Here is a 68,400-nt window from a genome sequence, read left to right on the forward strand (position 1 = left end):
ATTTGGATACTTTATGATACTACATCTGACACACCAACCTGACATGTATGTGAGAACTGGGCCAGCTCAAAGCGCCCCCACAGGTGCATTTGTGCGGCGATCACGTGTGGACCCGCCCACCGCCTCAACACCGGCCGCCTCCAATAAAGCAAAGCAAAAGTCACCGCGCCGTTTCCTACACGCGAACCGAACCAACAGCGAGAAGGGACGGCGCAGAGGAGCGGCGTGAGAGGAAACCAACGAAGCCCTTGCCCATGTGAAGCCTCACAAAGATGATTAATTAGTCAAATAAAGCCGCCGGTAACCGGACGCTGCAGCTGATCTGTCCCTCGTCGTAGGGGATATGAAGCAGAGGACGCCGGAGCATACGGAGGTTGTGTGTTATCATCAAGAGGAGGCCAGGCAGGTAAGCCGGGTACTACTTAGCGGGCATCGGCAAGCACGCGTATTCTATGCGGTCAGTGCGTCAGCGTTTTTTGAATCTTGTAGCCTAGCTCATTTATGTCTGTATGCGTGCGTTCGTGCATCCCATGGTTGTGACTCCGTGACAGACGAGCTCGCAAACTCAGTTGGCTCAGGTCGGCATCCATAATTCACAAGCTGCAGTCGGTTAAAGGCTGTGTGTTGGATACCCGCGTCACGCAGGTTACCGCTTTCAGCCTCACAGACCCCTCACAGACCCTCAATGTGACCGAGGAGGAGCGACCATTAGTAGGCTACATCCATGAACGCTGCCCGAGTGAGTGGATCAGTTTTAAAGAGCGTCTCTCTCTGTCTGTGTGCAAAGTACGAGCCATTATAATGACAGGCGATATCTCTGCTGCGTGCACTGTTATCTCTGGAGAGCAGATAACCTCAAACAGCCTTGTTTACCACTCTCTGATGGATATAATCTTAAAGACATTATTGTTTTAAACACGCGCTCCACATTATGATCACGTTAGTTTTTACGGTAGGCCCTAATGCAGATACAACGCTATTTGAGCGGTGCGATGATCCAAGCCTAATCAAGCTTCTACGCGTTGTGCGTCACTATCAGATAGCCTACTTTTTGATGTGATCAATGATAATTAGCCTCGTTGATTAGATTATGATATCGGCGATTAATCTTGTCAGTCAGCAGGTTGATCAGTGAGTTTGAATGGCTGATGATCGCTCACTCACACACATTATGATTCAGTGAATTAACGCCCCCTCTCTTCCCTTTTCAGTGTTAACGGGCTGCGACGTCACTCAAGCCGCTACGTGAGCGCTGGAAACCCGGGATCCGATTGGTGGAATCAGGAGGGGCGCCCCGGCCTGAGGAAACAGAGCGAGAGAGGGAGAGAGAGAGACGCTGCCAATACAGCAGCACCAGGCTGCGCAGTTTGGAAATCAGCCCAGCCTCCTCCACTGCACGACATGAGGGACTTCATCCCCCAAACTGCGCACTGACTCTGCAGCAGGATGCCTCGCTGCAGTAGCTGCGTAGTTTGGTGAGACAAGACGCGAACCTGTGCCGGGGACCAGTGCAAGAATCTGTCAAGAGGAATTAGGCGTAAAGTGGGTTTTGGTTTTCCTACGGAGAGTGTTAATCAACCAACTCCCTCCCTACCGCCTGACTTGTAGCGGACATGGGAAAGGTAAACAGTAGTCGGGCTGGATTTTAAAGTAAGCACACGTCCTCCTCCTCCTCCAGAGATGGAGACGGTGGAGATGGAGCGAGAGGCGGAGCAGCCTCTGCACAGCGTCCACGGAACCAACCGGATCAGACCGTCATCATACCGGGCTCTGCGCAGCGCCGTGTCCAGCCTGGCCCGCCTGGACGACTTCAGCTGCGAGAAGATCGGCGCCGGCTTCTTCTCCGAGGTGTTCAAGGTGAGAGAAAGTGTGTCTTTGTGTGTGTGGTCACTTTCAGGGACACACTTGACTTAACCAGTTGATGAAGGACCCCCTGGGCAATTGGGCACACAAACGGTGTCCCTGATTACAAAGAGGCTGAGTTTGTTGTGGTTAGGTTTAGGGTTATGTTATGGGTTGGGTTAGGCAAGTACGTTATAGATAGGGGTAAGCCTCCAGGAAATGAACGTAAGTCAATGTAAATACCCCCAAAGTCATATAGGTAAACATGTGTGTGCAAGTTATCTGCAAAGCAGGCTTGGTGTCATCTTGTTGAGGACAGGCTCATTGTTTAATGTTCACATCCTCCAGGTATCCATGGTTACACCAACTTTTGTGTCATGTCATTTCATTTCATTTGTTGACTTCCTGTTAAGTCATATGACTCTTCACCATCCATTAAAGATGGTGCCTTTTGCTATGGCAACCAGAGCATCCTCAACCAAACAAGAATAGATGCTGAATAATTGCAGGAGGATGTTAGTTAAATTGGGAAGGATGGATGGTTGAAATATACACCTCACGGTCTCATCTTATGATCATCTCTCTCCTCTTTGCACGTGTCTACAGTGACCCACATGTTGTCTAAGTTTGGACACTGTGTGTTTTGGTGTGTAAGGGGACACGCTGAGGACAGGTAGAAACTGGCACACGTTTAGGTAACCCCACACCGCCTCTGTGGCGCTGCTGTTCACTTGCATATAGGGACTAATTCAGACACAGACACAAACCCCAGTATAATGGAAGATACAAAAGCTAGGAGCAAAATGCATCACCTTTTTCTTTTAACTCATTAACAAAGACTAATTGGTTTGTTTTAATGAGAAACAGCCATGGGAATGATTTGGTTTCTAGGTCCTGTTTTGGGATGCATTCTAGGACCACACATTTACAAGGGCTCCATACTTTATTTTGAGCTTTTTAGAGCCTTAGAGCTGCTGTGATGATAATTTCCGAGTGTATCTGTTGATTATTGGCTCGATTAATCATTTTCATCTATAGTGAAACATGACTTTTTATAAACTTTATAATTTCCTTTTGGACCCTTTGTCTTCACATTTGAGAAGTGTGGAAACAGAAAATGTTTGCATTAAAAAAAAAAAAAACAGGCGAGCCGTTTGATTTTCTGTCGATTGGATCAATTGATCATTGCAGCTCTATAGGGTTTCATTGACTGTTGTATAAATCAATGCAGCAGCATTCAGCATAACATGGAAACAATGAAATGTTGTCGGTTTTTAAGGTGTGTCCTTGTGAGAACAATATGTAGACAGGCTGATATTGATTCACTTGTCAGCTGGTTTTGGGACATACTAAATCAATTTCTTTCTGAACATTAAATCTTTTAGGATAAAGTGTGTGTAAGCGTTATTGATGGATTTAAAAAACTTTTTCTAGTGTGTGTGTGCGTGTGTTCTTCTGGGTTTGTTATGTCTTTTTTCAAATGCCATATGGAATTATGACTAATTGATTTAAGCATAATAAATAATCAACATGGGAATTTGGACTGAAAAGAGTTGTTTGTTGCAGCCCTTTTGGTGTCATTTCCTAAGGTGTGGTATAAATACTCACAGTAATTGCTCTCTGCTTGTAATTGCTAGGAGAGGATGCTGTTTTGCAGACAGTGAGACAAGTAGCCGCATGTGTGCACCACCACTGGATGTTGTTAACGCACAGTGTAATTGGATATATCTCCTCATATCATGCTGCTTCACACAAAGGTGTCTGTGTGTTTTACAGAGTTCATGTTTCGGTGTGTTTAGTTCAAGGTCTCTTTTTTGGGGTGTTGGGAATATTGAAACCCTACAAAAATTCTCAAACAAGATCCTTTTTTTCTCTCTCTCTTTTAAAGCAGTCCCAAAGCAGAGATTTGTCATTTAGTCACCTTTTATTATTAGACACTTTGACCAAAGTCCACTTCTCTTTTGTTCACTTGTTTCAATTGCCAGCGTTTGTACTGTTAGTAATCGGTCATGGAAGTTCTCTTACTGTTTTCTTTCAACAATATCTCGGTAAGTTAAACAACGTTAAGAGGTGTAACTTCCTTTGATTATGCCCAGTTTGTAAATAAAGGGATTGTTAGGAGCTCTCTCATACCGATGTGGGAAACGTTGCCATGAGTCACTGGAGTTGTAGGGACTCTATCCTGCTACCCTTTGATTGTTGTACTGTGGTCTGATCTGTAGGTCTGAATGCACAATGTGTGTACATGTATAAGAGAAAAGCTAGGCTTCAGATGTGTTTGACTGAGTGGGCTCTTGCTGTCTTTTACTTGGCAGGATTGTTGAGTAAAAGTTCTCCCAGGAAAACATTGATTCAAATACTTCTATATTTGTAAGCCTTGTAGTACAGAGAAAATAACAGTTCATCAATTTGAAGTCTTATTGATGCATGGCCAAGTCGACCATCACCTCATCACATTTCTTTTATTGTTATGACATCACTATCTGTGCTTTGTGTTCCTCTCCTTGTCAGAAACATAAATAAGCCTCTCTTTCAGGCCGTCGGTCCGCTGTAGACACTCCCTCAGCTCTTGCCCTTTTGAATGGCCAATGAGCATGCAAATGTCACCGTGTTTATTGCTCGCTTGTCAACTTAGCTCTTTAGTTTGGATCGGCTTGCCCTTTTTGATAGCGCCATATAAATGCAAAATTGTTACCGCGGCTATCAGTCACATTTTAAAAAGCCTGTTGACTGAACAGTTGTTTCCTGTTCGCTGGTTTAGCCTGAGAAGAAAAGGCCTGACTGTTCTGCTGTAGGGGGGAAACGATGAGATGTTTAGAATGCATTTAGCAGCCACATTATTACATGTATGTGATGCATGCACAGACACTCAAGCCTATAGTCCCCAAACTCTACATTGTGCAATGGCGCAATATAGGAAAAAAATAAGAGCAAGAGAAAAATGGGCAGAACCTAGGGGAGAAAGCATGTCAACACAAATCCTTCAGATGCATTTTTTTTCCCTTTTAATATTCTTCAAAGGGAAGTTCTGCTCTCTCTGTGTGTGTGTGTGTGTGTGTGTGTGTGTGTGTGTGTGTGTGTGTGTGTGTGTGTGTGTGTGTGTGTGTGTGTGTGTGTGTGTGTGTGTGTGTGTGTGTGTGTGTGTGTGTGTGTGTGTGTGTGTGTGTGTGTGTGTGTGTGTGTGTGTGTGTGTGTGTGTGTGTGTGTGTGTGTGTGTGTGTGTGTGTGTGTGTGTGTGTGTGTGTGTGTGTGTGTGTGTGTGTGTTAAAGATTCCTTACATTTGTTGATATGTCTGCCTCAAATTTGACTTGACAAATCTGACTGCTACAAAGCCTCCATACATACATCAATTGTGCAGTCACACAACGGTTCAGTTAACTAGGAAGTAATTATTTATTTATCCTGGGTGTTTCTCTAGGCTCCGGGGTTTTACATTTGGATTGATATTTAACTGAATCAATATCCAACTGTTTGTGTGTGTGTGTGTGCTAATAAAGATAACCCTTTCACCCTTGCCTGTCTAAGAACAAGGGAGCACAGAACAGACTTATCAGATTTGGCCCGTCTCCATAATTTACATGAGACATGGAAATCTCACGACTTAGCTTGTCGTCTGTGTTGCTAACTGCTAATGTTTAACCACAACATGATTTTTGTGGGTTAGAGAGAATTTCTCCATGACAAAATTTGTCGTCATGGTAATTATCATATTAGCTGTGAGTAGCCCTATTAAGTAAAGTGTGTGTGATTGTCTGTGTGAAAAAGGGAGTAAGTGATAAGCTGAAGGAGAGTGATTACATAAAGAGGGGATTTAAAGCAGACTGGAGTCTCCGTAGGACAAATACTGTCAACTTAAATGAGGTGTGTGTGGTAATGTGTGGGGAAAAGCGTTGCCTAACACTGCTGTTGGTGTGTGTGTGTGTGTGTGGTAATGTGTGTGTGTGTGTGTGTATCCAGTTTATCGCTGCAAGCAATTGTGGCTGGGCAAAAGTTCAGTATTATATTGTATATTCACTTTCAGTAAAGTTATATCTTGGTTTTATATTACATCCATATGAGCATTATCCATATATACTGTATAAATTGTGTAATATAAAATTAAATGCTCACCGTTATAAAGGCTGCAGCTGATGATTCATTTCTCTTTCAAATACATTTTCTTGATTTATTAGTTTGGGTATATAAAAACAATAATCCACAATAAAGTGAAAAATATAGTATTGGAGGAATTGGACAAACTGATTAACCATATCCTTTCACTTATTGCCATATTTATTATAATGAGAGGTTTGGGCTAAGGCTTGTGGATTGATCCGTTGATCAAAATAAATGACAATATGATAAGCATTACATGTAGTTTCAGTGTGTTTTCCTTTTTGTTTAAGAGCGTTATCACATACATGATCTTTCTGAAGAACTTGATCTTTTGTTGCATCTTATCTTAAGTTCATTTTCTACCATAACCCTCCTTGAAGTTTATGCATGAAAGACACAAAGACATACTGATGGTGGGACTATCCCATCGGGGCGTGCTGAGATGTGACCAGTTCTTTGGAAACCCAGGCCCAGTCCAGACTAACAAAGGACGGTGGGGGAAACAACATCCAGATTCTTAGGCCCTCTTCATATGCACACAAAGCACAATCCATCATCAGCTGTCATGCGTGTGCCTGGGATCAGTGTCATTTTTGGGATTAGGCGAGCTCCGTCTGTGGGTGTCCCATGTTGCTATTGGATGGCAGTGTTGGTTTGGGGCGAGCCAGTGCAGGCTTGAACATCAGTGGCTTATTGTAGCACTTTACCATTCCCCCTTTTGCTCCAGTCAGGGCCTGCTCCGCCACCACTCGCTGCTGCACAAGTATTTAGCCTTTTGTTTACGTTTCGCACAGACGCATAAACACCAAATGCGCTGAATGCATGTGATGGGCCTGTCTTTACTTGAACCGATATGACTATTGCTTAATGTTTTTCAACCGGACTGGTGATTATGAATAAAATGGAGAAGTGTTAGGCAAGGGTTGCGCAATTATCCGTTTTCATATCCCCCCCATATCATCTCCATTATACCAATGTTTTTATAAATGTATCTCAAAGGACTTCTTGTATGTGTGGTTACATCAGTGCACAATGAGTGTATTCTCCCATCTACATGTTGGCAGTAGTCTTTAGCTAAACCTCAAGGAAGACCGCTCCCCTCCAAGAAAGTAAACAAATGTTTTGTGTGCCTCCTATTTTGTATCACTGAAACGTGTGTGGTGCAGGAGAGCTCACTTGTTATTGTCTCCTCTGTCCCATGATGCTTTTAAAAGGGTCAGTTCACTAAACCACAAGAACCAGTACTCTGTTATCTGTGGTTGTATCGCGCCACACATGGTGTACTTCTGTTGTTGTGGTTTTTTAGATATCTTTAACTGAGATCTCTGCCTCCTCCCTGATTCACTAGAAAGGAATTCAATTAGTATGAAATGAAAGATTCTACAGCCGGACATGTCTCTGTGTCTTTGGATATTCCACAGAAAATATTTGTTTATTAACAGTTTTTATTGGGACTTCTTTTTACCAAAGATGTATTCACTAAGACTGTGTATACAACCTGTATTCTGACATCAAGACTCATGCTGTTAGTGCTGCACTTGCAAAAAGGTTGGAGGAATGATAAGAATCACAACTACAGAGGCTGAGATTTTCTTGACTCTTGGCTCCATTTCCCACGATTCAAAATTATATCTGTCCGTAATCATACCTTCCCTGCAGTCTTATTCAAAACTCCACCTTTTTGACTTGACATTTTTCGAACTCCCATGCTTTCTGTTCCAACCCCAAGCTTTGTTGACATGGATGACATCACTGTGACATCATCAGGGTTATTCTCTGAGTCCTAATCCGATGCTGGTACTTTATTTTTAAATCTCTATACACCCCCCCCCCCCCTGCATTTAACTAATCTGAGTCAGAAACATTATTAAAAATGCATGAACAAGGAGAAACCTTACGTAATGTGGATCAGTCAAGTTTAATAAGGTCGATATCATCTCTGATTAAGCCCTAGCAGATATTAATCCATAGAGTAGTGCTCCCATGGAAAGGCATGATATTTATTGGCAGAATGCCCTTTTTAAGACAACTGCCTGTGTGAATAGAAGGCCACTAGAAGTAAGACAGGATATGTTTCTCCAAGCTTTCACTTACTTATTATTTACAAGAACAAAAAAGTATATTAGCCAGCCTAACAACAGTTAAGATAAGTGTGTATTTCTGTATGAACTTGAGTGACCCGTCATGTTTAGGCCCGTGTCTGTTGAAGAGGAGGGGGCGTGGTGGACCGTGTGTGTGTGTGTGTGTGTGTGTGTGTGTGTGTGAAGTATTGGGACTCCTGGATCGGGTCGCGTTTCTGCGCCCACACAGAAATAGAGAGAAGGGTGGGGTGGTGGACCTCCCTGCACGCTCACTGATGGCTGGGTGCCTCTTTTCAGCCGCCTGCACACGTGCGTTCAAACCTACAGTCTATGATTCAAAGCCGTCTCTTTCTTATATTGTTCGCGCTATGATTGAGAACAAGGCCTCAAGTGGCAGCTTTAGCCTTGGGTTGTTTTGAAAGAGGAGCACATTTTCTCAGACACACAGATTGAGTGGAGTTCACTCTCTCACACTCACAATAGGGTTGGTCCCTTCACACTTCAGCTCAGAGCTCGCTTGTCACATTGCTTGAACCGTTCCTCTTTTTGTCTGATGTCTTGCTTTAGTGTAGTTAAATCCGCTGCTAGAGTTGCACAATTGAATGATGAAGATGTCATTTAAGGTGTCTAGATTGTGTCTAGACAGTAAGGATGCAAATGCGGCATAACCTGACTGTTGACTTAACATTTGGATTTTACTTTTTTTATTTAAGCTCAAAGACCAGTGGTTATTTAAATTATACGTTCAGCTGTTGAAATGATAACATTGGCCCCCTGCTGGCGGGAAGTTGTGGAATATTCTTGGAATGCACAAAGGGGGGAAAAGGCCTTTTTTTAGAGACCCAGTGACCAGAGGCGAAGTTGTGTGTGTGACTGTGTGTCTGTGTCTGTGGGTAGTTCATCATGCGGTCACACTCGGCTACACTCCATTAACATGTGATTTGTCCTGCAGACTGCAGTGTTATCTCTATTCTCTTACAGTCACAATTGCCTCAACATGGAGGTCACCTGAAAAGCAATTTTATCCATGACGCAGAATAATCCTAAATGGAACCAACACGGGAAATAATCTATCATAGTACGGCAAGGTCGTGTCCTCGATATTCTTTCAGAGAATTCTGGTCGTATAACATTCTGAGAAGGAGTGTGTTCTAGCACTGTACATGAGTGAGTCCCTAAAATAGTTTTGTTGTAAAAATATGCATTAGAATAGCAGGATTTGGTATTTCTCAAGTACTGCAGTCTTCGTATTGCCCGTATTTTCTGACTGAGCTCTTAAATATCTAAAGCATCTCTCTCTCTCACCCCCATGTGCCCTGTGTGCATAGTGTGTGTGTGGGTGCATGCTCCATCTGCAGTTTCTGACTCTCTCATCCCGTCGGGCCGTGGGCTAATGACAGACATGGCTGCACATGTTGGCTGCACCGAGCGAGAGCAAAGGATGACCGTGACCTTTCCTCCGCTGACGGCAGCACTTTACTATGCCCAGTGTGTTTGGAGGAGATCTTTATGGTGTGTCTGCACTTTGTGTGTGTGCCTAATTGCTCCATATCTGGCGGTAATGTTTACATAGGTGTGGGCATCGGCATTCCAGTGGCAAGTCCCTGGACATGACCAGTGAAGTTGTTGGCATAACGCATTTGTTGGGTTTAAAAAAAATTGCCACACATGCCTTGTTGTGGCTTTGCAGGGTGGACAATTCTCAGATCACACACACACACACACACACACACACACACACACACACACACACACACACACACACACACACACACACACACCTCTGACTACTACAGCCTGTAGTGATGATGAATGAGAGGTTGTTTATTTGCAGGCTTAAAAAATGCCGGGACAAGCAGTGTTGCAGTTCTCACCTCTGCTGCATCAGCGGTTGGCTCCCGTTGAGTCAGTGTGTGTGTGTGTGTGTGTGTGGGGGGAGGGGAGGCTAGCTGTGAGAGTCACAGGATGCCAGACGAGCATGTCAGTGTCTTTTAAATAAGCGAGGAGGCAGATGTGTGCAGAGGAAAAAGCGAACAAGTGTGATGTAAATCCACAGTCATGCAGAGCCCCGGATAAATATGTGCTAATGGGAGCAGGAGGGGTGTGTGTGTGTGTGTGTGTGTGTGTGTGTAAAGAGATTAGCACTCCGTCCACAGTCCTGCTGTAAATTTCTGCAACAACTTCCGGTCTCAAAGAGGAAGCAGTGTGTGTGTGTGTGTGTGTGTGTGTGTGTGTGTGTGTGTGTCTATGTGCGATTTGCACTTGTGCGTCCATGCATGTGTACAGCACTTTGTCACAGGCCTAAGTCTTCTTGTTGCTCTGTGGAGAAAGGATTTAGCTCGGCAGAGATCAACTCTCATTGACTGGCAAGTAAGATGAAGAGGGCAGCCGTGTGTGTGTGTTTACAGCATTACTCACTGCTCTGTAGTCTGCTCTCTAATAGGCTTTGTGGTTTTTCCGTCCCACTCTGATCCAGCCCGGTGTCCCACTGACTGCAGCTCAGACTGTGACCGCTCACTCACACACTCCACTCCTCCATCCTCCATGACCCACTTCCACAAATAAAGACATGACTTGAAGCCCTACTATTAATCTACAGGCACATTTAAACTGTTCAATACCCAGCCACACTTGTTTCTATTGTGGTCAAATACACCTGTTAATTATCAGGTCAAAACAATTACAGATTCCATTTTAACATGTTTTACGAAGGAATTGCAACATTAAAAAATATAGCTGAATGAGCATTTATAAAATATGTAGAAATGTAATGGGGAAAATAAGAAGCAACAGCCCTTGTTTCATAATGCCAACAATCTCGCCTCCCCTCACTTTTACAGTATCTAACGTTGTTGATTACACACATACAGTATTGGGCACACACACACACTACAGACTAACATACCCAGACAGTGCCCATCTGTTGCTCCTAGGAATTTATTTCGGAAGTCAAACTACTTTCCAAGCATATATGCTCCAACATGCAGGCGGAGGTGTCGGGGGTGTGTGTGTGTGTGTGTGTGTGTGTGTGGTGGGGGTGGGGGAGGGGGGGGAGGGGGTGCGTGGCACGTCACCATGGTTACCATACCAGACTGAGCCATTGCCATAGCAGCAGGTCGGGGCAGAGAAGAGGCAGCCAAAAGCAAACGTAGAAAACTCCACCGACCTGCTAATGTTTCACGGCCCCTTTCCAAAATCACCTTAGTGTTCATATAAGACAGCCATGTGTCGGAGAGGTGTCATTTTATTGCTTCATATTTTGTTATCTGATGCGAGTTATGTATTGCTTATAAAATATCCTCATAAATATGGTGTTGAAGGCCTGCTCTGTGTAGCTACTCGTCTACTGAGAGTTGTTTTAGGAAATACTTTCATCAACTGTTTCTTCACATTGTGGAACAAGAAATAATTGGTCCAGAGAGAGAGAGAGAGAGAGAGAGAGAGAGAGAGAGTGTTGTGCCAGGTTTAGTTTTTTAAAGTTTATTTTCAGTTGCTTAATTGCATAATTTCCTTGTTTTTTTTTTATTTCTACACAATGTCAAAAATCCAGTTTTTAGATAAATGTAAGTGTCAATCATGGACTGCATTCTCAAATGTTTTGTTGTTGTTTTGATGCAGGTGCAGCACCGTGTGTCAGGCCAGGTGATGGCTCTAAAGATGAACATCCTGGCCAGTAACAGAGCCAACATGCTGAAAGAGGTCCAGCTCATGAACCGACTGGCACACCCCAATATACTCAGGTACCTCAAACACCTTTCCAACATCCTAGTCTCTATTACGGATCTTGAGTTCAACTTGTCATAAATATATTTGTGTCTTGAAATGGTTGTTCTCTTTCTGTTGTTAAAGTGTGTGTCTGCTCTGCCTCCAGGTTTATAGGAGTGTGTGTCCATGAGGGTCAGCTGCACGCTCTCACAGAGGTAAGACGCTGATTAACCTGGGGCTGAGATGATGGGACCATTCTTAAATTCACATTTTTATACCTTTTTGGAATGTGATTACATTATTTTGATTGATAAACAAGTGGATCATTATAATTTATTTTTGTTTTCACAATACAAACACATATCTCGTCATGATATCTAATACACATTAACAACATATAGGACCCTGCACCCAGTGAAGCTCCTGTTGACATTATCACCCAGAAAGAGGTCGGCCAGTGACATTTCACCTGTATCTTACGTATGACGGGTTTACCTCATGTCGCCATGGTTACTGAGCTGCTCAACAGTCAAAATAGGAAGAAAAAACAGTTGAGGGATGAAGGGGGATTTGGTGTCTGCTTCCGGTAATGTTTTATACTGGTGGGAAAGGTCACCAGGTTCCAGACAGAGGGATTAAAGAATTACATGTTTATTTTTAATAATGAATGGCTGATAAACGGGCCATGTTTAAGCGGATGGATAGTACATTCTAATGGACATCTTCAACTTGTTTGCCTGTTTTGTCCTATAAGCAGTACAAAACCCTTATGAATTCTATTTACAATAATCATAAAACGGACAAAAGCAGTAGAGCGTCAAATGTTAGAAGTTGCGACTAACAAATATCTGGCATTTTTTACATGACACCTGGGATTAATCCATTGCAAAAACTGTTTCATTTGCTTAAATGTACAATGATTCAATCAATGATTGCTCAAGTACGCACTATTGTGTTTAATAATTGTCATGTGAGACGTATGCATTTTAAATGCTGTTTTCTCATGATCTCAAGAAAACAAAGCTTTTTATTGACAATACAACAAACATGTGTAACTGACGCGTGTGTCTGATTCTTTATGAGTGGCCAACTTTAACAGCACAGTTTTTACATTGTGTCAATGCACGCATTAAGTGAGACATTCAGGTCCCAGTTTACTGAAACAATAAATGAAGCGGCTATCTACCGCCATACAATTTTATAAATAAATCATTTTGCATCGATCAGTGTGAAATTAACTCATTTTCCTTTTGCCGTTCCAGTTCATAAACGGTGGTAACTTGGAGCAGCTCTTGGGCAGCGACATGTACCTGTCGTGGAGCGTGCGCCTCAGCCTGGCTGTGGACGTCGCCCGCGGGCTGCAGTATCTGCACAGCAAGGGAGTCTTCCACAGGGACCTCACCTCCAAGGTAACCACACACACACACACACACACACACACACACACACACACACACACACACGTACACACACACACGGACATGCACACACACACGGAAACACACACACATGCTTCACTGAGCATCAACACAGACTGAATCCTCACAGGGATTAACATGCAAGAACAGGATTACCATGAGGTGCACATAGATATTTGGTAGTTTAAACATTTGTATCATATGAAACGATAGTTACGTATGTAACTACGGTTCTATGAGTTCCGGATGACCGCCAGAGGCGGTGCTTTCAGCACTGGATGTTCCATCGCGCACATGCGCAGGTCGAGATTTTATACCAAAATAGTCACCTGTGACACCTGGGTGAAAAGTCAACACTTCTCAGCTACTGTTGCTCCACAGCTCAAGACTGCTGTGTGGCCATCCTAGAAACCCTTTCATAGCAAATTAAACTCTTACATCAATGTTGAAATACACACAGAGGGGGCACTTGCAGCAATATAGAAAGGAATGCTCTCGCACGCACACACACAGAAACACAGACACACAGGCACACACACACACACACACACACACACACACACACACACACACACACACACACACACACACACAGAAGCAGTAATGTTGATGTATGTATGTGCCCTTTGTCCTTCATTGCAGAACTGCCTGGTGCGCTGGGAGGGCTGTGTGTGCTCTGCCGTGGTGGGAGACTTTGGCCTGGCTGAGAAAATCCCAGATTACAGGTCAGTCCATAAAGAGTCCGTTAATCCAGACCACTATTGCCTCTCTGTGATTGGACGAGATTGAGATACGCTCCATTGACTATTACATTCCTACACTTCTCCTCTCCTCTTTGTCTTATTTATCTCTCATGCCATTTGGAGCAAAGCGTTCACAAATGTCTCCCATAACTTCTAGTCTACTTCTGATGAGACAGTGTCACACGCACAGAGGCACCCATTACTCACACCAAAAGGTTTTTCCAAAGTATGCATGTGTGCTGCCTCCCCTCTGAATGCTGTGGTTACAACACACACACACACACACACACACACACACACACACACACACACACACACACACACACACACACACACACACACACACACACACACACACACACACACACTAGCACACACCCACCCACTCACTCACTCTTTGGGGAACTTTTTTATTAATACTATGAGGCGTCATTTCAAAGGGATGGCGGGCCGAGAGATACTTAACTCTCATCCTTGCCGGTCATATTTAATCTTGAAGGCTGCGGTCACAGACTCTGTGCTCCTCTCCTCCTCCTCTGTGTTTACAGCTGTGTGTATTTTAACATGACATGTGGCATATTGATTCACCGCCGGCCTGTGCTGACCATAATACCACCAACAACCCTACAGCTATCCAGTTTCATTGTCTTCAGCTGGTTCTCCAGTGACATCACTTTCAAATGATTTACTTAAAACGTAAAGTTATGATGCCACCATGGGGAAAACATTCCACACCAAAGAAGGGAAAAAGACCTGAATTGAGGATTTTCCTCAAGTTAAAGATTAAGATGTAAAATATACCCATTTGTAAAAGTAACTCGTTTTTGAATAATAGTCCATCCAAAATAGTTATCAACAAAAATTTGAAAAAGGACAATCTCCAAAACTGGAAAATATTTACTGAAAGTCACGGTGTGTCAAATATACATTCACTGTTAAATCTCCAGTATTGGTCGCCACCATCGACTGAGGTAAATATTTGGCTCTGTAGCTGTTTAAATTCTCCACTGCTACTGGTCAATGACGTTATATGAGAGCAGTGACACTCAATCAAAACCATAAAGTTATGACACGTAAAATCAAAACAAATGTGGCTGGTAGATCGGTATCTTTCTGCTTATCCGTTTCTCCGCAAGAAACAGAATAAGTGCTTTTCCTTAAACGCTGAAACTATTCTGACGTCTTCCAAAACTGAATATTCCAGTGAAGTACAAGTAGGTCACACTGTAATTAAGATGACTTGAGTAAACGTTCTTTGTTTTTCTTTCTCTCGTGCCAAGTGCTACGTTGCTACTTACCACTTCTCCTAAACTTCCATATAAGTCCGTGACTCAACCTAACCATTTGTCTTTCATAATGGATATCACTTCTCATCGGATCAACAGTAAGGGAGTGAGTTGAATACAAGACGTAGCATCAACTGGATTGATAGGAGCAGGAAGTCCAGGCTTGCTACAGCCTCTTTGTGTTGTTCTGAAGGTCAGAGTGTTGGAGGCTGCTGCCCACACTTGTATAAACGCACACACACGCACACACTCCACACTCAGTCGGGTCCCATTAGCTCCTCGTCCTCCCCTCCTCGACTCTGTCTGCAGTCATTTAGTAAACACAGGACTCTGGCTGAGACGACACAGCTGCCACTGAAACGTGACCTGGCGCGCACTATAGCTTTAACAAAACATATTCCCTTCTAATGTTTTTCTTTCCTGTCGAGATCAATAGAAATGAGCTGAATGGTTCAAAGCTAAAACAAGCCTGAGAAGTTGAGATATTACTCCGTCAAGGCGTCTACCTGAATATCTGAGCGTCTGTGTCATTGTGTATTTTCTGCATACCTGCAGCTATCAGAAAATTATGCGTATTGTTTGCTCTGGCCGCCGCCTTAATAGCAGGTGGTGAATTGTGTTTCTGCCGTTTTTCAAGGGTAGGTTTACTTTTTATTTTTAATCAAACACTGTTGTATCCTGTAGTGGAGGGCTAATAGAGAATGGACGATGTTGACAGCACTTGTAGTGTGTGTGTGTGTGTGTCGGAGGGCTACCACTGCGCTTGTGGCATGAAGGGAAGGAGGGAGAGAAGGAGATAAAGAGTGGTTTAGGACAAGCGCTCCAAATAAGGTCAAACTATTCCAGTCCTCCTCCGTCTACTCTTTCTTCCTTATTGGATATCTGCTCCCCTTCCATATAGCAAGTCACTCTATTCCTTTACTCTTCCTTCCTTCATCCCTCTCTCTTTCTGTTCATTTAGGAGTTTTCTGTTGAGCTGTTTTCCATTCTGCGCACTCTGTTTTCTCACTTCTGTCGCTCCACTTACACTTACAATGCTGTTTACATTGGGAGCCACGGCCTTCTCGGCTCCTTCTTTTCTTCTGCAGTATCATGGCCCACAGTAAACAGACGGAAATAGCACAGAGAGGAAGTATCTGCCAGCAAGGGAGTTTGTGTGTGTGTGTCTCTGGTAAAGGCATCTTTGTGAGGACCAATTTAAGATTTCAACCATCGGAATGAGGACATTTTCACTTCTTTAAAGCCCTGTTTGAGGGCTAAGGGTCGGTTTTAAGGTTCAGATTATAATTATGTTTGGGTAAGGGTTAGTGTGAGGGTTGGGGTTAGGCCTTTAGTTTTGATCGTCAGGGTAAGGGGCTAGGGAATGCATTATTGTGTGTCAACAAGCACATCGCCCTTGCACATTCTTGTTCCTTTTTTTATTATTATCATTAGCGAAAATTGCTCAACGATATCTCCATATAACTGAAAAACACTGCTGTTTCTTAGATACAGAGGAAGTGCGCATAGGCAGACGCACAGGCCGCGTCTCACCCCATAAAACCTTTCTCTGTTGGGCTCTGCGTTAATGAAATGGAGCGTGACGCCAGCTTGCTTGACTGTTCTTGTCTGACCGTTCGCTCATCTGTCATCACTGTCTCTTTACAAATGGCAAATACGTTTTCATAATTTCTCATGCATCTCTGTCGGGACGTTATGCATCGTTTCCTTCTGACACCTCTGCATAATTTATTGTTGTTGTTGAGCTTCTTCTTTTTTATTACATTTTTTAAACTAATGCAGCAACTATTGAAAATGTTCATTGTTGTTGACTCTGCCGATTACTCTCAATCAACCCTTTGGCTGAACTAAAGCCTAATGTGACACTTGCTTAGTGTGTTTAGAACTGTCTGGTAAAAGGCAAGATATTTTGATATTCAACCAACAATGTTATAAGCCATTTAAAAAATCTTTAAAATGTTCTGAAAGCACAAGGAGACATCTTCAATTTAACATCACACATATACAACACCAATAAGATGCAGCAAATGTATACATGTAAGCAGATTGAACCAATATGTTATGTCTGATTGAATAACGAACGCGTACTGTTGATGAATTAATCGCTTGATCTACTGGTTGTTTCAGCTCTTTATTTTTTATCATGACATGTCATTTTTTTTTAAAGAAATGTCACTGAAATAATCAAAACATCTGTTAAACTTTGCTGTTGTGTTAGCCTCTCTCTCAAATTGATTTCTCAAGATCCTTGAATAAGTGCTTGTTTAACATCAATCTCCCTCCATCCATCCTCTCCTCTCCTCTCCCCTCTCTCTCTCTCCTCTCTGCAGTGAGGAGGAGGACCAGGAGCCTCTGCCTGCGGTGGGCTCCCCCTACTGGATGGCCCCGGAGGTGCTGAGAGGAGAGGTCTACAATGAGAAGGTACTGACGGATCTCTTTAGTCATTATCCTCCTTCAGCTGCAGGCCTGTTTGCCAGAGTTCAAAGTCCACAGTGGGTGTGATGAAAGCCAGTCAATTAAACCACAGAACCCAGGCTCTGGAGTAAAGCAATAAATGTTTGATAAATCAGTTAGTGTCGAAGGCAAACTGGATTCTAGTTATGTAAGAAGTGCTTCCTAGTTTTCTTTGTAGCTTAGTTGGTGGGTCCTTTAGGATTGAAGGGATGATGACATTTTTCTGTGTTATGCAGCTTTCCTGGGCCTACAAGACACAACAAATGACTATAAACTAACACCAGAATGTGGTGCATATTCTTGTTATTTGACAAAAACCACATGATTTACATAAACAGCTTTTATAACTTTATGTCCGCGATAAAATACTCAAACTACACAAATTACTTTTGTGGTTTAGCCCACACAAACTGAATCCCATTTTGCATTTTTTTTACTTAAATTAATAGAAAACATGTACTGAACTAAACATTATTTGACTGTTATTTGACAAATGTGTTGTCAAGGCATTTCAATACAAATTTACAATTTTATGAAGTGTGGTGAAATTTAATTCTACCCGGTCACCAGAGCAATTCAGATAAGATCCAGAATATAAACACACATGTAAAATCTAAAGTTTATATGCATTGGTTTTTATTTGATCATCGATGCGTGTCTATCTTTGACCGCCTCGTCTTCTCTGTGCAGGTGGACGTGTTTGCGTACGGGATCATCCTGTGTGAGATCATCGCACGGATACAGGCCGACCCCGACTTCTTGCCACGCACAATGGTACCAATGACAGCACATTTCATCACCTACTCATCATTTAATAGAGCCCTTTTGTTACATATTAAATGCTTATAATAAAACCTTTCTTAATAATATGCCAGTCCTCTGAGACATTTCCTGTTTTTAATTTACTGCCTGCAGTCTGTCACAATTTTAAAAGCACATGGCTGTTGTGCAAGCAGCAATGTCAAAATGACTTGTTATTTTTAAGCAACAATTTCACCATAACAAAGATGATTTTGAAAAAAATTAATGAATCTGACTGCTGATTGTCATCTTTGACAAACAGGAAGCTGACTATCTTATCTTGATGTAAGATAGCATGTGCCAAGAAAGATTAATGCAAAAAGGCTCAAAATAACTGAAAAATACATCGATTTCCTTTTTAGTATTAGTTTTAAGTTTGTTATTAACTGAAAAAGCAATGCAACTAACTATATTCAGTCAATATCAATGGTAAAAAAATAGTTTTTGAGGTTTACTGTTGTCCCACAGTGCAATGCACAGATGAAAAAAAAATTGTTCCATGAATGTGTATAAATCCAAAAAGAAGGTATTAGATTAAACAAATTAGACTCTCTGTCCAATGACACTGCAAATGTGCTGCTTCATTGACATCTGCTGGGACACATATTGCATAATTTCCTTTTGGCACAAACTGTGCAACAACCGCATCCATAATAATGACCTGCGTTCTGTGTGTATAGTTAGAGTGCAGGGTGGATTGAGGACACACAGCATCAGTGTTTAACTGACACTGAAAGCCTTTCTGAAGTTAGCACAAGAACATTTCTCCCCCCTGTGGCTGGTTTTAATATTACAGTAGTTGAGGACAAGCAGTTCTTTCTTGCATCCATATTCAAGAGATAATGGTGTCAGGGGTAGTTCTTCAAGGACTATTAAAACGAATAAAAACGGATCATACAAATGTAAAACAATAATAGCACATACATGAATGTAAAGCCTGGTGTTGTTTTTTGTACAGGTCTTTGGTCTGGATGTGGAGGCCTTTCAACAGATGGTGGAAGACTGTCCTACTGAATTCCTGGATATGGCCATTGCCTGCTGTAATGTAAGAAACACTCTTCTCACACACAGACCCACAGACACACACACACACACACAACCTATCTCTCCTTCCTGTCTTCTACTGTCTATCTCTTCTTTGCTGCAGGCTCACATTTCATGATAATGAGTGTCTGAGGAAGTTCTCAGGTTATAAGTCAGAGTCGGCCCAAGTGTAGGTGCATCGATCATTTGTGACATTTTCTTTTTCCTTCCAGATGAATGCAAAGCTCCGTCCGTCCTTCTCCCAAATCGTGGTGGAGCTGGAGAGAACGCGGGCCCAGAGCGACGAGCAGACGGTCAAAGGTGAGTGATTTTTATTTATTTACAAATATTAATACTTAAAGGTGCTTTTTTTTACTAAGCTCAGGCCTGTGAAATTAAATCCGATAAATGATTTTTTTAGACCTCTGTGAATGTATGATTATACTAAAAGATAATTAAAAACAAATTCATTATAAAATTAGAAAAAAACTAAATAACACCCACTCTTTTTTTCTCCCTTTTTCAAAGCTGTTTGTCCGGTAGTCACCCCTCTGCGACGGCTGTCCCTCTGCCACCCATCAGACCCTCGGCTCTCCCGCAGCAAGTCTGACATGCTCCACCCCCTGGACACGCCCCCCTCCGTTACCAACGCAACGCCCGCTCGCGTCAACCCCTTCTCCCAGCGAGAGGACCTCAATGGGGGCAAGATCAAGCTGTTTGACACTCCCAGCAAATCGGTCATCTCCCTCACCTTCACCCTGCCCCCTCCGCCAGGCTGTGACGAAAACTCCACGTCTGATACCGACGGCTCTGGTGGCGTCCTACTACGGAGGCACCGGCGCTGCCACTCGTTACCGTGCACGCCCCCTCCTTACCTCACCACGGCTCCCAACACTGTCCTAACAGAGGAGGGCTCCATGTCTGAGATGGACAGTGAAATAAACATAGTGAGTGAAAAAGAGACACTTTTGAGAGAAGAGAAGAAGTTAAAGGAAGGGTGTGGAACTTGTGTGGCGGGGGATTCAGGTCTCCCGCTGTCCCTCGAGCCCCTATCCCCGGACCAAGAGGATGAGGATGAGGAGGGAGACGAAGAGCCCATGGACTGTACAAGCTCCCCGGACACACAAGACAGCATCGACTCTCCTTACTCAAAGCTCTCCGCTGCCCCGTCCCACTCCTCCACGCCCCTCGAACCCCCCACCACCACCGCTCCTCTCTATTCAAACGGCTGGGGGACAGCCATATCCAACGGGCCCCCCTGCCTGCCTCCTCTCTCTCCGTTGGACAACTGCAATGTGATCGTGAGTCGACCCTTGGGATGGAAAGCCACATCCACCACTATGACAACTGCTCCCATGACGACCAATAACAATGGCTACCACTCCCCTCCTCCCGTCGACCCGGCGGGTTCGTCCCCGTTCGGCTCGGGTAGCGGACATTCCCTAGACCAGGAGGAGGTGATCTCTTGTCCCGGGTGCTGCCTAGCCGGGCTGCGTTTCCCTTCGATGTGTCTGCGAGCGCCGCCCCGTAGAAACCCCTACAAGAACCTAAACGTGGACCATGCCGCCTCGCGTGGGCTGCTCTGTCCGGTACCCAAGGACATGCAGCCGTCCCCTGCTCCGATAGCCACCACCATTAGCTTGGAGCCGGGACGTGTGTTGCCCGGGGTGCAGATTTAAAAAAAACTTCTTAAACACCAAATATGGGCATGGAAACTCTGCACCAAAAAGCTCTTACCCTGAAATTAAGTTCCTCTAGAATTTGCACAGATTTTACCGCAGCAATACCCCTGCTTATTTTTCCAGACACAGTTTTTTGGTGCAGAGCAGGCTGCTGAGGGTCCGGATAGGGTTTACTCAAATACACTCCAGGATATGAGTTTCTCCATGAAAAGCTGTGGGACAATGGAACTGGTGATTTTGTTGCATGTGGCCCTCTGCTGGGCCGAGGGCAACGCAACTAGTGAGATATGGGCTGGTTGACTATCGGCATCATCCAGACACTGTTAGCATGTAAAGCACCCCTGTTTTTGGGGGCGCCATTCGGTTCGATCCTGTACATTTGCAGATGTAAAGATTCTTATGACTGATGATGATATTATTATTATTAAGGATGATGATGAAATGAGGAATGTTAAGCTTAGTATTATTCCTGCTGCAATGACTTTTGATGTTTTGGTGCTGTTTATGAATGAACAGGCAGTTTTGCTTTAATGTCTAATTATCAGGAGGTGTATGGTACACTGCTGGGGTGTGTGTGTGTGTGTGTGTGTGTGTGTGTGTGTGTGACACAGTGAGAGAGAGGAAGTGTGTGCTATACACTGTTCTTTTGTTGCTGTATGATCTCTATTGGCCTGGTTAAGCACTTCAACTGTATTACTATTTGTTAATAAGGAAACTATTGATGTCATTATTACTTTTGTGAATGAATGAATGGTCAAAGACCTAGATGATGTACAGGTTCTTATTATTTAAAGATGGCATTGAATAAAAAGATATGAATGCAGTGATGTTCTCCTGATCTTGCTTTTAATTTTTTTTTGTTTAGCTATGTTAACAGCAAGGCTTTACTGATTGAACTGAAATATCCCAACTATTAGATCTTTTAAACATATACCTTAAGGCCTGTAAGTATGTTCACTAGTATTCTGCTTAACACGCTAAAAAAGGGGGAAAATACTTGTTTAGTTGTGCACTGTGGAAGTTGTACAAGTGAAAATATTTGCACAGCATGAACATGGTAATGACATACATGACATTGTTTTTCAGCATTTAAATGGCTGAAGATTACCTCTTTCTTAACACATTTTGTTCATAGCTGTAAACCATTTTGACAAGAGTGTAACAAGACAGCCAGACATAAGAGATAGAAATAAGAAAAGATTGAAATTACAACCTCCTTCTAGGATAGGCTACTTGACGAGCTGCGCTTCAACATTGTCATCCAGGTAGATGTTCCCAAAAGTTTTACAATTTCTGGTAAGAGAAAAAAGACAATAATAAAATCAGGAACAGTCATCAATGTAATATCTTTTTAGATAACAAAATAAAGTGTATATATTCTGCACCAATCTTATCACCCTCTTCTAAGTAGCCTAGATTAAAGCCCTTTCTCTCTCTTACAAAATCACCGGCCCTCAATTAAATCCTTATCTCTCCACCCCTTGCACGCTCCTGCCGGCACCAGCCTATCATTCTCCCCTGCAGCTTACTCCATCTCCCCTCCTTGGGTGCGTGTCCACAGGTGCGCTTCTCTCTTTCAAAAGGGAAGCGGTCACCTGCAGCTCTGTACAGACAGTAGTTAGGGGTCAGCAGATTGCCATGGAGACACCAGGTGTGACCTCGGGTTGGCTGAAAGCACCAGTGGAGGCTTTGGTTGTTGTGGCCCTTCTCATCAATGGTGAGTTGGTGGGATTTGTGTGTGTGTGTGTGTGTGTGTGTGTGTGAGTGAGAGAGAGAGAGAGATACAGAGAGAGTGTTTGTAGGGTATGTGTGTGTGTGTCTGAGAGTGTGTGGGGGGCTTTGTGTGTGTGTGTGTGTGTTTTTTACTTAAATGTTCTGTAGCTGCTTCGTGTGTTCCAATAATACATTATCTCCTGCATCCTATAGTCGCTCCAATGTTTACAAGTACTAACTTACTAAGTTGTGACCATTAGACTTAAGGGGTTAATCAGTATCTGTGTGTTGGTGCTATTTTGGTGTACGGGTTTCGTGCAAACTGTCACAGGGTCGACTGGGTTAGTCTGCTACACTGCGGTGGAATCACTGGACTTAGGATGCCTCCTGCAGTGGGATTGTCCCCATGTCAGTCCTAATACCACCTACACCGTGCAGACAAGGACTCAGGGGTAAGTCATCCTGTCTGACTCCTGTGTGTGTGTGTGTGTGTGTGGTTGTGAGTGTGGTTGTGAGTGTCTGTGTGACATTCCTGTAACTTGACCAAATTTTGTTTTTGCAAGTACATTTAATGTAAAATCTTCAGACAAAAGACATTTCATATCCTTTTCCATAGAATTTTCCCTTACGGACTTATAGTTACTATTTATACTGCTTGTATACGGTATATGAAGTACATTTTTATTTAATTGTATGCTTCATAATGTATGTAGTATTCTAGTTTTTTAAAGATAGTTATCTATGCTCAGTATCTGTTCTTGTACTTGTTGTTTCAGGCCTTTGATTTAAAGAGATTTTTCTAAACTAATATTCTTTTCTGTTTATGCACATTTTTACACATACTATGAGCGTTCTGTCTCGTTATAGGGACCCCTGGCAGGACGTGCCTTGGTGTGTTTGGGTCTCTTCCAGCAGCTGTGACGTCTCTCAGGCTTTTTCAAACTTTGAGCTTTACAACATGATCCGCCTTGGGGTCCACCTTAGGCCCAGCTCCACTGTCTGGATCGAGCCGCGCAAGTTTGACTACAGCGACTTCAGTCAGTGGCAATGTTCCTAAAAGCTTTGATAGAGAGTACTGAGAACGTACAGATTAGGCTCAGTTAGGGTCAGTAGGTGGATGCCTGCTGGTTTTTGGCTCTCACTTTTAATGAAGACATATAATGAACCACTGACTTTTCAGTGTTTGTCCACACATATTTGGTGCCCCTACCAGCACACAAAAGCAAACATAAGACAATAATATCCATTTCTTTTGGGCTGTTTAGTTCATGTGCTAAAACGGAGCGTTTCAGACAGAGGGTGAAAAAGACTGGACATTAGTAATGAATAAATTGGCAGGGTGAGAGAATATACCATGATAATAAACCATGAAAACTACTTCTAGCAGACACCAAAAATACACATTTGAACCAGAAAATGAGCATAATTTCTCCCCTGTATTAGTACAATAACCTGATGCAATATGTCACTTGTGTACCATTGTTAATGTTGAGCTTTAAGATTATTAACAGTCTCCTCTGCTCAATCCAGCCTTCAGCCGTCCCTCGGTCTCGGTCTCTCTGAAAGAGGAGCAGTTGTTGGTGAAGGTGAAGTTCCCCTGTGCTGCCAGCCGGGGGTGCTCTCTGGACCGGTGCTGTCCCGTGTCAGACCTGATCGACCCCTGGACCACAGTGACTGTGTACAACCAGCTCGATCGCTCACAATACCAGGTCTGACATGTTTTTGGATATGTACAGGTCCTTCTCATATAATTAGCATATTGTGATAAAGTTCAATATTTTCTGTAATGTAGGGGAGAACGGGGTAATTTGTCACATGGGTTGGATGTCACATTCGTTATATCTCGCCACCAGAGCGCGCTAGCTCTGAAATATTGATATAAAAAAGGTCCAGAATTGGGATCAGAGGTCACATACATAGACTTCCTTGGAGTTAGACTGCTGCATTTCAGGTGAGAGGATGTTTTGTGTTTTTCATGTCAAATTCAAAATATTTTGCTTCTCAGTATTTTTCTTCTAGGCTTTTACACAATGGGTTTATAACAACACACTTGTTACCCTCAGAAAGTGTGAAGGGTAAACTATAGTTTAGATTGTGGTTAGCAAGCTAATTAGTTGTCAGATGGTTGTTGGCCTTGATGCTAGCAAGAAATTCAAGTTGGGGTTGGTCGTCAAATTTTTTGGGGGGTTGGTTGTCACATGTTATCTCAAGGCTGCAGCCAGAAAAGGAACCCAATAACGAAATAAATTGTCAAGCTGTATCCTCACTGACACCCCAGAGAAGGAAAGAATAGAGCAGGAAAAGGCAGCTAGCAAGCAAAAGAAAAAAGGGCAACAAAATCAAAACAACCCAGTGCATCCCAAACTAGACCAGCTGCCAAGGCTACAGAACGTTATGTAGGCCTATTTGTCAACTTGACAATGCAATTAAACATTCAAATTTGGTTCTGCCTCCTTGCCTTCTTTTTAAGATTTTTCCCATTAAGATAACATTGTGACAAACAACCCCATAGTGTGTGACAACCGACCCCTTGATGGGGTTGGTTGTCACAATGTGTCAGAGTGTCTTTGATGGTAAATTACTTCTTCATTACAATAAGTTGGAAAAAAAGAGAGACACACATTTCTAGCCAACACCTTAAGCTTCAATTTAATGTAGGAATGGCTATTGACAGATGTTTTGGTGATGAGCAATTCTCACTAGAGTAAAACGTGTGCCTACTTACCCCGTTCTCCCCTACTGATAAACATTAGACTTTCATATATTTTAGATTCATTACACACAACTGAAGTAGTTCAAGCCTTTTATTGTTTTAATATTGATGATTTTGGCAAAAAAGTAAAGAAAAACCAAAAATCCCTATCTCAAAAAATTAGCATATTTCATCCGACCAATAAAAGAAAAGTGTTTTTAATACAAAAAAGTCAACCTTCAAATAATTATGTTCAGTTATGCACTCAATACTTGGTCGGGAATCTTTTCGCAGAAATGACTGCTTCAATGCGGCGTGGCATGGAGGCAATCAGCCTGTGGCACTGCTGAGGTGTTATGGAGGCCCAGGATGCTTCGATAGCGGCCTTAAGCTCATCCACAGTGTTGGGTCTGGTGTCTCTCAACTTCCTCTTCACAATATCCCACAGATTCTCTATGGGGTTCAGGTCAGGAGAGTTGGCAGGCCAATTGAGCACAGTAATACCATGGTCAGTAAACCATTTACCAGTGGTTTTGGCACTGTGAGCAGGTGCCTTGTTGAAAAATTAAATCTTCATCTCCATAAAGCTTTTCAGCAGATGGAAGCAAGTGCTCCAAAATCTCCTGATAGCTAGCTGCATTGACCCTGCCTTTGATAAAACACAGTGGACCAACACCAGCACATGACATGGCACCCCAGACTATCACTGACTGTGGGTACTTGACACTGGACTTCAGGCATTTTGGCATTTCCTTCTCCCCAGTCTTCCTCCAGACTCTGGCACCTTGATTTCCGAATGACATGCAAAATTTGCTTTCATCCGAAAAAAGTACTTTGGACCACTGAGCAACAGTCCAGTGCTGCTTCTCTGTAGCCCAGGTCAGGCGCTTCTGCCGCTGTTTCTGGTTAAAAAGTGGCTTGACCTGGGGAATGCGGCACCTGTAGCCCATTTCCTGCACACGCCTGTGAACGGTGGCTCTGGATGTTTCTACTCCAGACTCAGTCCACTGCTTCCGCAGGTCCCCCAAGGTCTGGAATCGGCCCTTCTCCACAATCCTCCTCAGGGTCCGGTCACCTCTTCTGGTTGTGCAGCGTTTTCTGCCACACTTTTTCCTTCCCACAGACTTCCCACTGAGGTGCCTTGATACAGCACTCTGGGAACAGCCTATTCGCTCAGAAATGTCTTTCTGTGTCTTACCCTCTTGCTTGAGGGTGTCAATGATGGCCTTCTGGACAGCAGTCAGGTCGGCAGTCTTACCCATGATTGCGGTTTTGAGTAATGAACCAGGCTGGGAGTTTTTAAAAGCCTCAGGAATCTTTTGCAGGTGTTTAGAGTTAATTAGTTGATTCAGATGATTAGGTTAAGAGCTCGTTTAGAGTACCTTTTCATGATATGCAAATTTTTTGAGATAGGAATTTGGGGTTTTCATGAGCTGTATGCCAAAATCATCAGTATTAAAACAACAAAAGACCTGAAATATTTCAGTTGGTGTGCAATGAATCTAAAATATATGAAAGTTCAATTATTATCATTACATTATGGAAAATAATCAACTTTATCACAATATGCTGATTATATGAGAAGGACCTGTATATATGTATATAGAAAAAAAACCTCATACCAAAAATCTTGTTTTTTTTTGTTTAGAACATAGTAGCAAGTGATTGATTGTAAAATAATGCAGATTTCTAAAGGCCTCCAACAGGATAGAGCATTATTTTATCCAAAATGCTAAAAATAAATTGACTAAAGTGAATTAAACTGTAGCCAATGGTCCCTTCGTAAATCAGTTCAGGGTCAATCAGTGAAGGAGGGAGTTATTTAGATCCTTTGGTTAAAGCACTAAAACAACACACACACACACACACACACACGCACACACACTCTGTTACAACTAAAAGTCCTGCATTGAAATAGTTAATAACATCAAAGTATATAAGTATAACTAGGAAAAATGTAATGCAGAAATATGTGAGTCAAACTATTATGTATTATATCATTAGATTATTGTTACTAAAAGCTGGATTTTACTGCCTCAATTCGTTTTTGCCTGGATTGTTTTTTTTTTTCTTAATTTCTTCTTTTTACCAAGCAACAGTAAAATCCAGAGCACTCTGCAGAATTATTATAAATGGAATAAAACAATGAAGAATCCTGGGACCAGCTGGAAAAAATTCCTTAAACGACCAAATACCTCAGATGTATTCAGTCGGTTCTTGACTAAATGTGCTCTGTTACATTCCACCATTGGCTTCAATGAGTTTTCTCTAGCTGTTGAATCTCTGGGTTTATTCTGAAAATGGCCTGTGTTGTTGCAGAGCCGGACAGTGTGGACCCAGGACGTGGTTTCCTATGTGGAGTTCTCCGGCTTGTCTCCAGGTCAGAACTACTGCGCTGTGGCAAACTTCTCCTTCCCAACCTTCTCCATGGCTGCTTCCCCAAAGTCTGCTCCTCAGTGTGTGAGGACCACTCCCAAATCAGGTGAGAACATTAAGATTTTATGAATAGTTTTTTTTACTTCTAAAAACTCCATGAAAAGGAGATCAACATCTTTCCAAAGCTGTGTTTTCATTGAATCAGACATGTTTTTTAAGAGCGAGATAGTGAAAATCTTCAGACAATGTTTTGTTTGCAGTAAACCAAAGATAATCATTTTCTTGTCTTATCTTTCTTACATAAACTTAGCTTTTTCCAGTTAGAGGCTGGGTAGTTTTTGGTTAATAATTGAAATGTAAAGATCTTAGAAGGGAAAATCATTATTTGTTGCTCCACATTTTAAGAGGTCATGAGGCTAAAGGTTTTTGAAATATAACACATCATGGTCCTTCCTTTGTTTACCTCTTTGGTGCTTAAAGGTGCTACGAGGAACTTCTGAATATTTCTTAAACAGTCTCATTTTTCCTCTGATGATCATAAATTACATGTAACGGCAAACAAGACCATCAGTGCAAAGAATTCTATTTTTAAATAGTTTCTTAATGCCTTTGTCATGGGTACGCTCACCCAGGAACTACTACTGGCGTAGTAAAAACATTACCGCTTTAGTCCAAAGGGGTCGCTCAAATTAACACAAAATGAAAGTTCCTTGGCAAACCTTTAAACCTATGTGTTTTCTCTTCAGGCCTGCTGCCGGTGCTGTGTCTGGTTATCGGGCTGACTATTCTGCTCTTTGCTCCACTTCTTCTAACCCTGTTTGTGCGAAGACCAAGACGAGCTGCACCAACCCCTGAAAATCAACCCAAGACTCCGGTACCATTTTATTTAGTTACACTTTTTTACAAAACATTTTTTTCTGCATGACATAAAACTGAACCAATATTTCTTTCTTTCGATTAGGCGTCCATTCACATTCACGACCCAGTGTCTTTGGTCCCTGTCGCCCTTGTGCCTGTCGACCATTGTGACATCCACCTGGATCTCCTTGACGACCAAAACTCCACCGACTCCTCCTCCAGTCTGCCCTCCCAAAACGATCTTACTTTAACTTTGGGAAACAGCGGTGATAATCCCAATCTGGACTCACACACAGCTGCAGTGTATTGGGACAGTGGTGGGACAGAGCTGGAGCCAGGCCTGGACTCTGGGATCAGCATCCCACCAGTGTCTCACTCCTCGGAGGAGACATGTCGGACAAATGGGGACTGATGCTTAAAGACTAAAAGACAGCTGCCTTACCATGAGTGTTGCTATGTAAAAGGTATGTGTCACTCAACAGGGGGGTTGAAGGGGCAACTGACTGTGCTCTATGCCTCTGCAAGTGTGACCTACTGAAGTCCACTTGAAATCTCCTGGTGAAATCTTCTAAAAGCAATGGAGAAGGCAAACAGTTCTGTACCAAGGTCACTCAGGCCAATGCCAAGTTTGCGATACTTTGAAACAGTACCTCCAAGACTCCAAGACAGTAACTCCATTTGTCCACCAGAGGGCACTAAAATAATTTAAACTGTAAAATGTCACACTAAGAACATATCTTTGTCATTATTGATGTGATAATTGTGGTTATTATCATATCAATCATATGTTTGTTTTTACGAACAAAATTAGGCATCCAAATTGAGTTTTGAGGAGCCAGTTGAGGTGGTTCGATTGTGGTCTAATTCGGATGCCTCGTGGCAGGATAGCCATAGCCCACCTGACCTGGGAACAAAATTTTATCAATGTTTCGTGACATTTAGGGCACCCAACAATTGAAGAAAAACTCATTAGTAGCTGAATCGATCACAAAATGATTTCCTGAAGGTCAATAGACTGTGGTGCAGTGAGGCTCTAGCCTTTTGAAAGCAAAAGCTCGCTCTGTTGACTTGAATGGAGTCCATTATAAGGTTGATGAATGAAAACTAATTGCGAAAAAAAGTCATGACCCTAGATTGATTTCCCTATTGTGAGCCACTGGATGACCTCTAACATGTAATTATGTTTTATGTGATACAAGAGTGTGTTTTAAACATATCAGCACATTCCTTTGGCTGTGACCGCCTTTCAGATATGAGTCACAAGTGCTGCGAGAAGAGACTGGTGAGTGAGATTCACCAATGAAGCGGAGATGGTTTATCCCAGTTGTCCCAGAGGAGCTGTTTTTCTGTGTATGTATCACTGGAGAAATCTAAATCTGGTCGCGGTTCTAGCCCCTCTTATGCGTTTTGTGACGCTTGACTGTCCGGCCCAAAACCATAAGCTTCATAAATAAGAACTGGCCCCCCACATACAGCCAACAGCTCCGTCATGCTGCTCTCTCCCCCACCTCAAAGTGATAGCAGAAGGTTGTTTTTTATTTCATTCATTGCTCTGAAATGTTTCTGACTCACAGCCCTCTTACCCGTGAACGAATAGGAACATCTTGACATTGTGCTTTTCCTGCCTTCTGTTTTTCTGCTGGTGTTGCACTATTTCCGCAACATTAGGGAACACACTGAAGCCTTTTGGGTTTTTTTGGCCGTCCTGCATTGTTTGTTTCCCCTTCTACCACAGAGACCTGGGGGCTCATCCAAAGCGCTGCGTTACAAGGCTTTTATCAATAAGCACGCTGCTGACACTGCGGAGAGACGGTTAATGTCTTAAGCAAGAAGCTGGCCGTGTGAACGAGCACCTGACAACACAACAGTGGAGCTGCTGTTCCTAGAAGTCCAACATGGTTGGACCTGTTTTACTTTTCAGCAATTTGCTGATGATACACTTACGCTTGTGTGTATTTTTTTGGAAGGGAATTGTAGTGTGTTATACACCGAGCAAAAATAGAGGCAACACTTTTGCTCAAAATGCTCAAAAAATGAAATCAAAGATGTAAGACTTTTAATATGTACATAAAAGGCCTATGTCTCCTAAATTGTTTCAATCTGTGTAAATAAAAACATCACCTATTGTTGAGATAATGCATCCACCTGACAAATGTGGCATACATATATATCAAGATGCTGATTAGACAGTAGGGTTGTTGCACAGACTGTGCCATAGGCTGGTCACAATAAACGGCCTTTTCCCCCCTGCTCTGTCAGCTGCTCGGCAGTGGTCCCATTTTAGTGAGTGCAGAGCACGTTCCTCGGCCCTTTATTATTTTGTGTTGCATTTGCATTGCAATTGTCTTGAGCAAAAATAGATGACAGTAACCCTTCAATAACAGCTGATTAATGTTACACTAAAAGACTTGAATGTTCCTATTTCGGCTCACTGGACTTCTGAATTAACTCCTAATTTAATACATTAAAGCTTTTATTTTAAATGTATTATTTATGCTTTGTTTGCTTTGCGTTAATCACTGGCTGCATACTGTATATGACAATAGAAAAAGCAGAGCTCACACATCCGATTACACTGTACCTTTAAGAAAATGTATATCTTGTGCTTGGATCACATGGCCTGACTTGGCCTTGCTGTTTCTAGAAGGAAATGCTTAGTCACTGGCTCTGTGACTCACCAGCCCTTTGGAGGTTCAACTTGTTTCTACCCCCAGCGTCGACAGGACGACCGACCGCAGATGGTCAGCAATGCTCAATTAACAAACTTGTTGTGCATCATAAACGCTGCATAGCTGCACTTCTTTGGGCTAAAATGATGAAAAATACACACTGCTTTAAAAATACACTTGAGTAAATAAAATCCAAAAATGACCAAAGACCTGAGCGTCCACTTGTATCAACAGTCTTTTATTTGGCCATACATTTCCATTCACTCAGTTAATAATTAATATACATTATATATATACATGAGCAAACAAAGATATGTTTGTCTTTGTTTAACCATCTTTCAGTAAAGGTTGGCAGTGCACTCTTGGCCTTTTTAACAGTGTCATTGGGTTTCTTTCTTTCTTTCAACCTCTTACTCACACGCGCGTACGTTTCACCCACACACGCGTAGGTTGCACGCACATACACACACATACATACATGCGCCGTGTCAGTTGGGTCAGAGTCGTTCTATTCAGCTGCATAATCTTTATCCAGTTCAGTCTCTGCTCATCTGCGCCAATACTGAAAAAAACAAAACAGGAACATAGTAACTTCAGTGTTGCATGTTTCTGCTTATTCCAAATTGTATGTCATTAATATTACGGCTGAATGATTTTCAAAGCACTGTTTTTTTTCAGTTTACTGCATTTATACGATTAACTCCCGGAGACAACATCTGCTTTAGACTAAATCTGATAAACAAAATCGTCTCAATTTTTTTTGATCACATGTTTTTACTTATCCCAACCCACTGACTTGGTATGTTACATGGGCAATGTTCAGTAAGTGTAAACAATTCATAGTAATAGTAATGTCTAGGAACCTCTTGTTTCGTGTGTTGTGTTCAAGTACCTGAGCAAACTTGTGTATCTGCTCGACCACAGCAGCGAACAGAGCGCCCACACTCTCGTCTATCAGACTCTGCATGTAGTGGACCGCCTCCTCGTCTGACAGGTCCAATCGGAACTTGTCCTGTACCTGGAAAGAAAAAACAGTATCACTCATAGTGACATTTTAATATTATTGCAGGTACCCCAGTATCATTTCTTGGCTCAATCTATTTAGTATGACAACTAAACACAACTGTAAATATATGTTTTTTTTTTTTTAACAAACGTACCTTCTTAACGGTCTTATCAGGCTCCAGGGCGATGTCGGGAATATTGGCGTCCACCATGAGAGAGAACAGATTCAGGATCAGGTTGGAGTATCTGAAAGAAGAGAAAAAAGGGAATTGGAACATTTGAACTCACTGGTGAAATATGTGTGGTGTGGTGGTGTATGTAGTTTTTTTTTATTTTGTTGCATCTTCCTTACAAAGATGAAATGAGATCATTCTGAATTTTTTCTTTTTATGTTTCAGAATGGCGGTTTGAAATGTTTTTCTTTCATCCTTCGGCTAAGTTCACGTCAGTAAATGCCTTTTATTTTGTTGTTCAAGTTTCTGCCACTTTAAAAAGTTTGGCCAATAAAGTTTAAAGTTGTAAGAAAAGAAAAGAAATGGTAAATCCTTGTGTATGTGTGCTTCCTTTCCCCTTACCTCCTTAGGTGCAGGAAGGCGGTGTAGCATTGCTTCCTGAACTCCTGGTACTGTTCACTCTGCATGCCTCCCATCCCCTCCACCATCTCTTTGCTCAGCTTCATTGGCGGAGGCAGCGGCTTGGGGTCCCGGCCCAGAATGTAGCCAAAGTCAATGTGGAAGAGCTTCCCTGTATGGAGAGATATAATATTGTAAAAAAAAATGGTTCCATAAACCAGTATGATATTTACTCACCATCTAAAAGTAATGCGTTTGCCTCACCGGTCTTTGTCAGAAGCAGATTGTCCAAGTGTCTGTCTCCCACTCCCAGGATGTATGTGATGACACAGTAACCAGCTGCAGGGAAACGTTGAGACATTGATTAGACAGTTAGGGCCTGATCTACAGTACTAAACGTTTGTGTGTGTTTAAAAATGTGTGCAAACTTGGTTTCACCCACAAAAAAAACATGCAAGCAGATCTATAAATGGTTTGATTTGTGTAATATAACACTGCTCTGTCCATTTAGTACATGCCCTAATGAATATGCAATATCGGGCGTTTCTTCCAGAGTATGCAAAAAAGTTTAAATTCTCTCACCACAGCTCTTGACGTAGGTGTCCATCACCTCGGAGCTGATGCCATACGGCCCTTTTTCACTGGGCGCATGTTTCCTGAAGAAGCTCTGTTGATATAGTGAACAATGTGATTAAAATGACTGGCTACGTTGTTTACATGTAACAGTGGTCCTGTTTGTTTTCATACAACTCCATTCACCTGGATGTTGCCTTCGGTAGCCAGGACCTCGGCAACGGGAACAGACTGAACAAACTGCATGAAACCTGGAACGAGAGTATAATTATTTTGGGGCATTAAGTAGTGGAAAATGTTGAAATTACTTTTCTAATGTGTTTATGACATTGTTCTTTCAACAGCTAATTGGGCTGCTTTTTTTAATGTTTTTTTTATTTCAATGGGAATAGCAAATAAAGCTTGCATTACTATATTAATTAATTTAGTTTTAATCTGATCCTTTTTTTTCTACAATACAAAGCGATTAGTGGTCACGACTTCTTACCGTGCTTGGTGCTGGTGGCTAAAACTTTGTAAGGTGTCAGCTTCAGGTCCAAATTCTCTTTCCTCAACAGCTATACACACAAAAAAACAAGACGCAAATGTTTATGACATTGAGAAAAAAAAAGAACTAAAATAAGCAACATATGTAAAAATAATAAAACAGTAGTGTATCTGCATGATCGACAACATTATCACGAGATATTCAAAGAGAAGATTTTCTTACTTTGTCCATGAGAGAGATGATCTGGAGGATGAGCTGATCCTGTCTCAGGTCGTCTCCATGTTTGAAGATAACTGGATACATGGCTCCGTCCTCCGCCTTGAAGATCAGCTTGGCGGGCATCAGAGCGCTCTGACACACACACACACGGGAAAAAGGTGAAAAATACTTGTTAACAATGTGTCACACAGATACTGGTTTTAGTTGAAACGAAGCCCTACAAAGTGATAACATGATTTACTATGATGTAACCTATTTTCCTGCACCTTGAATAGTGTTGCTGTCTCGGGGACGATGCCTCTGATCCTGATACTAGGCTCCAGGGGGAGAGGAATGGGCTCGATCTCAGACAGGTTCACCTTCTCATTGTCGGCCAGCAGAGCCTGCAGACGCTCCGTCTACACACACACACACACACACACACACACACACACACACAGGGAGGGACTGCTGTTAACACAACTCTAAAGCACCAGTGTATTCACATACATGTGGTAAGGCAAGGCAAGTTTATTTTTATAGCACAATTCAGACACAAGGATATTCAAAGTGCTTTACCGGGGCATACAAATTAAGACATAGGAAAATATTTATATTGCATTAAAGAGATAAATAAACGGCGTGAAAACAGGCAGACAAATCTAAATAAATTGCATTTAAAAGAAGATAAAAACAAGTTAGGAGAAGAAATGTGTATGTGTTGTGTTGTAACCTTCTTCTTGCGATTGCCGCTCTCCCTTTGCACGGCCTTCATCAGCTGCACCAGTCTGTCTACGAAGGTCTGCTGGGCGGCCAGCAGCGAGCGCATCACCCTCACACACTTATCACCCTGGGAGGGAACAAAGACGAGGGTGTGTCAGAAGATGAGGGACAAGGAAATGTATGTGGTAGTTCAGTTTGCTGCAGAAACCTATACAGACATGTATCGGAGTGAAAAAAAAAAGATTAAAGGAATTGTAGGCAAGCATTTTTTTTTAACTTTCTTGCAGAGAGGGTGAGTTCTCAATTATTTAGCTTAGCTTAGCATAAAGACAATACAATGGGAAATAACAACAACCCCTGACCTTGAGTAAAGCCTGGCTGAACCTCCTCATGACGTTGAGGTACATCTCGTGGGTCTTTGGATCCCTCTGCTGCGTGTCCTGATCCTCACACTCCACTATCACATACCTTCACAAGACATTTATTCACAGATGTGTAAAATAGAGAATTAGCATAGGCATTGACCATAATGGTAAAACTAAGCTGTTTCTAAATGTACTCACCAATACAAGTAGTTGGCGAGTGTAGAGTTCTTGCAGGCACGGGAGATGAGAAATGTGCACAGGTCTTGCTACAAGGCAGACACAAATAATACGTCAATTTCGTACTGAAACAAATACTATGTTTATCTACTGGCCCTTTGGGATTCATTTTGATAAACTGTAATCACCTATGGGGAAAGCTTCTCTTACCTCTTGATTCTCACTGTCGGCTCCCTCTTTGCCTTTCTGTGGAGCAGGGGAAGACCCAGATGTGCCGGACAAGATCTGGGAACTAAATAATGAAAAGTTAGAGAACATTGCAATTAAAAATGTAAGCAAATTTTACTTAAACTTATTTGATGGTGTGTTCACTGTTCAGTAATAGAAAGTTTAGATCTGTGAGGTTACGTCAGTGCTTTGCCTCAGGATTCTGGCCAGAGCTGTTCATAGTAACGCCAATAAAATCATAAAAACCATAAGAGATCATTACGGCTTCTGAAAGAAAAATAAATCAAATCTCGCAACAGCAGCAAATGCTCTTCCAAACCAAGTGAGGAGAAGTCCTGATGTATATTTAGATCCAGGGGGAAGTGAAAAAAACAAAACAAGAAACACTCATCGACTGACCGCAAGAGGACCTCACACATGTGCCCCTGCGTTGACTTATTTACAACCCACACACGCAGCCCGGAGTAGCTGTTGTAACTTCTGCTCCAAGTTACTGACCTGTCCAGTGCAGAGTCATCTGAAAGCCCCTGGCCGTCTCTCTTGCTGCCTGGCTCCAAGCCGCCCTGAATGTCATTGAAGTTCTCGTACTTTAACGCCTGGACCAGCTGGAGGAGATACATCAGCAGGTCCTAGTGAAATAATTAATGGAATAATTATGGTGATGGCACAATGAGAGTTTCTTTCCAAAGTGTAATGTTGTTGATGTTGATTAAGGCCAGAGTTAAAAATCTATATTTCATTTGACAACATATTTATGTCCAAAGATTTTAACAGAACAGATTTTGTATTCAGCATTTTTTTTCCCATGTTATAAATTAAAAAATACTATGTTCGGATCTTAAAAATGCATTGTCGTCTTGTTTTTTTTCATCAAGAACAAAGTGTATCATAAATCCGACAATTAACTATACATGAACAAATCCTTTTCCAACAACCTTCAGAAAAGTGCTAAGAATGATAATGGAACGTTGAGTTGATTGTAGGGGCTTTCAAAGTTGAGATTTTTGGTTGTGAGTATTGAAAAAAACAATGTTTTTACCTGCTGTGTTGTCTTAAATAATAATAATTTCCTGTGAAAGTGTAATTAATACATTGAAAAAGTACTTTCTTCATTATCTCATTTCTACAAATGTAATACACACAGACAGAATCATCATAATACAGTCCGCCTTACCTCATCGTCTGCCTGCTGCAGCCGGGCCACAGCGTAGCGTCTGACCGTGGGGTTGGTGAACCAGGAGGACAGTAGCTCCAGAGAATCCTCCACGTCCATGGGCCTCCACTTGCCCAGCAGTTCCAGGGCCTGTTTGGCCTCCTGGGGAAGGTCCCAGTTCACACACTTCAGGAACTTAGTCAGCGCCTGGTGGGGAAGAGAAGGGAGCATTGGACATGTGCAAGGTAGTAAACACATTTGATTTTAATTTTATAATTTTTACTTTATTTATGCTCATTTACAGGATAGACCTAGCCTGGTCCAACCAGACCATCGTACTTCATTTCATTTGTACAGAAGGTCTGGAACTGCTGTAATTGGCAAACGTTCACTCACTTGGAGGCGGGTGTTGAAGTTTAAAACTATTGGATCTGCCCAGTGCCACTCTGGATTAGCCAACCAATCGCATAACGTTTGGTCGTCACGTGTGTCATGAGCCGGCTTCTGACGGTGCGTTCAAGTTGGACACTAGGGAACTCGGAAATTTCTGACTTCACTACAGATTGTGGTCTATGGATCTACCGGTACCTGGCAACGGTAACTTGCTAGAGCCTAACGTTTAGTTATTTGGACGAGAAAGGTTGTCGGCGTCCATACTTTCGCGAGCAGATGCACTGGAACACAGACAGGTCGGAACTCGGAACTACCAAGTCGGAAATCTCCTTCTTCCGAGTATAAAGGAATGCAGCATTCAACTGAAACTGGAGCGTGACTTCAACATCATTGTTCTCAGCCACTCGCTCTGTTCGCTGATTGGACGGCCGGAAATTTCTCAGCTAGATTCCACTAATACCACCCAGCCCCAGACTGACTACTGAAAAATTGAAAATTTGGCCAGAAGTAGGTAGGCGGGCGGAGCCAGGCTAGGATAGACCAGATTCCAAGTAAACATACAGTTGTGTTCAAAATAATAGCAGTGTGTTTAAAAAAGTGAGGAAAGATCACTGGCTCCCGCATTGATTTCAAGATTCTGCTCCTCACCTTCAAGGCCCTCCACAACCTCGCCCCTCCATACATCTGTGAACTCCTGCACACCAACACACCCACCCGCACTCTCCGGTCCTCCTCTTCCATTCAACTAACTGTACCGCCCGCCTGGTCACCATGGGGTCCAGGGCATTCAGCCGATCTGCCCCCCACCTCTGGAACACCCTCCCATCTGACATCCGTAACTCTGACACTCTCTCCACTTTTAAGTCTCGTCTAAAAACACATCTTTTTAAACTGACATATTCATTCTAGTTCATTGTCTCCCACCCATTTCACCCCACTTGTGTAAATTGTTTCAATGTATCTTGTTCTTGTGTTTTTTATGATTGTTGATTTAGTTTTTTAAACACTGCCCTGTAAGGTGACCTTGAGTGCTATGAAAGGTGCCCTCAAATAAAATTAATTATTATTATTAAAATCCTTATCATAGCTTTAATTCAGTGCTTGGGGGTCGTCTGACAAACTGTCTGCGGCCCCTATTCAAGCCACAGTACACTTTGAAGACAGTGAAGCATGGTGGCGCAGACATCATGTTATGGGGATGTTTCTCATACTATGGTGTCGGGTCTATTCATCGCATACCATGGATCATGGATCAGTTTGGTTACATTTAAATACTTGAAGAGGTCATGTTGCCTTATGCTGAAGAGGAAATGCCCTTGAAATGGGTGTTCCAACAAGTCAACGACCCCAAACACACCAGTAAGCGAACAAGATCTTGTTTCCAGACCAACAAGATTAACGTTATGGAGTGGCCAGCCCAATCTCTTGACCTTAATCCAACAGAAAACCTATGTGGTGACATCAAAAATGCTGTTTTTAAGGCAAAACCAAGAAATGCAGAGGAATTGTGGAATGTAGTCCAATCATCCTGGGCTGAAACACCTGTTCACAGGTGCCATAAGTTGGTCGACTCCATGCAACACAGATGTGAAGCAGTTCTCAGAAACAGAGGTTATACAACTAAATATTAGTTCAGTGATTCATAGGAAAGCTAAATCTAAATGCATTTTTCAGTTGATACAGTAAATGTTTGAGTTGTAAAGAAAAATGCAGACACTGCTAATATTCCTTTTTCTTTACTTTCTGTAAAGATATAGAAACATTTGACAAAAGTTACTTCATATTTGGATTTGGAATAGAATGTGCAATGTCCCCAGTGCATTTGCGTGTTTGGAAATAAAAGCTATTGTTAGGATTTTGATCTTTACTCATTTTTTTAAACACACTGCTATTATTTTGAACACAACTGTATACTGAAATTAAATGGCAAAATAAATACAATATGCAAGATAAACTAGGTAAGTTAAAAAGTGCAGGGTTAGGGTTAGTGAGTACATTTTGCTAAACCGGATATACATAGGATTGTAATCTGTAATGATGATTGTCTGGGGATTGTAATAGAAACCTGAGCATAGTATAACAAACACGCTCACCTTCTCCTGTGTGGTGAGGTAGTATCTGAACTTCCACACCAGGTCCTGCTCTTCTGAGCTCAGCTGTTTAGTTGGAGGGTAGCTCACAATGATCTGTTGGTGAAAAAGGAGATCGACAAATGCCAGAGCTGTTAGCAGTAATCAAATAATCCCAAGTGGGACTGCCAAAGTACTTCATTGTTGCATAATGCCTGCATTCTAGTTCTACATCAACAGTAGCTTTTTGAGGTCCCCGGCTAGTAATTTACGTTAAGCTGGTCACGTGTGGCCGCGTTGGGCTTCAGGTCGTGGTCCGAGGGCCCACTGCGGAGGCTACGAGCCAGTTTGTGATGTTTGCTCTCAACCAGGTTCTCCTGTAGAGACACAATGAATCGGGAAAATACTGTAAACTTGTACAAAAACGTCAGTTCCAACAATGTATTTGTGTTTTTTTTAGTGTGTGTGTGTGTGTCCTCACCATCCCCATCTGTGGGTCAGGGACTTTGACGATGTCGCAGCTGGTAAGGACAGGTGAAGCGTCATCTCCATCCTGAGCACAGACAAAGCGCGTTATGATACCAAGAGAAGCCGGCTTTATGGATAACACATGCTAAAAGGAAAATAGCCATTGTGCTTATAGATATGGAGTCACCTTTTCATAATAGACAATGCTGTATTCCTTGTCATTGGTTTTGACCCGGGGAAACTCCACCATGAGGTACATGAAGTTCGAGCTGCGTTTTTCACTCTGCAGACAAATACACCAAGAAAGCTTTTGAATTGAATTCCAACAACAACAAAGTGTTGATAGAAGACTTAAAAAAAAAAAAATGCATTTACAAAAAAATATGCTGAAGCTGATCAGAATGTCATTCATATCAAATGAATGGCAGGATAAAAATGTTGGCATGATGATGGTGGTGGTGAATGAAAAGTTATTAGAATTGATGCTCTTGGGATGATTCAAATCTTCATTGTTTGATTTCAGTCTGGAACAAAGTGACTTTTGCCACGACTACAGGAACAAAAAAAAATGCTGTTTTGAAAGTCCAGCTTGACTCAACTCACCTCGTTGATCATCTCTATCTCTCTGAAGGTCAGACGGTCCAGCCAGTCCACCTTGACCATGTGGCCCTGTCGATGGGCTTTTGTCAGCTGGACGCACAGAGAAAGGTGGGAGACCATTTATTTAGAAGAAAATACAGATATATTACAGAGGTTGATGTTATGTTTCAGCAGAACTGCATGGTGGCTGATGTGCAAACAGCTCCACCAATCATGCACAAACCCAGTGCCTGCAGCCAATCCAGTCGTCAGTCAGTGTGGGTGAAGGGAATGTAAGCAACACACATTTGGCCAAGAAACAGGAAGCCCACAACTCAGCTGGTTAGAATAAGTAGTCACTCTTTAAAAAAACAACATATGAACTGGTAGCAGCCTGGAAAAAACTTGAGTTATGAACAATTCCACTGCACTCAAACTGAATGCAAGAATTAAACAGTGGGGTTTTAGGTGTTAAAAGATTAAGAAATACCAAACCAATCCGATAATCAGATAATGGTAAAATGCAATGGACTGCCTCCCCTAAATATTCTAGAAAGCTGCAGAAAATTGACCAACTTCATTTTGTGTGTCCACATAAATTAGAAAAGCATGCGCGAACACACTAATGTATGGCAACAGCAGAACAATTGTGTGTGTGACGCTTTGAAGAATGTGGCCATACACCTTTACAGGCAAGTGTTCACACCGCAAAACCTGGGTCAAAGAATATTTGAAAATGCATCAAATGGGTTTTTACAACTTATGGGTTTCCCACATAGAACAATTCAAAGTGAGCAGGGATTCAACATATGAAGGAACGATGTGCTTCCCTGACACAGTATGATTTGTTCATATGTGGAAAAAACCAAGGTACTTACATTTATTTGCAAATACGTTTGGCCCAAGGCCATCTTCACACACAAAGACTCACACACGCATACACACTCTGCATTGCCCACTCTACTCCTCCACTTGTACTCACATCACCGAGTACCTCCAGGTCAGGGCCCTGGAACAGATGATGATTAAGACACGTGTCTTTCTCTCCTCCACACACAATGTTTCTTTCCCCACATCCTTTCTATCAGCCACTCAGTCCTTTCCTGTCCTTCTCCTCTATACACCAATACAATTATCTCTCTCTGTCTCTCCCTCCCTCTACAAACCTCAGACCGGTTCTCCTGTCTACACACACATATATGCCACATACGTCAGGGGCTGGGGGCATCAAGACCAACTTAAACCTAGTGTCCGCCATGTTTAAAAACGTAGCGACATAAAGAAACATAATCGCATTCAGAAAAAATATGCTGGTGTTTGTATGTTTATGTCGGCTCACAAAGTAAAGCCATAAGCAACACTAGGGAAAATACGATGTATTTGTATTTTTTTTTTTGTTGTTGTTGTTGTTGTTGTTATTTAAGTTAGTCCTAGCATTAACTCGGAGAGAGCAGATGTATACAGATGTTTATAGTTATGTCAGGACTTTGCCCTCTAGCCCGTGGAATAGCAAACTGGTTATTAACAGGATCGCAAGTTAAACCGGCGCTAGCACCGGCCCAGAACTAAAACCTGGTTTACGTTGGCCCTGGTGGAGTAGTGCAGTGCTGTACCTTGGCCAGTCTGCCCATCTGGTCCTCTGTCAGGCTGCTGCTGGTGCGTCCCGGTGTGGTGGTGGGTTCCCCTCCGTCCCCCTCCACACCCGGCCAAACCTTCAGGTCATGCATCCCTTGTCGGAACATACTAGAGGAAGACAGAAGAAGGTGTTTGATTTTGCACTTCTACATAAAAATATCATTAAATGCAGCTGTGAGGAGTCAAAGCTGATTCTTTAACCTGGCAACAGAAACACAGATCTTTCTAACATTGTTTTATTCTATTATTAAGTAATGGTGTGAGGTGGGACTCACCCATATTTGCCAAACAGAGTGACAGTGGTTCCACCAACAGGGACAGCTTTGCCGGGCCCATAGATGTCCCACACTGTGAGGGCGACCTGGGCACTTTGAGGAAGGTCCGGGTACTTGACCGGCAGCCGGAGCCACTCGTTCCAGCTGCACAGGACAGCGGGAGAGGAGAGAGCAATGTATAGTAGAGGAAGTCTTTTTTTGGGAAGCGGTTTTTACCTAATTATAAACAGTGCAGGGAATATTTTTGGGGATTTCTTTTGCCTAAAATGTATAGAGACAGGATAGACACTGACCCAGGGCAACACTACTGCAAAGAGCTGAAGACTTCATCTATTATTGTCTGCTTTACTAATTTAATATTTAGACCTAACTGAAAAAATGCCATACTGAAAAAAGCTTCATTTTAACAGTTCATTATCAGTGTCATACATCAGATGTAATATATGCAGAAACAAACAGAAAGAGAGCCCGGTTCTTACTTCCAGCGTGTGCTGAAGGCTTTGTACGAGGTGCGGACGGGCAGAGCGAGAGGTTTTCCTTCAGCGAACACCTGACAGGTGACGTAGAGGTCGGAGCAGTTCTCCTGGTACAGGCCGGAGAACCGCAGCATGGGGTCCTCCAGCAAAGCTTTGTAACTCTTCTGCTCTCGCTTCCCTTCTAAACTGCCTCTGGAAGAGATGAGACAAGGTAAGGAGGTGAGGACGATGCTGTTTGCTGATGTTATAATATGTAGGTTTGTGTTTGTTTTTTTCTTAAAAAATTTAAATCCCCATTTAAAGCCTAAATGTCCTCACTTTACAAAAATGTCCTTACTCTACAAAAATGGTCCTGACGAAGACTGATAAACAAGTTCACACACAGCAAACATAACGAGCAGCATCCTGTCAAGTCACAAGATCTAGATTAGACATCGCTTGAACAAAAAGCGACTCATTCAACGCACAAACTTACATCTTAAGTTGAACGTTGATGTCCATGTCACAGCTGTAAACATAGTTGAATTTATCAGTGTCCATCTTGCGACGGGAAGACACTAATTTCAGAACATAAACCTAACGACTTCAACATGAAATCCCGGACGGTTATTTGAGACTTTGCGACAAGGCCTCGGCTCAGCACAACACAACAACCCTCTTTTTAAAGCCCCCCGCTTAAACCACTACTCGCACGAATAGCTATGTTATCGGCCCGTATTTAGTTGTAAAAATATAGCTTTGAATGGCCTGTATTCACGGTAATAACATAATTTAAACGGCTGTCTCGCCGGTCATGATTTGATATTTTTTGATGGCTACACAACAACACAGCATAAACAGAAATCTACTGCCAGGCTAAAGGAGTCGATTGTCGATGCAGTGCGATTGGGTAATGTAAGTAGGCAATCATTGTATCGTGTATTGATTATTATAGCCTGACGAGATCAAGGAGGAAGTAGAGAAGAGGCGGAGTTAACGTAACGGCATGCTTATTAAAGGGACAGTACACCTAAAGGAATCATGTTGATAAAGCTTTATTTTGTCTATTAGAATTAATATTCTGTATTGAAATTATATAGTATAATGCGGTGTTTTGTCCTAGTAGGAATAATAAATGTTTGGTAAGTGAGCTTTAAAATGCAATAATATACATAATATATTATCTATCTATCTATCTATCTATCTATCTATCTATCTATCTATCTATCTATCTATCTATCTATCTATCTATCTATCTATCTATCTATCTATCTATCAATCCAAATTGTATACAATTTACTCTGGTGTGTATTTATTTGTAGGTTATTAGTAGTGCCACTAAAATCAAATCACATTTAGATATTTGTATGGCACAAGAGAGATACAGTAGCCTAACCTATTCTCCACTATGAAAGAAAATACTTGATGCATATGATCAGGTACATCTTAGGTAATGTGAAAATACATTCTAGGCATAGGCTACTATTCACAATTGCACTGAGCTAATTTTTTTTCTGAAAGTTATACAATTTTAAATTAATTATATCAAAATAAGACATTTTTACAGCATGAATTTGCCATGGAACAGTTTGTCTATATGAAAGATATGTATTTACAATTTCGAAATCCCAACAATAACAGTCCTATTCCTCCTCTCACACCAAACACGATGACAGCACCATGCTCTTCCAGACAGGACGTTATCCCCTGTATTAAAACACACTCGTCACCAATTAAGTTCATAAGCATGAAGGGCAACAGGCGTGTGACAGGAAATTCTTCATCTTTGGTTTTCGGTAAATCCCTCCCTTTTCGTCATGAATGACGACAACTGGTTGTCAAAGTCGGGGTGGGGACTCCTTGTTGACCCAGAGGTCAACACATACCTAGCTTTAACTTAACGAAGCAAATGTGCCTTTAAAACACCATAAGTAACAGAATCAGAATCTAAATAAGAATCAGTTTAAGAGGAAATTGACCTCTGAAATATTATAATTACCTATGTTATATTAATGATAATAATATATTCGATTTATATAGCGCTTTCCTCGCACTCAAAGCGTTATACATTGTATTATGTCAATGGCAACAGTACTTGAATTGCAACAAGTGTTTGTATAGAAACAAAGTACAGAGATGGGACTGTGAGTCATATGAAGAATGAAGAAGCACCCCAGACGGGTGATAGACCTATCAACACTACTGTGGGGTAACCGAACAGAAAGGCACGTCAAACACCCCAGGTTATGGGACCCCGGGGCCCTGAGAGGATTTTTCCAATGATCTCGCACCTCAAAGCTTCAGAAACAACTGGAAGAAAATGAGCTAATGTTCTGGTTGGCCTAAGGAGCCGCATTGTCAGGTCAGATTTTATATTTTTGACATTTTGTTTTTGTTCTTTTGGATAATTTGTGAGAGAAGATGACACACAGTTTCCACTGCAAGGCACACAACGTAATTGGATTTTTGGGGCTGATTCAGCTTCCTGAAATCAAGGATATCCAAGCCAAATTATGTAAACAAGCGCATGGGTTCTTAGTTCACATCTCTTGTATTAAAATAGTTATACATTAATACTGGAAAAGGGTAAATAAATTACAATTTTTTTTTTTTTTATTGTTCAAAGTTGAACTTGAAGACTAATTTCCTGACCTTGAAAATAGGTTTGACAATGAGCACTGTTAAAAACAATAAAACAACGTTGATTAGAAAGATACAAACAATAACAAGAGTTTTGGGTCAAATGTATTGGAGCAGTTCAACATTTTGTCAAAATGATTTTTACTCTCATTTGTCTGGTAAATTAGAGCGGGAACCAGCAGACGCTTAGCTTAGTTTAGCACGAAGACTGGAAACAGGGTGGCAAGCTAATGTCAGATTATCTCATATTTCCATTGATCCCTGCTATGAAGACGTTAATATAGTAAGTATATTATTTAATGTATAATTATAGGTTAAAGTCATCATATGTTGGGGTTTGACGTCATCAACAGCAATGCATATACATTTATGTTTATAGACCATTGTCTGTGTGTGTGTGTGTTCAGCTGAAAGGAAAAACCAGCGCTGCTCGTCATATATTCTCCTTGTATCTGAACTGGAAGGAGAGATGATCGTCATTCTTCCACAAGATATTCCTACTAATCTCCCATAGGTGTTGGACTGGATTGAGATCTGGTGACGTATGGTATGTTTTTTCCACTCATTTTTCAAGGTTTCCCCCTGTGATTAAGTCATCAAAATAACACACTGATTGGAGCAATCAAGAGTTGAAACCATCCCGCTTGGATCAGCTGAAGTGCTTTTAAAGGTGGAGTTGTCGATTCTGGAGAATGGTTGTTAATTGTCAAAATACTTTTTGTCAAAATCAGTGAATATCTCCTCACGATCTGCTACCTTTCGATACTGTGTGTGCAAAAAAAACGTGTTTATACCCAGCCTAGGCTCGGTAAACTGGTAAACAAAGGGTATGTTAACAAAGGGGTCCCACCGTTGCTAGCAACATGCCCGTTTACTGAGCCTAGACTTTGTATTCACACTTGATTTTTTTCAGTGCACACACAGTACGGACAGGTAGCATATCGTGAGGAGATATTCACTGATTTTGACTAAAAGCTATTTTGACAATGAGCATTCTGCAGCATAGCTGACTCCTTTAACTCTATATTTCCAGTAAACAAATGTGATTTCTCAATTTTCAGTGTTGTCAAAGATCATGTATTCGACATGTTGCATAAGTCACATGCATCTTCGGTTTCTGGACAGCGGCCTGGCCGGCAAAAACCCATACGAGAGTTTTGAATGGTGATGCTGCATGTTTAATAATTCCAACCCACCCCACTTTCTCTCTCTCTCTCTCTCTCCCTCTTCCTCTCTCCCCCCCCTCCCCCCATCTCTTAGTCACTGCATGGATGTGTCATTGTTTCTATCACTTCGGAGGTCCATGCCCGCTGAAGCGCAGCGAGGTGATCTCCAGAGTGCCAAACAGGCGCCAAGATACAATACAAGACCCCCCCCCCCACACACCACCACCACCACACAAACCACCACCCACCCACCCTCCCCATTTCCCCGATGGATGGCACCGCTCACACCTTCCCCAGCCAGCCAGGGCCTGTGTGGGCCACATGACGGAGGTGCTGACCCCACCTCCACGCCGCGCTCGTAAAGCCTCACAATATATAAATAAGGCAGCAAAGGGACAAGAGGAACCAGAAGCTGACCTGACCAGACCAGACCAGACCATATGAAAATGAAGATGGAGTTTGCCAGAGTTAACTTGGTACTAGCTGCTGCAGGGTTCCTTCTGTGGACCAGTGGGTGCTCTGCTGCACCCACAGAATGCCACTTCAACTCCAGAGGTAAGATTCCTGGGCCCATAGACCTAACATTGCCTCAATGAATAATGTATATGTATCTCTCCATTCTTCTCTCTAACTTGATGCTTGACTGCTATGTGTTCCAGCCCTGTGTGTGTTCGAGGGAATCCAGTACTCGCTGGGTGAGACCTGGATGGATAACGCCTGCATGCAGTGCACCTGTCTGCACCCTGTCGGAGTGGGTTGCTGTGAGACGTGAGTACACAAACAACCAGCGGGGTTTGGTGTCCAGATGCTCGCTGTTACTGTACTGTAGACAGATTTAGAGACACTGGACAGTAAAACAGTCAAAGTTACTTCTAAATGTGTGTGTCATCATGGGGACAAATTATTCAGTTTCTTTACTTGAGTAAAATGAAAGAAATGCTTTGTTTAAAGTCCCGCTTCCAAAGTTTACCCTAGATTCAGCAACATGTATCAAAGTGGTAAATGTAAATGTAGTCATGATGCTGATGTAGAATAGAGCATTTTCTGAGTTTTTATATATTACATGTGTGTTATATTACTGTTTCAAAATTATAACTAATGTAAAAACCATTTGAATAGTTGAGCTCACATGTCTACTATTTAACTATTAAATAAAGGCAGTTGAATGAAAACTATAGTGAATAGCCTAAAGTGGAAGTAATCAATCAAGGATTTAAGTAGTCAAAGCTGTACTTTACACAGAGGCATTAAAGTAAGAGTAAATGTACTGATGTACTTTCCAGCACTTGCATTATCAAATTATTAAAGAACATTTTGCATGCTTTTATTTATGCCCTTTCCTTGGAAATATTGACAACATTTTGGAAGATTGAAACCATAGCCTACAACCTGTTGAATTTGCTACAGGTGAAACCAGATAAGAAACTGATTTAAACAGTGTTAGGAGTTAGCTGCCCCTATTTCAAATATTGAGGCAGTTGTTTGGCCATATTTGCTTTGAAAACTGTAAAAAAAAAGAAGGAAAAGCCATTCAGTCTGTTATCCTTTATCTCAATAATAACCGTCCAGAGTGCATCGTCCGGTGGACTTCCCAGCGTACTGTGAGGTGCGTGTGGAGGCGGTGACCTGTAAAGTGTCCCTGGTCCAGGCAGCCGACCCGCGCCTGCCCTGTTCCCCCGGTAACGACATACAGGACCCCAGCCACGGATCGCTGCAGCTGCAACAACAGCTGGAGGGGTAGGACACTGCTACGACCGGCAACTTTGGGTTCCATCCGCATTGCCCGTGAAGCCAATACTCACTATAGTTACATATCAGTATACCGTATTTTATACACATTCTGTACTTATATGAAACTTTTAACAGCATCTGTGATTTTTGGGGATATTCTTATCAATGAAGGAAATGTGAGTGAACGATTGTCTGTGAAAATATATTTAAAGTTAAACTGCAGTATTTATCCGGCAGAATATTTTGACACTGAGCACCGACTGATGTACCACGATAACACATTTAGGAACAAATAAGGAAGTCTAGACAAAAAAAACATTACCTTTGTATGTAGTTCAGAAGCTACATACTGAAAGAAGTTTATTGTGATGCATACATGTTGTTTGGTGAGTTTTTAAAGCTATAGATTCTACACATCTGGACATGTGGAGGCTTCTCTCGTAAACATTTTGGTGACATTTTTATATCAATACAAATGCCATTTTTTTATTAATCCAATAATGACTTATTGTAAATATAACCAAATATATATGGACAGTAATATATATAACGATTCCTGTTGAATTGGATCTGTTCTCTGCTGTAACTCATTTACCCTCCAAATAAAACAATCTTTGTTTCTGAAAAGTAAATGTTTTTGTGAAGTAATGACTTTCTCACACATCAAATTTAATCCACACTTTTAATTCCATTATTCTCTGGTGATATTTACATTGCAATACAGCCTTTTCTCAAGCTCAAAGAAAAAACATTTTAACAGTAAAAATATGTTTCAATAATAAACCGTTGTTTCGTAAAATGAGAAAAAGCAAGTTTATAAAGTAGTCGCAAAGTGAGACAGATACAGACATGCACGTCAACAACAGAGATCGTTGCACTTGATAAAATGTCAATATTTGTAGATTTGCCAAAAGCGAAGATGTTTTTAAAGTTAAAATAAACTGACAAAGGCAAAAAAAGGTTGAATACTTTACATATGGAATCCATCACTGGCTTTGCATATACAAGGGAAACAACAACAACAAAATGCAGCTTTGTTTGTTCCTCTGTAATCACATTTCTCATCTGGAAAGAAAAATAAGTCACTATATCTCTCACATACAAACTCACTCACACACCTGTCGATACCCAAGAAACACAATATAAACTCTTGATTATCTCACGATCACAATCTCACACACATTAACACACACACACACATTAACAAACACACACGATAACACACACACGTCAAATTTTAATGCCGTTTGTCCCGCTGAAGTGTGACATGTAGGATGCCAAGGCGGGGTTTGTGGGCATCACTTTGATGGGCAGGTCCCAGCTGAAGGTGTCCACGTCGACATGCTCCGCCCCAGCCCAAACCGTGACCTCTGATTGGTTCTGCAGGACTGTGGGCGGTTCCATAGGCTCCCGAGCCGTGACAAACTCAAAGTGCAGGCGCCACCTCAGCATCACTGTATGAGCAGAGTTATAATGTTGGTTGTTAAGTTGAGTGGGATAAATAAAAGTGTTTTAATTAATGATGATGTGGAGTTAGAAAGGAGACTGATATTCTGGGGACGATCTGATACACTGGCAATAACATGGGTCTAAATAATCTTTGTTTTAAATAAAATACTCAATAAACCAGAATTTTTCAAACTTTTCACTTACAGGTAAGTGTACAAAAAACTCCACAGGGTGCGTTCGGCTAAAATTGTTATAGAGTTATAAGGTTTTTACTTTATCTGTGTTGATTTTTAAATGCTAGAAGACTTTAAATTGCAAGCATGGCCTACAAATAAAAATAGTAAAATTGACATATGTTGTCTAAATATCACTAGCGATGTCACATTTTAAAAGAAACAAACACATTTCAGCCTTCTGGTGACTGACCTATATCAGTGCTGAACCCTGGTGTGACATTCAGGGGGATCGGGATAGAGAAGTGGCTGTTGGCGGTGTGGAGGCACGACTCCATGTGTCGCCCGTGTCCCGTCACACTGATGGGCTGCCCGGGACGCCGCTGGTAATGCTCCTGGATCTCCTCCTCATTCTGAAGGCTCACTGAATACTGCAAATATATAAACACACAAATATATTTAATGGGATATTATAATTGATTAAATAGGAAAAAAAACTATGTAAAAAAAACAAGAAGTGCAAAAGCACCTGCAGGCAAGGAATGTCTCCTTCGGAGAAGTTGAATGTTCCGATGATGTCTTCTCCTAGTCTGTAAACAGTCTTGAAGATGCAGAACTTTGCCACTTTCCCACGCATGTTGGTGATATTAAACATGTCTGGACCAAACAAAGAGACATGGGTCAAATTGACACTTATGGAATGGACTCCAGCCAATCAGAATTGAGTATTCACCAAGACCATGGTATAAAGTGCTTTAAAGAACAGCAAAGAGCAGACAGAGAGGTGACTCACGTGGGCAGCGTCTGGAGGTAGTGATCATCAGCATGTCCAGCGCTCTCTCTAAAGGCTGAGCGTCCCTGCGACTCGCGTCCTCTTCCTCCAGGAACGGGTTGGAGGGGCACACCTCCTCGTCCTGGGGAAACGGAGGCTCCGGCATGCCTTCAGGTAAGATAGGAAAAGGATTTCACAGTGAAAACATTTTTCTAAGTCATTTGCTAAACTGTTTTATTTTCCATGGACCAAAGAGGACGGTAAATCGCAAAACAAACTGCTACAAACTGAATATACAAAGCATTTTATTTTTCAACCAGCATTTACTGTATGTTGTTGTTGTAGTTGTCCTGTCATGTTAAAGCAGAAGAAAACATTTCCCCCTTCTGGCTGTGGTATGAAAGCAGAAGTGATGCACCTGAATAGTATTCAAACATTCCTCTCACCTTGCAGAACCAGCACTCTGAAGGGAACTCGGAGCAGTTTGATGGGAGAGTTGACCCTCTGGCAGCCGATGGTCAGTTTGTAGACGTACTTCACCGCCTGGCCGCGGAAACTGGGAGGGCCGTCTACGGGGACGACCTCACTGTAGGAATCTGTGAGAGAGTGAGTATGCATGTTAGACTGCTAGAATAATGCACAGAAACAAATCTGTTCCTTTATACATGAATTGTTACATCCTGGGTAAAAATAACAGATATGAAAAAAAAACATCTCTATAAAACCTTTATTTTCAATTTAATATCAATTCGTCATAGTATTACAACACTTAAAAGAGTAGAGTTGACTTTTTTATGGATCTCAACTTTTTTTTGTACATAAATGTAAACACATACAGGTTTTGGTCTCCCCGGGGTCCAGGCGTAGGTCACAGAATAAAATCTTAGGTGGTGTGTCCAGCACACACTGCCCTCGCTCTCCTGCAGAAGAAAGGCGTTGAGGCGTTTTGTGGTATATTATAAATATAATAAATACTTTATTTTAATGTATTGCAATGTTTTCATACTGTTTTCATCTGTTTTTCACATATTTCATTGTATCCTCTCCCCCATTCACCTCTGCTTGGAATAAGCACGGTGTTGCTCTCAGCCTGGACGTCCTGTTTGTTGCCCTGCGCCGGCAGCGCCACTCTGCCCTCACTGGCGTGGAACTGGCAGTGGATCTGTGCACTGGCCCAAGCCAGCATCTCACTGAGACAGAGACAGAAAACAAGGGGTCACACACCGGCATACACAGAGCCTTGCATCACATGATCTGGGTTCATATGGGGTCACAAGACACTAAATATCAACCAAGACAATAATATAAAAATCACAGAAAAAACATGCTGTTTTTCAGGAATACCTTAGTATTTGAACACATCAGTTACGAGAAGTAAGGCACCACCAGGACCTTTGTCTTCTATCTAAATTATTTGGAGTAATCTTTCTGGGACTAATGAAAGAATATACTTCTAGAAACTTTGCTTTCAAATTTGTTAAATATTTATGGTACACTTTCAAATTCAGAGAGAGGAAGTGGCCCCTTCGGATCTGCGCCTGGTGCAGTGGTAAGGAGTTAAATCGTACCTGCTGGCCGAGGTGGAAAGGTGGGACATCGGGTTGGTGAATGTTATGAGACACTCCATGAGTTCCCCGGCGAGAAACACGGGGCCTCGGGCCATGGAGGCCACCACCTCGATCATCTGCAACGTTGGTTTAAAAAACAATAACAGGGCGACGTTACCAAAAATAATGATTTCATCAAACATTCATATGGAACATAAAATGCATATTTGAAGGATATACTTTGTTTTGTTAGATAATCATCATGGGGATCCTGCAGTTTTGGGTCAGGAGTTAACTTGTTTGTTCCTGCTGTTTTAAAGGCTTATTTACACACACACCTCGGCCTCAGACGGTCCTTCGGACGTTGTTAGATCCACAGGCGCCCCTAACTTCGCTCCTGGTACAAAACAACACAAAATATGTCCGTCTTCCAGAAGAACCGAGCATAGCTTAGCCAGTTAGCATTGCAGCTACAGTAAACAAAAAAATATCACAGTAGGTTGTCAACTTCCGCTGCTGTACGACCAATAACCAACCAAGGAAAAACAAAAATCCAAATTAATAATAAAAAAAACAATCAGGAGGCATACACTTTAAATACATATTTTTGCTATAATGCTCTAGTGGTTTTTAAACCTTAACTAAACATCCAAAAAATGAATAAAACAGCATTGTATAATTCCAGTGATATTTTTTGGTCGGCCACACAGAAGACGTCCCGTGGCACGGTAAATGAGAGATAGACTGTTGCTATGGTAACTAGCAGGGAGGCGTACGCTAAATATCTACATAAAACATTTATTTTTGTGTATTTACAATACACTTTCCATATAAATAGTTTTATGACACTTTTATATGTTGTGTTTTTAACAAAATGTGTCGATGGTTGTCAACTTGAGGGTGAAGTAAGGAGTGGGGATGAATACAACCCCCCCGTTTTACTCCAAATGGTACAGGCTCGGCAGCGGCTTCCCTGATACCTCGTATTTCTATCCATGAGTACAGCTTGTCAGGCATCGTTTACTTCCAGTCTTTTCGCCAAGTCCAACTCAATTAACTGGTAAACAACTTTCATTTATTTGATGATTAATTTATGGCATAGCTAGTGGCCTGGTTGCGGTCTTGGTTCTGCCAATGTTAGGACAAGGGAGTTGTCCATAGGCTGCCTGAGAGAAACTGTAACCTGAGAGACAACACCCAGGGTTGGAAAACATACTATTAGCATGTTGAGCTAGCAGAAGCTACATGGTTCTGACAGAGGTCGGTTTGCTGCAGCTGTACCTGTGTGATGACGCCGTCGCTCCGGCATTTAAAAAACAATACTATATGGCTTGATATTGACCCTCCCGTAAGAACATCAGGTAAATTCTGACCACCACAATTGTTGCTTTATTCTGTTTGATGTATTTGTAGGCGCCCCGGCTAAATGAGTGAAATCGGCATCCTCGGTGCATCCTGTCGGTGTTTAGCTGTCATCCATCCATGCATCCAGCTACGTCCGGACTGGGTCAGCTCTCAGTAGACGGAACAGGAACACACACAAGGTGGTGGTGAAGCACATCGCTGCAAAATAGTCACTAAAAGGAAATGAACATCTTGTGGCTTTGGACTGTAGTAATCTTATAATGGCACTGGGACCGCCTACCTGAAAGAGCATTTATTTACCTTACCCGTCGGTCCCTGTCCCACTGGTATTTGGAGCTTGACAGTTGAGAACCGGTTTACCTCACAGGAATGGCTCCATGCGGCTAACTCAAAGCCTACTCTTAGTAAAATCTAGGTCACTTGTTGCCACCCTCTCGGTGTTTTTGCCCCACGGTGAGAGCAAAACTAAACTGACTCGGTTGGCATTAAAGGTGGGGTCCACCTCAAGTTTCTTTCTTTCACTACTTTGAGCGTCTACCTGCTTAAACGTAAAAATGACTGCTGCAGACTGGGGCGAGAAATCCACGGCGGACCTCATGAGCAGGTATGTCTCAAAGGAGATGGGATACGGGGTACCCAAGGAGGGCTGGCGCATCTGTTTGGCGCACGAGTTCAAGGAGAAGAGGAAACCCTTTCAAGCGAAAGATGTGTCGCTCTCCAACGTGGTGGAGCACCTGGGCCTCGGGATCAGGTGAGACCTTTATACTTTAGACCTATATACTGTGGGTGAGACACGTTCACTGTCTGTCCGCTCACTTTAATGGTATAAACAGAGACTAAAGATTGAGATAAGGATCACCAAGAAGTGATTTTACACTAGGAATTGTTTTTCCTATACCATGATGTTTACACTCTGCACGCCGGAGAGATATTTTCCCCCCACGTCATCATAGCAACCATTACTCCAGTCCATACTATTTTAACACATTTGCATTTTTCCATGTTGCGGTGCATTGCCTGGGGAGGCATCAGCATATAGTGTCATATATCTCAATGCACTACAGAGAGATTTCATGTTGCAAGCCTGACTGGAAATGGTTGATGCTGCTACATTTGCAAACTGACCACAGTTAAATTAAACCGGGTAATTGTGTGTGTGTGTGTGTGTGTGTGTGTGTGTGTGTGTGTGTGTGTGTGTGTGTGTGTGTGTGTGTGTGTGTGTGTGTGTGTGTGTGTGTGTGTGTGTGTGTGTGTGTGTGTGTGTGTGTGTGTGTGTGTGTGTGTGTGTGTGTGTGTGTGTGTGTGTGTGTGTGTGTGTGTGTGTGTGTGTGTGTGTGTTAATGCATTTCAAACTGATAACCATATCTTATTGCCTTGGTGTCTTTATGTTTGTCAGTGTTTATGCACTTTGGTTTGCCATTTTGTTTAGTGTATTCAAGTCAAGTGCAGATGGATAGTTGTTGGTGTTTCTTTCCTTTTGTTTTTGCTTTTGTTATTAACCGTATGAGCAAATTAGACAGTACACAAAGGTTAAAATCTGTAAAAAAGAGAAACTAAAATGTAGTGGACCCTTCTCTTTAAAGAGGTATAACTCTGTTTCGGAATTCAACAAATGCAGGGAGGCTGTGGCATAGTCACAAACATGATGTGTCTTTTCTGGCTGCTATCTCAAAATCTTTGCAGCCGTATTAGTCACCCTACAGCTATGGAAAAATCCAGCAGTGACCTCAACATTTGTTGATCTGGTCCCGTTTGTTCCCTCAATAACCTGCTGACATCTGAGACGCTAAAGTAACACATTCTGCATTCTTTGGTGGAATTTTTCGGGCGCTGAGCCAGCAACAATTTATCGGAGTGATGGTATTGATTCCCGAGAGTGTGTCTTGACTGTGGACTGGTTGGCTTGTATGTCAGAGTGAGTCAGTAATCCGTCCTTTCGTCTGTCATCAGGCCTGCACTTTACTGATTTGGACCGAATGTGTTATTTGTCGCAGTGAGCTTGAGGAACAGTCATAATAAGCACAATGTCCTGAGACTGTAACGAATACAGGCTCTACTTTTATCTATTTATTTATTTTCATCTTCTTCACATATAACACATGCAGGACAATGTAATTTTATCACCGATAAGGTATTGTAAACATCCTGGTATTTCTGTGTTAAGTGGTACATTGCTCCGCGGCAGGGGCGTAGCACCAAATTCTGGGCCCCTATACATTTCAAATGTCTGTTGTCTGGTTGCTAAACAAACACTCAGCACCCTTCATTATCAATGCTGGGAAATACAAAAGACACTGACGTTTTCCTCATTTATCATCCTCAGTGGGCTTAATCGCTATGGCAACTTTTGTTGATTATTGTACAGTACTGTGTGTGATTGTCATAACAGTTGGAGGGAGGAGAATGTTCAGACTGTGGTTAAAAACGTACGATTAAAGCCACATAGAGCCAGGCCATCAGCTATACATCATGTGAGTGAGAAGTGAAGCATTGTAGGATTATTCATTGATTGGTTGTTATATCAGGGCGTAGGGAAGCTCCCTTATCTGACATAATGGCCACTTCCACTTCCATAAAAAAAAGTTATGGAATAAAATGTTTCCTTTTCCTGGGGAAACACCTGCTACATAAGTGACACAGAAATAGTTGTTGAACCGGCCATTTTTAGATTCAGTCATTTTTATGAAGTTTGTACTCTTAGTCAGGCCAAATAAATCAGCCCCAAACCACAGACTGACTACCAAAAGTGCTGGTAATTGTAAAACAGTTGTACATATTTTTTAGTTTGTTTTGAGCAAAGTCAAACTCAAAATTCAATCTGGTTGTAAGCGGCTTTATATTTGGCTTATTAGTAGTTAACCTAATACAGTATGTCTGAGTAGGCCTTAGAGCAAAGTTCAGATCATTACAGGCTGTGACGTTAGCTGGGATCTACAGAGCATTGGGCTGTGTGTGTGTGTGTGTGTGTTGCAGTAGCTGTTTGAAGCTTTTTGTAACGTGGCACTAATTAATATTTCACACAGCAACCCCCTGGCGCGATAGCGAGCGCTGCACCCTGACACTTCTTTCATTCAGATAAAGTCGAGCTGACCCTTTGACTTCATTCTCCTCGTCTGACAAATGCTTCCTTTATGCAGTCGTACAATCGCCTCTTTAAGTGCGTGTGTGTGTGTGTGTGTGTGTGTGTTCCAGCTTTTGGCTGAGATTGCTGAAGGTTTGGAAGCAGTCACATAATGTTTACTAATGGTACGTGTGCTTCTGATGGTTAATGGTAAACTAGTCTACCCTAGTTTAACCCTTTAACACATGACTGTTTTATGTGTGCGTGTTGCCTTCACAGGACTACGAATAATTGTTGGTTACACGCTTAATTTACACACTTCCTATATTCCTCACATGCGTCTCTCCAGTCATGCCTGTAAGGTAACTAATTGGTGTCCTTGATTCTGTGTATATGTCCTTTTACAGATATCTAAAATGGTGGTACAAGAAGACCCAGGTGGAGAAGAAAGCTCCATTCATAGACATGTTTCGTGCTCAACCCTTGCGTCAAATATATGGTGAGTTCAGGTATTTGAATCTGATTTTTAAGTGGACAAGAGAAATCTTTTATTGAATTATTGTTTAATCTAATCTCATGAACCAGATTTTCCTCTCGTACAGAAGTTTGGATTGTCCATTCATCATCTGACCTTTCTCTAAATTTGACAGCGTACTCTTAATTTTGCAGGTGCTCCACTCGGCGGTATCGGGGGAGGAACCATCACGAGAGGGTGGAGGGGGGAATTCTGCAGATGGCAACTTAACCCTGGGATGTACCACTACAAAACAGTCACAGCAAACCAGGTGTGTAATAACTGAACATGTGAAATAAGGACTGACTTAGTTCAGGATGCTTATGTGGCTTGATATATTTTGGTTCCTTATTTTAATCTCAGCAAACAAAGCCAACAATTACTCCTGCGGTCATAGTTTACACAGTTGATAAGTAGACTTGAATAGAGCTTGGTAAGTTGCTATAAAAACTCAATACTCCGGCTGGACTGCTTTCCTATTTCAATGACTAGTCCAGGTTTAAAGGTGCACTATTTTATTTTTAATTTTTTCATTTGCAGAGCATGCAGTTGATTTACTCCTACATGTGATTTTTGGTTTTGGATCATTCTAGCATCATAGAAAACAATATATTGAGGCACCTGAAACCAAACCTAAGGCCCCCTAGAATATGATTGTAAACCAAACTGTGGGCCCTGCTGCTGTAAACAACAACAGTGAAACAATATCTTTTCAGTAAGCTTTCTAACTTCCAACATTGTTCCAGGGATCCTATTTTCTTGTGAGGAAAGTTTATTTATCCGGTTATGAAAGTATACCTCGTATACCTCAGAACATGTTCGCTTCATTGACACATCCAAAGTTGCATAGTGCTCCTTTACGTGTGGCAGTAAACTAGTAAGTAAATTGACCACTTCATGTCTTTTCTTCCTTTTCTCCCTATGTCTTAGTTCACAGTGTGTTTGCGTCGCGGTGGTCAAACGGTTTACCAGCAGGTGCTCTCTGTGGAGCGCCCCCCCACACTACAGGGCTGGAACTGGGGCTACTGCGGAGAGTACGCCTTCTACCACGCCCTGTACCCCCGAGCATGGACCGTCTACCACCTGCCCGGACAGAACGTCACCCTAACCTGCAGACAGATCTCACCAGTCATCCCCCATGACTACAAGGTAAATTAAAAAAGAAATGCGTAAATAATATAAATGTATAAAATAAAAAGAAATGCTTAAAAAAACTGAACAAATGTGTATATAAAATATTTTTTATTTTTTAAATAAACATGGAGTAAATAAATACAATTATAAATAATTAATACTTGATATTTACACAGGACATCATTTAAAAAAAATCTTGATTTATTTGGTTCACTTACATTTTTAAAGTCCTCTATTGCCATTTCCATATGCCAATGCGTTAGACGGCCCTTACTCTGAAATATAAAGTGAAATACACATTTTTGTATGGTTTATGACAACATTCTACTTCTATAAAAGCTTTTCGACCACCGATCACCCCTCCTCTCAGGACTCCAGCCTCCCGGTGGCAGTGTTTGTGTGGGACATAGAGAACAGGAACGACTACGCTCTGGACGTCTCCATCATGTTCACCATGGTCAACGGGACCATGCAGAAGGACGACAAGAGCGGGGGACACTGGAACGAACCATTCCACCTAGAGAAGGAGGGGCAGGCTGTGTCTGGGGTCCTGCTCCACCACTGCACCACAGTCAACCCTTACACACTGTGTATCGCAGCCCGGCAACAGGTCAGAAAACTCCGATTTTAGATATGATTTTGTTGCAATTCCAGGTTTTTTTTGTAGGCAGTTGCACAAGAATGAAAAGGTTATTAATATTTTAACAATAGTTTCTGTTATCAGCTCTTCTGACAAGCTGTGGTATTAATGAGCATTAGGTGGTGGATTTACCAAAGGTTTGGTGTTTTGTGTGCACATTTGAACAGCCTGATAAGTCGGTCAGTCACCAGACAGCCTTCAGTCCAAAGGGAACCTGCAGTGAACTGTGGAGCGACCTCATCACAGACGGACGCCTGGACTCTCCAACAGGTCGGTGTCTGAAGTTGTTGGTGACCTGTGATTCTGTTGTGTGGTGTGATATAAATGTATAACTCTATATACTGTGTAAAGTTTTGAGTTTGATAGTGATGCCATAAACAACCAGTGCTAACCTCCCTGTATACTGGCTATCCTCCCCTCCTTCTACGAATCACCTCTTTAGGACCCAGCCCACCCACCCCTAAGGCAGAGCAGGTGGCGGCGGCGTTGGCAGCTAGCTGCTCGGTGCCGGCTCAGGGCCACAACAGCCTGGAGTTCTGCCTGGCCTGGGACATGCCCACCATCACCTTCGGCTCCAGGGAGAGGGAACACACCAGGTGGGTTCAACATGAGAGAAAACATGAATACAGCACATTGATCAATATATCCCTTTCCCTGCTTCTAGACTACATTTGCCTAGTTAACAGATAGATAACAACCTTTTCAAATGATGTTCAATGTCATCTAATCGAAATAAATGTTTATTTAGATCAAAATACAAGGGGGTGCCCTTAGCTCAGTTGGTAGGGCGTCCCCCCATGAGCCTTGGCCAGCAGCGGACCCGGGTTCGATTCCAGCCCGCGGTCGTGCTCTGCATGTCACTCCCCTCTCTGCCCCATTTCAACTCTGTCTCTACACTATCAATAAAGCATAAAAATGCAAAAAAAATAAAAAATATATATATACAATGTTTTCTGTTGGTTGCATTTGTCTGTGCTGTCGTCATCAGTTCATGGCTTTCTTTCTGTTGCCAGGAGATACACTCGTTACTTTGGGACCAAAGAGGACGCATGCCCCTCACTCAGTCACTATGCGCTAACGCACTACAGACAGTGGGAGAAGAGCATTGAGGAGTGGCAGAGGCCCATACTGCAGGACAGGTACTGCAGCTCCTGGCTCTGGAAGCTGAGAAATAAACTCCAGTTTTTTTTAAATCTTAAACCAACAATGAAAAAAAACAATAAATTATAAATGTTTTCCTCTGTGCATTTGCAGTTCCCTCCCCTCCTGGTACAAGTCAGCTCTGTTTAATGAGCTGTACTTTGTGGTGGATGGAGGCACGGTGTGGACGGAGCTTCCGGAGGACGCTGACATCAGCGGGGGTGTGCGCAGTGAGGACGGGGGGCTGCCCGCTCAGCCTGCTCTAGTCAAGGAGTACGGCCGCTTTGCCTACCTGGAGGGTAAGGACCAAGGGAACAGGTTTCAGACAGTTTAGGCCTTTAACAGTTAGTCAAAGAATAGACAAGTTGATGGAATAAGTAATTTTTTTTAAATCAATTCATTGTTTCAGTAACTTTTAAAGCAAAAAAAGCCTAAGATTCAGGCTTTTATTCTGTTTTGTATCATTGTAAAGTAAATATCTTTGGATTTTTGACCAGACATGACATTTTAAGACATCATCTTGTATTCTTATGGGGATATGGGCAACAGAACTTTACAACTTGCAATACTTGTTTTAACACATGTATACATAAAGAATTACCCAGGGATTGGCAAAAGTGAAAAGAGAGATCTTCTTATTAAATGTACTATATGTATTATGTCCCTCATTACTAAGCTTTTATTGTTTCCCAGGTCAGGAGTACAGAATGTACAACACGTATGACGTGCACTTCTACGCTTCCTTTGCACTGATCATGCTGTGGCCCAAACTGGCCCTGAGTGTGCAATACGATATCGGTGAGTGAAGGGCCTGTTATCTAAGAGTTTACATCAGTTTATCAGTTATCTAGGTACTTTAAGTGTGTTGATAAAGACAGTGCAGGTGCCAGATTTTAACAAGATGAATCTCTTCTTAGCCGGCAGTGTTGTCCAGAAGGACCCGACAGAGAGGCTCCATCTGATGAGCGGGCTCTACTCTCCTGTCAAGGCCAAAAACGTGGTGCCTCACGACATAGGAGACCCAGGTAGGAGACGGACCATCTCATTAGTATATATTAAAAGAAATGTTTAGAAATATTGTTTTAGAAAAATATAAAGGGACCTTTTGATTTTTTAAGATTTTTAGTCTAGAACTTCTGTTTTTTTTGTAACAAATGTTCATTGTTTGGTTTTCATTTGGTTTTGTTCCTTAACTAGTAATGCCTAAAATAAAAAGATTTGTAATAAGGGTGGGTATAATCATTTCAAACTTGCGCTTACACCTTTTCGGTACTTTTTTATTTCATGTTTTTTTTTCTTTATTTTTGAAAAAAAATAGTTATTTGTGTATTCCTGATGGAAAACCATTTATATGGACCAAAATAAATGACCACTGCCACTCTGTCCGTAGATGACGAGCCGTGGCAGAGGGTGAACGCCTACCTCATCCATGACACCGCGGACTGGAAGGACCTGAACCTGAAGTTTGTCCTGCAGGTGTACAGAGACTATCACCTCACACAGGACACTCAGTACCTGAGGGACATGTGGCCCGTCTGCCAGGTACAGCTCACCCATGGGCTCTTAATTGTATCGCATGTTAATAGTGGTCAGTAATAGCCCTCATTGTTAATCGTTAGGCCATTTATTTAAGGCAAAAATAATTAAATGAATACAAAACAATTCTAAATTTGTAGTTGAAATTTTACCCTTCCATACTTGAGCCTAATTGAAAGGCTCCACCACACTCCCAGACTACGTCACCAATACACATGGCCGTATCATTAAAAATATATATACGGTATTTGTTATATTTGTGACTTTTAAGGGTCCTTTTTTGAATATAGATCTCAATTACATGAGATTATTTGTAACTCTCTCTGTCTCATTCTGATTGGTCGGCCAGGCGGTGATGGAGTCAGAGATGAAGTTCGACCTGGATGGAGACGGACTGATAGAGAACTCTGGATACGCTGATCAGACCTATGACGGCTGGACTGTGACCGGGCCCAGGTGAGTGGATACAAATATATAGATTAAAATAGTCTTTGACAAATGGAAGAATATTGGTTATGCTCAGTACATTAGACTCCCTCCTCTGGGTTTTCTTGCCAACGCCAATCATTTCTGATGTTGTGTTATGCTGAATAAACTATTACTATAAGTGCTATTGTAGTACTTAAGCTTAATGCATTACCATGCCTAGTGCCTTTTGAAATAATCATAATCTATCTACAAATAAGGAACCTTGAGGCAATGAAGCAACAAAGACTATTTTGATTTAATTATTTCCAACTCTTCAATGAATCACACACTCCTCAAAGAAAGACACGATTAAGATAATTGCATTTACGACGACAAGTCTGAATTGAATAGCAGGGATAAGGGAGAGAAGGGAGGAAATGGAAAAAAGCATGACTCATGTATGAACTGTATTTACCAAATGTTTCACTGAAATGTCTCACCAGAGGTTTAAAAGCAAATGGCGTATGTAATTAAAACAAGAAAAAAAAACCTTTGTATTAACATGAAGGTTTGAACTCCTCAGTGATACATAATTATAACAAGGTTCGTTTAACTCAAATTCCACATTGGGATTTTATGCAAACTATATCTGCTTCCCTGTGTTGAGATAGGCAAGAATATTGCAACTTTTCATTGTACATATCTTGTTCTTAGGAGAATGTGAAATGTATATTTCTTGTTTTCGTAGGGAAAAGTATGATATTTTTAAGAAGACAGGCAAGGTAACAAGTGACCTTTAATATTAAGGTAGAATCACTAAAAGTGTTGTATTCAAGTTATTATCCTGAAATATATACATAATTGTGAATTCCTAAGGCCTCTCTGAAAAGGCATGCCTGGGCTTGTCCTGGGACAGGTCAGGGGTGAGAGAGACAAGGGGGGCAGTGGGTCCTTGAGCTGGACACACACACACCCTCATCTTCCCCCCACCCTCTCCCCCCCTAATACACACACCCACTCTCTCTGTCTTCAGACTATTTAAGGCCAGGGTTTTGAGCAAGAAGGTCTGCTGCTGAGGGTTTTTGGGGAAGTTGACTGTTCCACTTTTTTGTTCTTTTAGCATGGACGAAAGACTTAGAAGAAAAACTCGAAAGAAACACTCTGAATCTTTTTGAGTGCAAAATACTTAGAAAAATTCAGTGGAGTTATTTTTTCTTTTCAAGAAGGGGAAGAGGCTCGGAACCAATTCTTCCTTTTCTATTCTGAGAAGTTTGGTAAGGGACCATTTGGGTTATTGATGGGGCTGAGAAAATCGGCCAGAAAAGCGCTATATAAGTCAAGTCCATTTACCATTTACCATTTAACTAATTGATGAACCAGGTTGTAGAATAGCATGGAGTTGAGGTTGAAAAACTGTTGAACCAACTTTTCCTGATTGTTGTGTCGCAAAATCAAGCTTGTCATAGCATTTGAAGATATTCAAATATATATGACAAGATTGAAAGACTCGGCCAACACCCAGAACTATTGAAGTTGTGTAGACAGTGGACAAACTTTTACTCCTGATCTCTTGTGGATCAACCAAATAAACTGTTGAACCAACTTTTCCTGATTGTTGTGTCGCAAAATCAAGCTTGTCATAGCATTTGAAGATATTCAAATATATATGACAAGATTGAAAGACTCGGCCAACACCCAGAACTATTGAAGTTGTGTAGACAGTAGAGCTTTAAAAAACCTGAAGATGAGAATACTCCTGATCTCTTGTGGATTGAAAATGGGAGAACTCATGAACTAAATTCAATGTGAACAAAAGACATACAACACATAAGTTAAGTCTTATACTTCTCTACATATATTAACCACATTAATGGGAGTGTAGGTACTTATTTTCCTTCCTTTCATTTTATTTTATCTTTTCTTTTTATATTGTGAAAGTATAATCTTTTTGTATTGGTTAAATAAAATTTCTTGAAAACGCTATAAACTCTTTGGCCTGAATTTTTAGTTTAGTGTTGGGAACAAGGACCTAATTAGGGTTTTTCTTTAAAGAGATCGCGGCGCCTCTGAGGTAAGCAATTCAAACCTACACTACGGCTACACTACTGATAACAAAGAATACACATCCCATAAACACACTCCTTGAATTAGGAGGGAATTGCATTTATCTATTGGCCTAAGCTCATCCAGGTGTATGAACTTAGTGAGGACTTAACAGTAGTCTTTTGAAGCTAGGGGTAAATGTGAGGTATTCATCCACCAGAATAATTAAAACCTATTATCTAATCTCCTCCTTTCTAAAAACTTATCAAGGATAAAGATCTGAAATCTGGACTTAACCTAGGATAAAATTAGAAGAGACGATTGTAAGGGTCGTTAGGGGATCAACACAGGGGGAGATCTGGAGATAGGCAGGGGTCAAAGGGTAACATGCTTTAAAACCAGAGCCTTTAAGGTAATATATGGTGTGAAGGTTTTTGGTGAAAAGTAAAACCTTTTGGGAATTGTGTAAATCAGCTTTTGGTCTTTGTTTGCCATAAATAAAGAGCAGGGGTCGATGAACACATAAACTTTATAGTGGAACAGGTTTAAACAAGGAACAAACGAACTTGGCAGGCTATATATACACACAAACGTCCTGATATTAATTTAGGGGTGTTTAAATCTGGTGAAGGGAATACCGGCATAATCATTACCTGAGAGAAGCCATGTTAATACATTTCTGGTGTCATTTTGTTCATTTCTCAGTGCGTACTGTGGAGGGCTGTGGTTGGCGTCTCTGTGTATGATGTGTAAGATGGCCAGACTGATGGACCAGGAGGAGACATACCAACGATACAGGGACATCCTGGACAGGGGCAGCGCTGCCTTTGACAAGCTGCTGTGGAACGGTAAGTTAAAACAAAACAGCCATCTGTTCTGTTCAATATGTGTGTGTAAAGTTATAATGCACAACGATCAAATCTCAAAATTGCTCATTTCAAAATGATTGGCATGACAAACTGGAGCTACTGTTTTCAGTTAAAACAAAGTATTTTTTTTTACAGATTTAATTGCTTTATAATCAAAATAATTTTATATTTCTTCGTTCATGTTTAGGCAACTACTACAACTATGACAGCAGCGGGAGAGACCATTCTAACAGCATCATGTCCGACCAGTGTGCTGGACACTGGTTCCTGAAGGCTTCCGGGCTGGGAGACGGAGACTTCCAGGCAAGTTATAAACCTCTTTCAAACATAAACAATGAGCCCTGAATCCCACCGTGGCCCCTGCTTCTTTTCTGCTCTTACAGGGAATAATATTATCAAGAATATGGACCAAGATATACACACACAAAGCAAGACTTTTAAAGTGTAAAAATAAACTTCTGAATGATCTCAGGTGTTCCAAAACATGTTTCTGTTCAGAAGTTTGACAATAACATGCCAATGACGAGCTGCAATTACACAATTATCTATAAAGGAATGTTTATTTCAGATCAGGACATACATCAAAACTCTTCTCTCTTCCTTTCAGGCTTTTCCCAAAGAGAAGATCCAGAGCGCGCTGAGAACTGTCTTTGACTTGAACGTGATGAAATTTGCTGGTGGGCAGATGGGAGCGGTTAACGGCATGCGTCCAGAAGGCGTGCCCGATCACTCCAGTGTGCAGTCAGACGAGGTTTGGATCGGAGTGGTGTACGGACTGGCAGCCACTATGATACACGAGGTAGTCTACACCTTCATTCCTTCATCTGACAACAATATCCTCAAAAATGTGTTTAAAGGTGCAGTGTGTAAAGGGAATTGGCGTTTCTCAGAACAGACTTGGTGGAAGTTTGAAGTGAAATTGTGTCTCATGCCTATGTGGCTATGTTTTCAGGGTATGCAGGAGGAGGGTATGCGCACGGCGGAGGGTTGCTACCGGACAGTGTGGGAGAGGCTGGGCATGGCCTTCCAGACTCCTGAGGCATACTGTGAGAAGGGAATCTACCGCTCACTGGCGTACATGAGGCCGCTGAGCGTCTGGGCCATTCAGCTCGCCCTGGACAACTCCAGGAAAGATGAGGGCGCGTCAGCTACAACGGATCAGAGCTAGGAAACACCTGAACCACTGACTGGGCCAGTTCCCCTGACCTGTGGGGCTCTGTGTTGGAACTGTTACGGACCTTGAATTTGATTCTCTACTGTTTGATTTTGTTTCAAATGTTTTACCATTTGAGCCTTGTAAGAGCCTGAAATGTAACAACAGCCCAAAATTTGATTTAATTTTTTTTTAATAAAACCCAACAAAATGCTGAGCCCAAAACGTAGGAACTTTTTGCCCATAATGTGACAAGAATTACATTTTGAAACAAACCAAAAATGTATTGAGGGGGCTTCTACACAGAAGCTAAAACCGCTTTAATCCATACATTATTGACTCTCTATATTGTAGTACAATTATTACTCTATTAAGAGAAAAATATTTTACATAATGTAATAACTGACACAAAATCGAATACGTTGTTACATTATGGGCAAAAACAATCTTATGTTTCGGGCTTAGCATTTTGATACATTATCGAGCAGACATGACATTTGGGTTATATATATAAAAAAAAAGTTACAGTTTGTATACAGTAAGTATTACATTTTGGGTGGTTGTTACACTTCAGGCTCTTTCAAGGCTTGAGGTCAGAACTGTGATGCTTGAAAAAGTAACAACTGTGGATCATGATATCGGTAGTTTTTTTTTCAAGTCGTGCGGTGTCGGTTGGTTAACAGGAAATGTCAAAATCATAGCCGGCGAGTATTGCTAATTAAAAATGTACCCTGTGTTTCAGCAACACATTGTCTATTTGCACAAATGTACACACACTACATTTCACAAATCATGTCGATGATGGGATAATGTTTGCATAATGACTTGGAACTTATAAGCTAACTATTTAAAGGACTGATGAGTGTGATTTTCCCAGACACATGTAGTCGTTAATGTCTTTAAAACTGGAGTACATCAGAGGGCCTGTGAGTGAATCATGATTACTCAATTTAGAAAAATATGATCATTTTGATGATTTTCTTTATCCTGCACTTACAATTGAATGCTGTACTAAGTTATGTAATATGAAATGAATAGTGTTGGATAGTAGTTCTGAAAAAAAAATACACATTTTCACTTTTTTTTTTAATAGCATTTGGTGCCTTGTTGCATGTTGACGTATATCAACTGTATAAATAATATAGCTCCAACATTTACAATGTTTTCTAAAAATCTAATACTCATGACAATCATGCTGAATAAATAAATGACTGAAAATGATTCAAAGGCTTGTTGTGTTGTTATTAAAATGTGATATACTGTATATTGGACTCGTCTTGGATTCGAACACTTTTTTCCTCTGCCTTGTCTTTGCCTCAGGCTAAAACGACTTGGATTTTATTTCGGAACTTGTCAAGACCACAAACATTCACACGAAAGTAACTGATTGTTTTTCTCTGGAAAGGTGAAACCCTTATAATTGGGGTCTTTGAACTACGTTTTCTTGAACCTACTTTTGTGAACCAATGGTATTTCCTGAGTTCCGTTCACTTGTTATCCCAGCTCAAAAGCCTATTGTTAATGTTCATCCCTGTTGCTTTGAATCCAAGCTATAAAAAGAGTTTAGTAAAATATTGGTCATTGTCCTTGTTAAAACAGAACAAAGCACCTGAAGTGACTTTGCTTAGCTTTGTTCACTGCTGAAAGTATATTTTTAGTTATGTCTATTTGATCAAGTACAATGAGAACAAATAAAAAAACCGGTTCCAATGTCCTCATACAGAGGGGATTCACATGAGTAAGTACAAATGGCAATGGTTGTGTCTTTCTTGTACACTGGCAGCCAAACATCACAATGTAAACATTTGACTCCTTACCTTACGTATTGGTGTGATGACATTGTTTTCAAGGATACTTCATCCCTCTTTGTTTCTGCAAAAATAAAATTATGTATAAATAAATAAATGCATTTAATAATTAATTTCCTGTTTAATTGCCAACTGTTACTTATGTAATAATGTTTTAATTTTTTTTATTTCCTTTTTCCTTTCAGAATGTATTCATACATTTAAATACATTTGTTTATCTATACCAAAGTAATTTTCCTTCCTCCTTAAATGACAGCACAAAAGAAAGGACGTCCTGGGTGAGAGCTACAAACCAAAAATGGCCTGATACTATTCATTTCAGTAATTTTCTAAATTAACAGGAATTTCCCACAATTGAAAGCATACAGCAGTACAAAAGCAATAAAGAAAAACGTATGCGCCCAACGTGGGGCTCGAACCCACGACCCTGAGATTAAGAGTCTCATGCTCTACCGAC

The 68,400-nt window shown here is 41.7% G+C and overlaps 5 protein-coding genes across 6 annotated transcripts; 3 read left to right on the plus strand and 2 right to left on the minus strand.

Moving 5' to 3' along the window:
* Positions 1-267: 267 nt before the first annotated feature.
* tesk1b (testis associated actin remodelling kinase 1b) lies at positions 268-21,725 on the plus strand. Its single transcript, XM_080052340.1, has 11 exons — positions 268-406; positions 1,212-1,857; positions 11,638-11,759; positions 11,891-11,939; positions 12,987-13,133; positions 13,785-13,867; positions 17,502-17,592; positions 18,316-18,399; positions 19,385-19,471; positions 19,683-19,770; positions 19,978-21,725. The coding sequence occupies exons 2-11, from the start codon at positions 1,681-1,683 to the stop codon at positions 21,126-21,128; spliced, it is 2,079 nt and encodes a 692-aa protein (XP_079908466.1). The 5' UTR covers positions 268-406; positions 1,212-1,680; the 3' UTR covers positions 21,129-21,725.
* Positions 21,726-31,700: 9,975 nt separating this feature from the next.
* pik3c3 (phosphatidylinositol 3-kinase, catalytic subunit type 3) lies at positions 31,701-43,630 on the minus strand. Its single transcript, XM_080051770.1, has 25 exons — positions 43,291-43,630; positions 42,819-43,007; positions 42,340-42,483; positions 42,043-42,172; positions 40,454-40,540; positions 40,038-40,133; positions 39,864-39,935; positions 39,655-39,759; positions 39,407-39,499; positions 36,942-37,127; positions 36,266-36,396; positions 35,750-35,831; positions 35,561-35,628; positions 35,360-35,465; positions 35,008-35,124; positions 34,562-34,693; positions 34,299-34,427; positions 34,077-34,146; positions 33,776-33,840; positions 33,599-33,683; positions 33,281-33,355; positions 33,020-33,188; positions 32,600-32,690; positions 32,332-32,457; positions 31,701-32,001 (listed from the first exon to the last, which is right to left on the minus strand). The coding sequence occupies exons 1-25, from the start codon at positions 43,353-43,355 to the stop codon at positions 31,987-31,989; spliced, it is 2,628 nt and encodes an 875-aa protein (XP_079907896.1). The 5' UTR covers positions 43,356-43,630; the 3' UTR covers positions 31,701-31,986.
* A 3,416-nt stretch (positions 43,631-47,046) lies between these two features.
* On the plus strand, positions 47,047-48,341 carry msmp1 (microseminoprotein, prostate associated 1; the record flags this gene model as incomplete). Its single annotated transcript, XM_080052239.1, has 3 exons — positions 47,047-47,155; positions 47,260-47,368; positions 48,170-48,341. 3 exons carry the CDS (start codon positions 47,047-47,049, stop codon positions 48,339-48,341), a joined length of 390 nt encoding a protein of 129 aa, XP_079908365.1.
* A 675-nt stretch (positions 48,342-49,016) lies between these two features.
* rgp1 (GP1 homolog, RAB6A GEF complex partner 1) lies at positions 49,017-52,752 on the minus strand. Of its 2 annotated transcripts, none has more exons than XM_080052290.1 (9): positions 52,611-52,752; positions 52,294-52,409; positions 51,782-51,915; positions 51,562-51,645; positions 51,172-51,321; positions 50,747-50,893; positions 50,483-50,610; positions 50,207-50,384; positions 49,017-49,785 (listed from the first exon to the last, which is right to left on the minus strand). In XM_080052290.1, exons 2-9 carry the CDS (start codon positions 52,407-52,409, stop codon positions 49,562-49,564), a joined length of 1,161 nt encoding a protein of 386 aa, XP_079908416.1. In that variant the 5' UTR covers positions 52,611-52,752; the 3' UTR covers positions 49,017-49,561. The 2 variants fall into 2 exon arrangements, with proteins under 2 accessions (XP_079908416.1, XP_079908417.1); XM_080052291.1 differs by having other exon boundaries at positions 52,513-52,614.
* A 775-nt stretch (positions 52,753-53,527) lies between these two features.
* Positions 53,528-67,356, plus strand: gba2 (glucosidase, beta (bile acid) 2). Its single transcript, XM_080051905.1, has 17 exons — positions 53,528-54,388; positions 57,106-57,197; positions 57,368-57,483; positions 58,143-58,361; positions 58,717-58,956; positions 59,154-59,256; positions 59,429-59,582; positions 60,000-60,125; positions 60,241-60,425; positions 60,820-60,924; positions 61,044-61,151; positions 61,517-61,668; positions 62,012-62,118; positions 64,819-64,961; positions 65,170-65,285; positions 65,590-65,781; positions 65,935-67,356. Exons 1-17 carry the CDS (start codon positions 54,192-54,194, stop codon positions 66,148-66,150), a joined length of 2,571 nt encoding a protein of 856 aa, XP_079908031.1. The 5' UTR covers positions 53,528-54,191; the 3' UTR covers positions 66,151-67,356.
* Positions 67,357-68,400: the final 1,044 nt, after the last annotated feature.

Source organism: Ammodytes marinus, assembly GCF_949987685.1.
Source record: "Ammodytes marinus genome assembly, chromosome: 23".
NCBI lineage: Eukaryota > Metazoa > Chordata > Actinopteri > Uranoscopiformes > Ammodytidae > Ammodytes > Ammodytes marinus.

What these genes read in the sequence shown, in the direction of transcription:
- tesk1b (XM_080052340.1), top strand. Translation starts at nt 1,681, where the DNA reads ATGGAGACGGTGGAGATGGAGCGAGAGGCGGAGCAGCCTCTGCACAGC. An exon ending in TCTTCTCCGAGGTGTTCAAG is followed by an intron (nt 1,858 to 11,637) that starts GTGAGAGAAAGT and finishes GTTTTGATGCAG; the next exon opens with GTGCAGCACCGTGTGTCAGG. An exon ending in TGGCCATTGCCTGCTGTAAT is followed by an intron (nt 19,472 to 19,682) that starts GTAAGAAACACT and finishes TTTTCCTTCCAG; the next exon opens with ATGAATGCAAAGCTCCGTCC.
- pik3c3 (XM_080051770.1), bottom strand. Translation starts at nt 43,355, where the DNA reads ATGGACACTGATAAATTCAACTATGTTTACAGCTGTGACATGGACATC. An exon ending in AGATAGAGATGATCAACGAG is followed by an intron (nt 40,134 to 40,453) that starts GTGAGTTGAGTC and finishes ATTTGTCTGCAG; the next exon opens with AGTGAAAAACGCAGCTCGAA. An exon ending in CACCTACGTCAAGAGCTGTG is followed by an intron (nt 33,356 to 33,598) that starts GTGAGAGAATTT and finishes GTTTCCCTGCAG; the next exon opens with CTGGTTACTGTGTCATCACA.
- rgp1 (XM_080052290.1), bottom strand. Translation starts at nt 52,409, where the DNA reads ATGATCGAGGTGGTGGCCTCCATGGCCCGAGGCCCCGTGTTTCTCGCC. An exon ending in CTTTCCACCTCGGCCAGCAG is followed by an intron (nt 51,916 to 52,293) that starts GTACGATTTAAC and finishes TCTCTGTCTCAG; the next exon opens with TGAGATGCTGGCTTGGGCCA. An exon ending in TACCTCCAGACGCTGCCCAC is followed by an intron (nt 50,611 to 50,746) that starts GTGAGTCACCTC and finishes TGTTTGGTCCAG; the next exon opens with ACATGTTTAATATCACCAAC.
- gba2 (XM_080051905.1), top strand. Translation starts at nt 54,192, where the DNA reads ATGACTGCTGCAGACTGGGGCGAGAAATCCACGGCGGACCTCATGAGC. An exon ending in GTATCGCAGCCCGGCAACAG is followed by an intron (nt 58,957 to 59,153) that starts GTCAGAAAACTC and finishes ACATTTGAACAG; the next exon opens with CCTGATAAGTCGGTCAGTCA. An exon ending in AGGGAGAGGGAACACACCAG is followed by an intron (nt 59,583 to 59,999) that starts GTGGGTTCAACA and finishes TTCTGTTGCCAG; the next exon opens with GAGATACACTCGTTACTTTG.